The sequence below is a fragment of the Pongo pygmaeus genome, chromosome 7 (genome assembly GCF_028885625.2).
Source record: "Pongo pygmaeus isolate AG05252 chromosome 7, NHGRI_mPonPyg2-v2.0_pri, whole genome shotgun sequence".
Taxonomy (NCBI): Eukaryota; Metazoa; Chordata; class Mammalia; order Primates; family Hominidae; genus Pongo; species Pongo pygmaeus.
Window position 1 is genome coordinate 104,998,570 of NC_072380.2, and position 60,948 is coordinate 105,059,517.

The 60,948-nt window shown below is 36.1% G+C and overlaps 1 long non-coding RNA gene across 2 annotated transcripts; it reads left to right on the plus strand.

The window, feature by feature from the left end:
* The first annotated feature begins 19,955 nt into the window (after positions 1–19,955).
* On the plus strand, positions 19,956–36,195 carry LOC134740121 (uncharacterized). Of its 2 annotated transcripts, none has more exons than XR_010127360.1 (4): positions 19,956–20,075; positions 28,694–28,880; positions 29,909–30,211; positions 34,685–36,195. It is a non-coding gene; the product is annotated as an uncharacterized LOC134740121 (long non-coding RNA). The 2 variants fall into 2 exon arrangements; XR_010127361.1 differs by having other exon boundaries at positions 28,733–28,880.
* Positions 36,196–60,948: the final 24,753 nt, after the last annotated feature.

Here is a 60,948-nt window from a genome sequence, read left to right on the forward strand (position 1 = left end):
TATTTTCCTAAAAAAAAATCAGTCAACCCATGAGAATAAAGGGACCCACCATTCCTTCTCTATACCTGCAAACAAAGCACAAAACATTTTGTAAAATTCCTCAGAAAAAAACATGTAACTGCCTAGACAGTTATACCTTATTTAATGCATTAAATTGTGATTCTTAAAAGTCACATTCACTTTTTTTTTTTTTTTAAAGTGGGCTTGTCATTTATTTGCTTTCTATTTAAAGCCTTCTGGTGAATCCTTCTGTAAATAAAGTTTCTTGTTGATATATGGAGGCTAACATCAAGGAATATTGCTGAATTGAATTAAATTAAATTGACATAAATCAACTTCTGAAAGGCATTACTTTTAAAAGTTTAGATTTTTATGTGGATTTCATAATTAGTGACTCTACAAGCCGGAGTAACTCTCCCCAACATGCTTTATTTGTGAATCGAGGAATAAAGGACTCTATACGTTGATGTGTCTCTAATTCATGCAGAATATTACCAGGGACATTTTCTGCCTTGATGTCAAACAACATAACAAATCCAAATTCAGTGTCTTTTGGGGTTCAAAACAAGCTACTTTTCTCAATGTCCAAATATCTGTCAATTGCAACTTCATCCTCCAAACCTAAATCTCAAAATCCCTAAAGTTTGACATCTTAGATCCTCTTGAAAAATCTCAAACACCCATGCTACATTCAATCACTAGTCTTCCAACCACCAAGAGCTATCTGTCAGTCAGACTATGCAGTCAAGACTTCCCAAGAGTCCAATACAAAAGAACTGACCATCTGGGAAAACATGCCCAGGGGATGGAGCTGTTACTAAGTCATCAGACTTTTAAACAAAGAGGGAAAATCAGGCTAAAACCTTAAGAAATGGAGCAAAATACATGAATTTAACACAGCCAAAAGAGGACTCATTAATTTTCCCCCACTTCCCTCATAGTATTTGCCATCTTCCACTTTCATAATTCATGCTCAAACCAAAGAATCTGGGAATTGTTCTGTATTCTGCTCTTTCCTTACTCTCATGTAATCCACCAGTAAATGCTACCAACTCTGCCTTCAAAACACATCCCCACTCTCAAACACTTGTTTACTATCACTATTAAAATTTTAGTCAAGTCTCTCATAACAGCAGTCTCTTCCCTAGACTATCGTCGCAGATTCCTCCCCAATGTACCTGCCTCTCCTTTTGCTCCTATAATCAATTCTCAAGGCAGAGTGATCTTTTAAAAATGGAAATTAGGTCTTATCTTACACTCCTCTTGAAAACTTTCCAGTTGTTTTACTTCATAAATAGAGGAACATTCCACCTTATTTCAATGCCAATACCTCAACTCATTACAGTGGCCTGTACAAAGTTACCTCATCTAGCCTCTACCTACCTTTTGGATATTGCCTCCTTCTCCTTTTCCTGTGGCTTACCATATTCAAGCCCACTGACCCTCTCTCATTACTGAATTAAGCCAGGTTCATTTCTGTTTTAAGACCAATGCACTAGATGTTTTCCACACCTAAAATATTATTTTCCCAATATTTTGGGAAATATTGTAGCTGTCTACTTTTTGTCATTCAAACGTCTGTTTGAATGTCATCTACTCAGAAGGGCCACTCTAACACTCTGCCTAAATTTTCCCCCAGTCACTCTCTGTCACATTACCTTATTTTGATTCTCTATAATATATATTAATTTATTTGGTCACTGTCTATCAACAATAGGATGTAAGCTTCATCAGGGCAGGGTCCTTGTCTCTCTTGCTAACTGCCATAAATCTAGCATTAGATTGAGTGTGGCCTTTAACAGGAATAAAATAAGTTTGTTGAATAAATAAAGGAATGAAAATGGGAGAAAAAAGAGAAACTAAGTCAGAGCACATAAAAAGGGAAGTAGAAACAAAATGAGTAGAGACAGAGCTGGTGCTTCTTTCAGAGTCCAAGCCCATAAATGTGGGGTCTCTTCTGTGGCTTTTCCTCTGTATGGAAAGAGTTGGTTTTGAAAGGGACAAAGTCACTGAATACAATCAATTATCCATGAGAATGCCTTTTCAAACCCTTCCCCTCTTGACATTTCTGCCTCCATTCATGGGACCCTTTCTCTCGGTTCTCTATGCTTTCTGAGCTGGACCACCTTGTGCTAATCTTGACTATTCCCAGTCCATCCAGTGCACTGGTGCCAAATTAATCTTACTAAAAACAGTACACATGATGTCACCTTCCAGCTCAAAACACTCTTCAAGTGGTTCTCATTATCTAAGGGTAAAGGTCAAACGTTTTAGTTTAGCACACAAGACCATGGGAGTTCACCCAGACAACCCTCCCAGCCTTATCTCCCCTGGCTCCTCAACAGGAACCCGGTCCTAGTGAAGCTGGGGACTCCTTAGCCCCTTGAACGCATGTTGTCCACTCCCCATCTTGCCCATGGAACTTAGGATGATGAAAATCTTCTCCTCTTCTATTCAGCTTTTAACCAGCAATCATGGTCCAGACAGAATCCCAAAGAAACTTTTTAAAAAATCCTAAAATTCTTATTATTCTTTATTGTAGCTTTGGCCATTATCACACATTACTTCTGAATGATCATTATTTTCTCCTTTACTTAAGTCTTGTTTCCTTGAAGGCTGGAAATATATTTTTCTATTTTTTTTCTCACTCCTCTCAACCCATACCTAGAAAATATATTTTTCTCTACTTTCTCCCCTTACTCAGACTCAAACTTTGACATGTTACTGAAAATCTTACAGAGACTGTATTTACTAACCTGGAAGGAGGGATGATAATGGTAGGTTTGCAGATTTGCTACAAGAATTAAATGAGATAATGCATGTAATAAGTTTAGCACAGTGCCTGGCATCTATTGCAGTGAAGTAGGTTAACAAATTGACTGATAAATTAATCAAATAATCTATTTAGAAACTGTAAAACACAGCTGGTTATGATATGGATTTATTTATACTGTGAGTACAACTCCCCAAAACATACATATAGTAAACACAAGTCAATCTTTTTTAAAAGGATATGACTTCTGATTTCCAGTACCATCACTATAACCTGTAACCTGACCCAGTAATTCTTAACCTCTTGTAAAACTGAAACCCTATTAAAAATCTTATTAAAGACCTTGGATCTCTCCCTAGAAAAAACACACATACATAAAAAAATGTATATATAACTCTGGAGAGCTTCATTGTCCCTTCTAGCCTATGCATGAATTTCTGTCAATCTATTCAAACTTTATCAAGCAATAAAGCCCAATGTTCAGAAACGCAAGGTCAAGGCTGTTCACTCTGTCCATTCCTGGCTCTTTGACAACACTACATTGATTACCAAACACCAATCTGCAGCAGAAGGCATGAGCTCACTTTTTTAAAAAAAAAGCAAATTAAATGAAGTAAAAGAAAATCAAAAATCAAAATAATGAAGAAATATGTTTCTTTTAACACTTTTGCAACAAGTGCACTAGGCTGCTTTCACATTGGATTTCAAAAACATGGACCACTAATTTTTGGCTATTTCTTTTCTACAAATGAGATAGAAATTACAATATCAAAAGAAATCTCAAGTTCACCTTCAAATTTGGAGTTTTAGTTTTCAGAAAAAAAAGTAAGGGAAAGAAAGGTCTTTCTTTCTTTCTTTCTTTCTCTTTCTCTTTTTCTTTTCCTTCCTTCCTTCCTGCTTTAAAGTTATTGAATACATGCTTGGTGCCATACAGTTTGCTAGAAATTGGGCAGATAGTAATGAGCAACACAGTTTCTGCCCTAAAAAATCTTACAGTCTCTTGAAAAATACAACATTACTAATTACTTATATGAATGAATAAGTGGTAACAATATAATGTGTACCAACAATTGTATGTACGAACAATATAATATGTACCAACAAGGACAACTGTTAGATGTTATAAGAGTATGCAACTGGAGAAGAAAAGCTCCTCTAGGGATCAGAGGAAGTCTCCTGGAGAAAGACACATTTTAATTGAGATCTGAAGATTGGGTAGAAGTCAACCAGATGAAGTGTGTGGAATGAAGGGATTGGGATGGTGTGATAGGAGAGTCACCAAGGTAGGAAAGAACATCCTAGGAACTCAAAGAACACCAGTGCTGTTGGAAGGTGGAAGAATTATGGAAAGCCTTGTAAGTTATATGTTTGTTAGGAATACCTCTGATTTCAAGTCATAGATAAGTTACGTGGCTTTAAAATGTGGGCTGAATTTTTCTTATATAACAGAAATTTTAGAGTTAAGTAATTACCCACACTGCTTCAGCTATCCATTGATATCACCAGTGACCCAGATTTCTTCTGCCCTTCCTCCTTTAATGATGAGTGCATTTTCTTTCATTCTCATGTTTGCCATTTTGTGGCCATAAGATGGCTGCTGAAGCTCCAGGCATCACCACCATATTCAAGGCAGGGAAAAATGAAGGAAAAGTGGCAGCACCAGCTACATCTCTCAGGCTGTCATAGAGAAAATTGACTGAAGAGGCAAGAGATGATACGTGGTGATAGAAAGATATTAACCTTGTAAAAATGCCTGAGACACAAATAGAGATGATGGTAGTAGAGAGGGGGAGAAGAGGGATTCAGGAAACAGAAGGTTTAGGATAACTAACTATTCATAGGATTGTTACGTATAGCAAATGCAGTCATGTGTGTGAGTGCACTTTAAAACTATAAAGTTTTATATGAAATTCATGCATTTTAAGGTCAGAATTTGACTAGCTTGCTATTAAGATACATGTTGTCCTTGAATTTAAAACTCCTCTTTTACTGGAACTCTTGAAAGATATAAAATCCAGTTGATTCATTTGGTAAAATAAAACTACATTCTGATCTTTTTCCTTAAAAAAGTCAAAACTTCACTTCTATTTAGTGATGTAGAAAAGACAAAAAATATCCCCAGGTCAACTGTATTTGCTCCCTCCAGCTTAATAAAATAATTGTGCTTTTGTGCTCGTACCAAGGAAAACCCAACTGCAGCAGATAAAGGATAGCCTTAAAGACATGAGGAAAAGCTCCAGTCTCCCTTCAGTAAGGTGAATCCTTCTACAGAAAAAAAGGTGGAGATGGAGGGTGGGGGGCACTAAACCCACATCCTAACATAAATCTCATAAAAAAATTAGAATTTCTCATTTTTCTATAACCGCTACTATTAGGATTCATTCCTGGGCTGAGATTTTTTTTTTATTTCAACTCTCACATTAACAGTCCAATAATAAACCCTTGATTAAAGAAAAAGGACTACAGTGAAAGGGTTGAAATAAGCTTAATTGTAGAGGTGTGATTAATGCCACAGTGATAGACTCCCAGGTAATGATTTTTAAAATTTTACAGGAAATGTTTAACAAGATGATTGCCTGACTATAAAATTCTCTGTATAAGAAAATAGTTCTTGAAAGCAGCACTGGGCCCTGTTGCACTAATACATTTATTACATTTATGAATGGCAACATTTCTTTTATAGTTTTGATGAATGCTAAAGTAGAAACTTTATTATAATGATTTTGGACCCAGAACTGTGAAAATAGAGGGCAGAATATGAACATTTTACCAGATCAATCAATTTTCATTTAAAATTCTACTCATTGTGTATGGTATCAAACTATGAAAATGTAACATTTCAAACTAGTGATTTCTATCCTACCAAAATTGCAGTACTTATTTGGGTTTTGAAGTAGATAGGATCAGTGTTAAGAGACAGCATGGTGTAGCAAAAAAAAAAAAAAAAAGGAAAGAAAAGAAAAGAAAAAAAAACTGATTGAAATAACTGGGCTGTAGTTTCTTCTTTTATTTCATCATTCAATCTGCAAGCATTTACACAAGACCTAATAATTGTAAGACAATGAAATAGAAAGACCCCAGATGTTTCTAGATATTCTTCTTAAGAAATGCTCAGGCTCCACAGGGTAGGAACACAGAGGCAGACACATAATTGAAACATCATAAATGGTATGACCTTGTGTTCGTTTGTAATGAAAACATATAAGTTTATGGGAACACAGAGGAGAGAAATTCATCTCAGGAGGGTGTGGATTAAAAAGGAGCTTAAGGGCCAGGTGTGGTGGCTCATGCCTGTAATTCCAGTACTTTGGGAGACCGAGGTGGGTGGATCTTGAGGCCAGAAGTTCGAGACCAGCCTGACCAACATGGTGAAACCCTGTCTCTACTAAAAATACAAAAATTAGCTGGCATGGTGGCGCATGCCTGTAGTCTCAGCTACTCGGGAGGCTGAGGCAGGGGAATCGCTTGAACCTGGAAGACGGCAGTTGCAGTGAGACAAGATCGTGCCACTGCACTCCAGCCTGGCAACAGAGCGAGACTCCGTCTCAATGAAAAAAAAAGGGTGGGGAAGGACTAGGGAAAGCTTCCAATAAGCATCAGCACAAGAATTAAAACTTGAAGTCTTCTCTTACACCAGGGAATTGAGCCAGTTCAACGGGGAAAAAAACATTAGGGAATGGTGCCCCTTTTAAGGAGCTCAAGGAATTGATATTCTCAGAGTTCAAAAAGTGGCAAGACATGAGACAAGACAACGTTGATCAACTTTGGCTAACTTTAGGAGAAAAAAAAGAATGCTGGAAGGGTACAGGATGGCTCATAGAGAGTCTTACAGCCCTCAGTAAGGAGGTTGGACTTAATCCTGAAGACAACAATGAACCATCTGGAGGATGCTATGCTCATATTTATATTTGAAATCATTTATGTGGACTACTCTACAAAGGGCGGATTTAAAGGAGACCATTAGGAGTCTCCTGGCAATGGGCTGAGAGAAAGAGGTTGGAGAAGAGCTAGGGAGTATTGGGACATTAAATTTGCAAAAGTAGAACGGAATCAAGGATACAGGTTAGAGGACACACCAAGATGGCCCCCAAGAATAAGGAAAACAAAGCTGGTGTGATGGGGAAGGTGATGAGGGCTCAGACATGTGGAGTTTTAGGCACCTATGGATTTCCAGGTAGAAATGACAGACGAAAACTGCATACACGAGTCAGCAGCTCAGGGAGTATTCTGGCTGAAGAGAGTCACTAGAAGTTACCAGCATGCAGCATAACTGCATTAAAAGGGCATTCGGCTGCTGAAAGTTTGCTTGTTAATAACACCACTCAGGGAGAGCTGTGGCATGAAAGGAGCAGGAGGCCTTTACTGTACTGTGAGATTCCTTGAAGATCAAATGAGAGACTCTGTGAAACAAGCATATAGAAGTATGACATGGTTATTATTTGAACTTGACTCAAATGCTTAAATGATATACCTTAAAAAACAAACCATAAATTTGTAATCATAACAACAAAAACAAAATTCATCTGTTGATGTCGAATCACTGCAGTGCTATAAGGGGGTGAGGCATTTCAGAGGTGATTAGGTCATGAGGGTGGAACTGTCATGAATGGTATTAATGCCCTTATGGGAGAGGCCCCGGAGAGCTGCCTTACACCTTACAACATATGAGAGCACAGGGAGAAGTTCCCATCTATAAATAAGGAAACAGGCTCACACTTTACCTCAGACATCCTAGCCTCTGGAGCTGTGAGAAATGAATTTCTGTTGTTTATATGCCACCGAGTCTATGGTATTTTGTTATAGCAGCCTAGATGAACCAAGACGCTCACTCACCAAAATAGTTTTATAGGTGTGAGATAGAGAGATAATACGACGAGCAGAAAATGTTACTATGAAAATTTTATAACTCCACTGAAAATCTATCCAGATTAAATTATTGGGAAGAAATTGATGACGGAAACAATACCCTAATATTTGAAAAATGATTTCAACTTTTCTAAGGTTTTGGGTTTCATTTATTCCTTATATTTTCCTGTATGTACATTTAAGAACAAGTCAAATTAATTAGAACAACACTCTTTGAGGTTAAAATACCCAAGCCATTCCTCAGGAGAAATTAGTCCTTAGGAATTCTAGAACACTATAGGATTTAAAGAACTGGTAGGGGATTAAAAGCTCACAGTATTTTGGTAACCAAGTCCAGTGAATTTTGAAACTAATTATTGGGCTTTCATTACATCAAATGTAGATAGTGGATAAGGTCATTTTATTTGTTTATGTCCTCAGTGTTAAATTTTAACTCCATCTTCTCTTTTCCTCAGTAAGTAATCCAAAATTATCTTTGCTGCTTTCCCAGAAATAATCTTAAAGTCAGTGCTCAGTACTAAGATAATGATTTCAGTAGAACTGTGCTTCACTTAAAGAAAAAAACGAATTAGATGAATTGTATTCATTTAGTATGTAAAGACTTCAGGTCCTTTTTTTCCCAATAGAACAGAGTAAGATGCAACACTCCCTTGGGTCTTGCTGAAGCCCAGCAAGAAGAGTTTGTTAATTTGGTACAATATTGCATAAAAAAAGACATCATGCTGGTTTTAATATAGTTAGGGTTAGCGTTAAAAACCAGCAGAAGAGTATGGTGTTTGGAATCAATTGTAAGATCCTGTTGCAAGCTAGGTAACAACTTTGAACCTTCACTGTAAACTGAACATAACGACACCTCCCTAGTACTATTTAAGAGATGAGTTAGATAATGCATATAATGGGCTTAGTACAGGAGTTGGTAATTTTTTCTTAATAAATTAATAGACACTCTTATTGCTAATAATAACAAACATTATTTTCATAAATAAAATCACTTTTATAATTTTCTCTTATAAGATGACCTTTAAAAATAAAATTGCTTTTATAATTTTCTCATATAAGATGACCTTTACAATTCAGAGTTTATTTTGACTGTCCAGCGTGTAAACACTTGTAATGTGAAAGGGCTTTCAAGAGAGGTGAATAACTGGGTCATACCTCCTACTATAAAAACTTAAAAGCATGTTGATGTTTCTTTCTCTCTCTGACCAACTAGATGTTCCCATTTTGGAAAGCACAAATGTATACTCACATGGCATGGATTCAAAGAGTACTTTTGAAAAATTCTGTTTAGCTAAAAATTTATATCTAATTTATCTTTACCTTTTAGTCCTTTTCAAGTATTTTTTGAGAATCTAAACCAATTCGCTCATGCATTAAGTTATTCCTTTTATTTATTGCTTATATATTATATATAAATATATTAATATTAATATCTATAAATATATTTTTATTTATTATTTCTGTGAAAAAAAGATAAGTGACCAATGAGCAGGTCACAGTGCTAAAAAATATCTCGTGATAAATGAAGAATGAAGAAGATGAGAAAATGGAAAGAAAATTAAATGATATTAGTAAATGTGAGAAAGTCAAAGGTATACCTGTTATGGCCAGTGTCTGAAACTTAATTGAAAAATTGTGTAAGTCTAGTTATATTGAATACAGTGGCAAAATTATACGATATTTCATTTATCTTTAGTACTACTTGTTCCTCCAAAAAAGAATTAAGCACTGTTTTTTCCTACAAGTATTATATTTCTGAATTATAAGACTAGGGTTTATTATAATGCTGAGTTTTTATGACATTCTTATATGGGCCAGTGGCTTTTCCATCTTTTGTCTAACAGTTTATGTTATATTGTATTTCATTAACACCCATTGTCAAAAAAGCTTTTTAATTTATATTCAGAAAACTCTGAGGACCTCTATGAGATATTGACTCTGACTAAGTTATAATGTAGTTAGTTGCATCTTTGTGTACACTACTGGGGTTTGGTTTCCAAAAGCCCCAAACATAGCACAAATGAATGATCTCAGTCAGGACTCCACTTGTAGGTGCATAGTAGCCACTCACTAATTTAAAATTGATTGATTCTTGCACTCTCCATGCACTGGCCTAGCCAGGCCTAAAAGTAAATTAATGTTTAGACTCTGAGTGGAAGATAAAACACATTTCTAGTTTTGGAAATCATTAAGTAGAATTATTATTGTGTCATTCCACTCCCATAAAAATATGGAAGAAAGAAAAAGTTTTGCATAAAGGCAGTAGTCCAATCCCTCCCTCCTATGCAACTTTCCACTTCCATTTAAAAATGAGATTACAGCGTTTAGTGGGCAAAATAATGCCCACCAGCCCCCTCCCTTCAGAAGAATGTCCAAGTCCTAATCCCTAGAAGCTGTGAATACATTATGTTACACGGCAAAAAGGGATTAAGGTATTAAGGTTGCAGATGAACTTCAGGTTGCTAAGTGGCTGACCTTATAATAGATTATCCTGGATTATCTGAGTGGGCCGAATTAATCACAAGAATCCTTATAAGTGGAAGACAGAAGCACAAGAGAGTCAGAGAGAGATGTGATGGCAGAAGCCAGGTCAGAGTGGTGAGGCATTGCTGGCTCTGAATATTGAGGAAGGGGACACCAGCCAAGGAATGTGAGCAGCCTCTAGAAGCTGGAGAAGGCAAGGACACACAGCATCCCGGAGAGCCTCCTGAAGGAATGCAGATTTGCTGATACCTTGATTTTAGCACAGCCAGACCTGGGTTGGACTTACAGCTGCCTAACTGCAATATAATAAATATGTGTTGCTTTCAACTACTAAGATTGTGGTAATTTGGTATGGCAGCAATAGAAAGTAATATATAGTGCTTATTGTTATATAACTTTCTAAAGTTACTAAGTGGAATATCTGGAAATTCGAAAATGAGAAAACTACTGTAGCCTGGATAACTTTTAAAATGCCTTCCCATTATGAAATCCCAGTTTCCTCCCATTAAAGTGTACGCAATAGCAACTAAACTGGCCCCCAATCTATAGCTTTGACAGAAGGTACTTAAGAGTCCTCTCTCTCCTTTATTTCCCTCTCAGACATTTTTTCATTTGCTCTATTTATTTACTTCATCAAACTTCTATGCCAGGAGGAAGTATTTATTTTAGGAAAATCATGTTATTTGTATACAGTTCACATCAACCTTTCTGTTAACAATTTTAAATTTCCAGCAAACATACTTATTTCTTAGCTATTTAGTGTTGGACCCATCTGTTAGGAAGAGATAAATCCTTTGTCAAAATTAATGGAACCAGTACTTATAAGGCCAGATATTGCTGAAATTAAATAGGAATCCTTAATATCACTAATGGCCAAAATTACCCCAGGAAGAGATTTTTCTTCCAGTTAACAAGATCTTGACATGGTCATTCCCACCATTCCACAGTACTACTTGGCCATATTATTATCAAAATAAATAGTGAAGCTGACAGGCATAGGAAGACACAGGCTGTATAGAGGAGGGGTGACTCATAGGGTACCAAAACATCATTTGGAGTGAGACCTGGGTGGCCTGAAAAGTCAGGAATGGAGTCATCACATCTTCCTAGAAAGCCTTTCACAAAGGTAATTTGTTTCCAGTTTCACCTACTACATGTTAAAAAGAGTTTCTTCTACATTGCTAATATTTTTTTTTTCTTACCAAGTCTACTGACTAGAGCATTCAGCTGGTAGGAATTATTTTTGCCTGAATTAAATATGGATGGATAACTCAGACCCATTTCAGGTTCAACAAACATCTTGAACTATTTTTCAAACATTTGGGATTTGGCAAAAAAATATTTTACTCAGTAATTTTCTGCTTAATTTTTAAACCCTGGTGTGTTTTAAGGGGAATTTAATCCGTATGTTTCTGATTCATTTACCATTAACTGATCAGGTTGGTTTTCTGTTGCCATGTTTTTGGTGGGAGAGATGTTTTAGGGATGCTTTCAGGGACTTTGACAAATTTCTTGGGGAAAAAAATGAAAGTTTCATTCATTCTGCCAGAAGAAATCAAATGTCAAAGCAAGGAAGACAAGAGAGGTTCTAGATTCATATCAGCAATGCAGCCTGACTGAAAAAGAGAAAGACCATTCTGCTCCCAACTTTACTGCTAATGATGAAAGACGTTATGGATTTTGAATTGCAGACATGAATAAGTGCTGTCAAAATCCGGATTCATTCACCATTCTGAGTACTGGTGTCCAATGTGTCTGAGAAAAAATGGCAGCTCCTCATGTGAGAGGCAGAGAGAAGAGCCAAAAAGAAGATGTTTCCAGCAGCCCAGAATAAAATTGTTTATTATTATACACACAGTGAAAAGAGAAACGAAATTAGGGGTTATAAGAGAAAAACAGAGGAAGAAGAAAAAGACAAATAGCTAATTTATGAGAGTGACCTCTAACATTTCATAAATTTGGAATAAAAACTGTTAATCTAGGAAATCCTAGCCAGAGCAACCAGGCAAGAGAAAGAAATAAAAGGCATCCAAATAGGAAAAGAAGAAGTCAAGCTATATCTCATTACTGGTGATGTGATTCAACACCTAGAAAATCCTAGAAACTCTGCCAAAAGGCTACTAGAACAGATAAATGATTTTAGTAAGGTTTCAGCATACAAAATCAATGTACACAAATATACCAATAATGTCCAGGTTGACAGTCAAATCAAGAGCACATCCCATTTACCATAGCCACAGGAAAATGAAATACTTATGAATAAAGTTAACCAAGGAGGTGAAAGATCTCTACAAGGAAAACTACAAAATACTGCTGAAAGAAATCAGAGATGGCACAAATAAAGGGAAAAACATTCCATGCTCATGGATTGGAGGAATCAATATCTTTAAAATGGCCATATCGCTCAAAACAATGTACAGATCCAGTGCTATTCCTATCAAACTACCAACATCATTTTTCACAGAATTAGAAAAAAAGTATTCTAAAATTCATATAGAACCAAAAAGTAACCTGAATAGCCAAAACAGTTTTATAATAAGCTGCTGGAAAAATCCTTAGTAAAAAGAACAAAGCCAGCAACATTACTCTATCTGACTTCAAACTTTACTATAAGGCTGCAGTAACCAAAACAGCATGGTACTGGTACAGAAACAGGCACATAGACTATTGGAACATAATAGAAAACTCAGAAATAAAGCCGTACTCTTACAACCACCTGATCTTCAGAAGACTGAAACGGGACTCCTACCTTCACCATATACAAAAATGAACTCAAGATGGATTAAGGATTTAAATGTAAAACATAAAACTATCAAAATCCTAGAAGAAAACCTAGGAAATACCAATACCCTTCTTGACGTTAGCCTTGGCAAAGAATTTTTAGCTAAGTCCCCGAAAGCAATTGCAACAAAACAAAAATTGACAAGTGGGACCTAATTAAACTAAAGAGCTTATGCATAGCAAAAAGGAACTATCAATAGGGGAAACAGACAAACTACAGAATGGGAGAAAATATTCACAAGCTATGCCTCCTACAAAGGTCTAATATCCAGAATCTACAAGGAATATGCACAAATCAGCAAGCAAAAACAATAAAAAATAAACCCGTTAAAAATTGACCAAAAAAAATGAACAGACACTTCTCAAAAGAAGACATACAAGTGACCAAGAAACACATGAAAAATACTCACCACCACAAATTATCAGAAAAATGCAAATCAAAACCACAATGAGATACCATCTCACACCAGTCAGAATGGCTATATTAAAAAGTCAAAAAGGAACCAAAAAAGAGCCTGCATTGCCAAGACAATCCTAAGCCAAAGAACAAAGCTGGAGGCATCATGCTACTGGACTTCAAACTATACTACAAGGCTACAGTAACCAAAACAGCATGGTACTGGTACCAAAACAGAGATATAGACCAGTGGAACAGAACAGAGCCCTCAGAAATAATGCCACATATCTACAACTATCTGATCTTTGACAAACCTGACAAAAACAAGAAATGGGGAAAGGATTCCCTATTTAATAAATGGTGCTGGGAAAACTGGCTAGCCATATGTAGAAAGCTGAAACTGGATCCCTTCCTTACGCCTTATACAAAAATTAATTCAAGATGGACTAAAGACTTACATGTTAGACCTAAAACCATAAAAACCCTAGAAGAAAACCTAGGTAATACCATTCAGGACATAGGCATGGGCAAGGACTTCGTGTCTAAAACACCAATAGCAATGGCAACAAAAGCCAAAATTGACGAATGGGGTCTAATTAAACTAAAGAGCTTCTGCACAGCAAAAGAAACTACCATCAGAGTGAACAGGCAACCTACAGAATGGGAGAAAATTTTTGCAATCTACTCATCTGACAAAGGGCTGATATCCAGAATCTACAAAGAACTTAAACAAATTTACAAGAAAAGAACAAATAACCCCATCAACAAGTGAGCAAAGGATATGAACAGACACTTCTCAAAAGAAGACATTTATGCAGCCAACAGACACATGAAAAAATGCTCATCATCACTGGCCATCAGAGAAATGAAAATTAAAACCACAATGAGATACCATCTCACACCAGTTAGAATGGCGATCATTAAAAAGTCAGGAAACAACAGGTGCTGGAGAGGATGTGGAGAAATAGGAACACTTTTACACTGTTGGTGGGACTGTAAACTAGTTCAATCATTGTGGAAGACAGTGTAGTGATTCCTCAAGGATCTAGAACTAGAAATACCATTTGATCCAGCAATCCCATTACTGGGTATATACCCAAAGGGTTATAAATCATGCTGCTATAAAGACACATGCACACGTATGTTTATTGCAGCACTGTTCACAATAGCAAAGACTTGGAACTGACCCAAATGTCCATCGATGATAGACTGGATTAAGAAAATGTGGTACATATACACCATGGAATACTATGCAGCCATAAAAAATGATGAGTTCATGTCCTTTGTATGGACATGGATGAAGCTGGAAACCATTATTCTCAGCAAACTGACACAAAAACAAAAAACCAAACACCGCATATTCTCATTCATAGGTGGGAATTGAACAATGAGAACACTTGGACACAGGAAGGGGAAAATCACACACCAGGGCCTGTTGTGAGGTGGAGGGAGGGGGGAGGGAAAGCATTAGGAGATATATCTAATGTAAATGACAAGTTAATGGGTGCAGCACACCAACATGGCACATGTATACACATGTAACAAACCTGCACGCTTTGCACATGTACCCTAGAACTTAAAGTATAATTAAAAAAAAAAAAGAAAGAAAAGAAAAGTCAAAAACCAACAGATGTCAGCAAGGTTGTGGAGAAAAGGAAAGACTCATGCACTGTTGGTGGGAATGTAAATTAGTTCAGCCCCTGTGGAAAATGGTGTGGAGATGTCTCAAAGGACTCTAAACAGGGCTACTATTTGATCCAGCCATCCCATTACTGGGTATACACCCAAAGGAAAATACATCATTATACCAAAAACACACATGCACTTGTGTGTTCATCACCATGCTGTTCACAACAGCAAAGATATAGAATTAACCTTGGTGCCCATCAATAGTCGATTGGATAAACAAAATGTGATACATAAGCACCATAGAATACTACATAGCCATAAAAAAGGATAAAATTATGTCCCTTCCAGCAACACGGATGGAGCTAGAGGCTATAATTCTAAGTGAACTAATAAAGAAACAGAAGAATCTAATACTGCGTGTTCTCTTTTATAAGTGGGAAGTAAACATTGAGCACGCATAGACATAAACATGGGAACAGCAGACACTGTGAACCACTTCAGAGGGGGGTGAGGGGGGACATGGGTTGAAAAACCATCTTTCAGGTATTATCCATTATGCTTATCATAATAAGCATAACTGGGTGCAATATATGCATGTCACAAACCTGCATATGCACCACCTATATCTAAAATAGAAGTCAAAATTTTAAAAAATCTTTTACTATGACCACTTGCAATAAGCCAAATAATTTTTTAAATGAAGCAATCAATATTACTTATTCTATTTCAATCCTTTCCTCAATATATTGCTTTACAGAAAGTTTTAAAAAGCTGCATTATCATATTTCTTCAATTTGACTTTCGTTTCTCTCAAAATTTTTTCATTACTTGTCCTGTTTCAGAAGCTAAAAGTGCTAGTTAAAAATAAAAGGTATTGCATTATTTAATTTTTAACAGGTTTTTATTTATGTGCAAAGTTTTATGTGTGTGTGTGTGTATGTGTGTGTGTGTGTAAAACTTTTGGCATCAAAACGATTTAGTTTCAAGACTTTCTTATTTCTATCATTGATATTGCAGCTATTTTAATTGAGTTGAATATAAAAATACCATGTCTGAGTCATAAAAAGCTTCATAGACTTGTATAAGCAAATTCTGTTATTCACTCAACAAATATTTAGAACACCTTCTATGTGCAAAACATTGTGATGAAGAATTAATACACTGGGACAAAGGGCCTGTTCCTGAGCTTAAGTGTTTAGTATAATATACATTTAGAAAATGAGGAATAAATACTAAGCTTCCGGTTTCACAGTTTGCAATTGCAATAAACTACCTGTCTTTTGTTAAAGAAACCTGCCTTGAAACCATACCTCAATTTTATATTTAGAAAATTTTAAAATTAAGATTTTTAAAAAAATTATCAAGCTCTATAGCTCCAGATAACTTAATCTCTTAGTAACATTCTCTTAGTTTATATCACACTATTTTAAATCCTACCTTCCAATGAGATGCCAACCATGTCAGCCAATCTGAGTCGTCCTGGCATTTCATAAAAGTGACAAGTCCACTGTGAAAATGACAGAGAGGGAAATCATGAGGAATCGTTTTAATGCCCAAAAGCAGCTTATCGTTTTCAATGTCTCTAAGTGGTTTTTTTTTTTTTTTGGTCCCAATTAAGAATTTTAAAATGAAATACTTGTTACATGGAGAAGGCTTAGATTTCATAAGTCATAAATGAATAGGAGAATGACTCTATTTTTCTACATCTTAGGGTTAGCTTGATTGAGTTTAACAAATATCAAGCTACCAGTAGCATACAGGGCCATTCCTATAAAGCAGCTGTGTTCAGCCCTTGAAAAATGGTATTGCAGCTCCTTCGAGAAAGAACTTTTGATTTAAGTGTTAACAAAGGACAGTGGTCAGAAGGAAAGCAAACATGTGCTCTTTAACATGAGTCAACAATGCTAAGATTTTATAATATGGTAAGAGAGTAAAAGAGAAATCTTTGTAAATGGAACAAAGTAACACATCCCGGGTCCAAGAGATGGAAGAGCTTTGATGGGTCCATGATTATTTCTTTCCATAATATACATTTTATTTCATCGTAAGCCTTCTCATGTAATTCCTTGGTATGTTGCAAGTCTCCATGAGATTTTGTTTTGTTTTGTTTTGTTTTTTTAAATATAGACAGGGTTTTGCTCTGTCACCCAGGCTAGAGTGCAGTGGCACAATCTCAGCTCACTGTAACCTCCGCCTCCTGAGTTCAAGTGATTCTTGAGCCTCAGCCACCAGAATAGCTGAGATTACAGCACGCCTGGCTAATTTTTGTATTTTTTATAGAGACCAGATGTTGCCATGTTGGCCAAGCTGGTCTTGAACTCCTGGCCTCAAGTGATCCACCGGCCTCAACCTCCCAAAGTGCTGGCATTACAGGCGAGCCACCATGCCCGGCCCTGAGTGTTTTATTTATTTATTTATTTATTCATTTATTTACTTATTTATTTATTATACTTTAAGTTCTAGAATACATGTGCAGAACCTGCAGGTTTGTTACATAGGTATACAAGTGCCATGGTGGTTTGCCGCACCCATCAACCCGTCATCTACATTTGGTATTTCTCCTAATGCTATCCCTTCCCTAGACCCCAACCTCCAACAGGCCCTGGTGTGTGATGTTCCCCCTCCCTGTGTCTATATGTTCTCATTGTTCAACTTCCACCTATGAGTGAGAACATGTGGTGTTTGGTTTTCTGTTCCTGTGTTAGTTTGCTGAGAATTATGGTTTCCAGCTTCATCCATGTCCCTGCAAAGGACCTGAACTCATCCTTTTTTATGGCTGCATACTATTCCATGGTATATATGTGCCACATTTTCTTTATCCGGTCTATCATCGATGGGCATTTGGGTTGGTTCCAAGTCTTTGCTATTGTGAACAGTGCTGCAATAAACATACATGTGCATGTGTCTTTATAGTAGAATGATTTATAATCCTTCGAGCATATACCCTGTAATGAAATTGCTGAGTCAAATGGTATTTCTGGTTCTAGATCCTTGAGGAATCTCCACACTGTCCTCCATAATGGTGGAACTAATTTACACTCTCCAACAGTGTTAAAGCATTCCTATTTCTCCACATCCTCTCCAGCATCTGTTGTTTCCTGACTTTTTAATGATTGCCATTCTAACTGGCCTGAGATGCTACCCTGCTTCGGCTCGCCCTCCGTGGGCTGAACCCACTGTCTAACCAGTCCCAGTGAGATGAGCTGGGTACCTCAGTTGGAAATGCAGAAATCACCTGCCTTCTGCGTTGATCTTGATGGGAGCTGCAGACCACAGCTGTTCCTATTTAGCCATCTTGCCAGCCACCCCAAGTGTTTTATTTTTAAAATACAAATATAATTCATGCTTACCCATTTATGGATTATCACGTCAATACAGTTGTGTTAACCTCTCAACCAATAGTATAAATAGTGTGAACAACTTGGTACTTTTCTATATTTTATTCAGTGCATGTAAGATCATAGACACACTAATACAAACACATACACAGCTTTCTAGGCAAAAATAGGATCACGTTACAAGTATTAATAACATTCAGTTTCTTAAAATTGACATCACATATTGAATATCTCTCTAGACTTTGTAATACCTATGAAATATTCCATTCCATAATGTAGATATGTAATTTATTCAATCATTCTCTTTTAATGGTGCTAAGGTCATTTCCAGTGTCTTGAAATTCTACTGTAATAGACATGCTTATTTTATAATGTTGTATTTCAGTAGAATGGATTTCTAGAATTGGTCCAGGGGCAAGATTTTAGCTCACTGCAGGCTCAACTTCCCTGGCTCAGGGGATCCTCCAACCTCAGCCTCGTGAGTAGCTGGGACTACAGGCAAGCACCAACATGACCAACTAATTTTTTATATTTTTAGTAGAGATGGAGTTTTATCCTGCTGCCCAGGCTAGTCTCAAACTCCTGGAATCAAATGATCCACACAGCTTGGCCTCCCAAACTGTTGGGATTACAGGTATAATCCATCGTGCCCAGCCCTTCTTTTGTTTGGTTTGTTTGTTTGTTTGTTTTTAATAAGGTTGTCTATGAGGCATTTCTTCACCATCTTGTATTCTTCCTCTCATGAGCTTTCTTTACACATTAAATTAATTCTGTGACCTAAGTAAAGATAGAATTTTTTTTATAACTAGAATTTGTGTTATTTTTTACCTTCAGAAAATGTCTTTTCGTAAAAACTTGACTCATGCCTGTTTTCTGTCTGATAAAGCAAGTGCTAAATCATTGTTGGTTAAATAAATTTGCAAACATTTCCTTACTCTTGAGATGAAAGAGCCTACATTGATATATCTTTGACATTCCTGTCCTTTCTACTGAAACAGTATGTTCGAGTAATTATAGGCAAGGATGGAGAGGAGAGGTAGGAAGGACCAAGGAAGCTGATAGTGAGCTAGTATTCAGAGCATAAGGACCACTCCCAGCAGAGAAACAGAGGGCCAGTTGGTCATATAGGCAACAGCCCTGCCTGTGGAGCTGCCCACTGTAGAAAAGAACTTCACTGGGAAAGCCAGCATGGTTTAGTCGGCAGAGAAGTGTCTGAAGCTTTGTGGAATTCACTTCATGTAACTGCAAAGCTAGCCAATCTTATTCCAGCCTTAGAAAAAAGAAATCTTTTTCCAGCCTCAGTGAGCAGGACTGTCTCAGGAACAAGATGTGCCTGAGCATTTAAGATAATATTTGTCAGTTCCTTAAACAGGATGGCAAAGGAAAAAGAGGAGAAAGCAAAGACTGCTCTGGCCAAACAGTGCACATTTTCTGTCAAACTCCAGGGAGATCCCTGAAGATATGGGGTGGAGTTAGTAGGGGAAAATTTTGGTTGCAAAGGGATCACTATATTTGCTCTCACCATTGAAGTGAAACCAGGACAAGTGGTAATCCTGTTTTCCTGTTTATGAAATATCTCACTTCCTTAGATTCTTTTTGAGTTTTATGGCTATCTATAGACGTGGAAATTGAGCTGAAGCCAAACAGATCTGGCCTTATTTCCCATGGGCCTGGGCACCACCAATTTGGATCTGAGATCAGACATAACCTTGCCATAAGCAGCAAAGGGCTTGGTGAACCCTCAGAAAGGCTGCCAAACACCCAGAGGCCTTGGGGGTCAGGAACGAGCTATCATGTGGTCTTTCATGTGAGTACAGAATGTCCCAAGAGTGCTGCTTCAGTTCTTATTTTAATTATTTCTAATTCTCAGAGGTTCTTCACTGTGAGTGAGAGTGCTATGAAGGAGCTATGTTTCCACGTGTATCCTACGTGTAATTCTTTTATCCATGTTTATATCAAACTATTAATATACATTTATTGACCCCTCCAATGTGCCAAGCACCACGGTGGGTGTTGTGAAGTATTCAAAGGATAGCAAAATAATATTTGTCTTTCTAAGTTTGTGTTTCTTTTCTTTTTTTCTTCTCCCTTTTTCTCCTTTTTCCTCTCTTCCTTTTTTTGCTAATACAGAAAATTGCAAAGAATTAAAAGCCTCTAGAATCTCTTTCTCTTTCTGATGAGTTGGAAACAAGTAGTGATTCTTAATTTTTCTATTATTTATTTTTTGTTAATTTATTAATTATTTATTTATTGAGACAGGGTCTTGCTCTGTTGCCCAGGCTGGAAGGCTGGAGTGCAGTGGCATGATCTCGGCTCACTGCAATCTCCACCTCCCAGGTTCAAGTGATTCTCATGCCTCAGCCTCCTGAGCAGCTGGGATTATAGGCCTGTTACTTTAATTTTAACTTTTCCTTTAGTGTTTAAATTTTGTATATTGTCATGTGACATTCTGGAGTGCTTGAATTTATTCCTGAATCTACTTTTATTCTTTAGCCATAAAGCAAGCCCATTTCGTGTATAGGTGCTGACCAATATGCACCAATATTAACTATTCAAGGTCAATAATTTGGTTCAAGATTGTGTTTGTGCGTGTGTGTGTGTGTGTGTGTGTACACATGAGAGGCAGTCTAGAATATTTCTAAGGAATCATTAAAATAATACAAGTAAAATAGTGATAAAGAGAATTGTTTGGGGCTATTTTTAGGGAAAGCATTCTGCTTTGATCGGTGAAGAGAGAGGTGAGCTCCTTAGACGTGCTCTTCTTTAACTCTGCCCTCCTTATCTGCAAACTTATTTACATGCACAATTCATCTCTCTTTTTCCTTTTAGTCTTTGAGAATAATGTGCATTTGGTTCAATTTCCTTTTACTATCTTTATATTTTACTTCATCAGTTTTCTGTTCTCAACCTTCCATCTCACCTCCCTGTTAGAAAAACCTAATAGCTTAGAAATATAAATAAATATCCTGCATCCTAAATAAAAATCCTTCCCCACACCATTTTTATACCAGTCTATGTTCCATCTTTCCTGTATTTCTATTTTGTTTGAATGTAGTATTGCGCTATCTCTATGTTATTCTATTCACTTTTCCATAGACTGAAGTCTGGCTTTTACTGCCAACACCTCACTGAAATTGCTCTTGAAGAAAAATTGGGCAGATGTTTCTGTTGCATCTGGCAATGGCAATGACTTCCTTTATTTAACGCTTCAATCTCTGGGTTCCGTTACACCACTCTGCTGCTCTGTCTTTAACCAGCTTACAATCTCTGATCACTCTTTTTTGGCCCCTTTCACGACTTTTTCTGTCATTTTTTATTTCTTAAATGTTGATATTCCTGACATTCTGCCACTATGTCTTCCATTTTCTGTACTTCCTTGTGTTAATCCACTTTCAGGATTTTGACTGCCACCAGAAAAGATGTGTACTTTAGTAATCCTGGTGTTACTTTGCCAGTAATGCTCCATGCTATCTCTCCAGCTCTGAAATTTTCCCAGAACCAGTTCATCATCTCCACCTGATTGTCCCTATGGGAACCTGTAGCTCCATGCACCACCCTAAATCCTTTGGAGCACGTTAGGGTATTCCCCATCTGCTTCTTCTCCCTGTAATTGCCAACTTGGTCAGAGTACACCATTTACCTAGTCATCCAAAATAGAAACTGAGGCTTGAAGCTCATCCTTGAATTCCTCTTTTCCTTTGGCTTTTATATCCAGATAATCATGAAGTAATGTGTGCTTTCCTCAAGGAACCCAATTAAGTAATATTGAATCAGTTTCTTCATCCCCATAACTACTCACACTACTTTAATGCAGGCCCTAGACTATTCCAGTAGTCTCCCAGTCTCTACAACTCTGTGCCCAAACTCATCCTCTCACAGTGGACAGAAAAATGCATCCAAATTTGATTCTGATTTTGTTACTTCCCTAACAAAATTTGCCAGTGGTTCCACATTATTTGGTCTATTTCTTTGTCATTATTTTACATGACCATCTCATGCTTTGCTTTCCCACAATACTGAATGCCTTGTAATTCCCCTCATATGCTATATTGTTTATCCTGCCTCTGCCTTTGCTCAGGCTCTCCCCTTTGCTTGGAATGTCCCTATCCTCTTCACCTAGATAACTCCTCCTAATAAGATTCTTTTCGAGGGTAACTTCTTCCAAGAAGCTTTCCTTGCTCCTTACCCATACCTCTAATTGGACTGGGTAACCATCTCTCTATTTCCGTAGTAGACATACGTCTTCACCAGATTTGCCATTTTATAGTGTGATTATCTGCTGATGTCTGTTATTAAGAGGGCTGTATTTTTATATTTATTTTTATTCTCAATGCTTTAATTCAGTGTCTGCCATATAATAGATGCTAGATAACTAATTTTGTTAGGTGAGGGCTTCATTCCAGTCTTAGATTGTGAACAAAATTTAGATCATTGCAAACAAAGGAGGAATCTAATAGAGATAAGACTTTGAACTCAGAATCGGACACAAAAAGATCCAAAGCAGATTTCTGAAATTAGTGTGGAGCACGTACTAACTGGAGTGAGGCAGGGATGTGTGTGTATGTGTGTGTGTGTGTGTGTGTGCACGCGTGTGTGTGTGTGTCTATGGGGACATCTGTAAGCAGATTAGACAGATAGATTGGGGAAAATATGGTAGGCCATTAGTACTGGCATATATATACATTTTGAGCATTGCAGACAACACTCAGGCATTGTGATTGAATAAGGGATCAACATTAAAAGAATCATGTGTGGCTGGGTGTGGTGGCTCATGCCTGTAATCCCAGGACCTTGGGTGGCGAAGGCAGGCAGATCACTTGATGTCAGGAGTTCGAGACCAGCTTGAGCAACGTGGTGAAACGCCTGTCTCTACTAAAAATACAAAAATTAGCAGGGTGTGGTGGCAGGCACCTGTAATCCCAGCTACTCAGGAGGCTGAGGCAGGAGAATTACCTGAACCTTGGAGGCAGAGGTTGGAGTGGGCAGAGATGGTGCCACTGTACTCCAACCTAGGCAACAGAACAAGATTCTGTCTCAAAAAAGTATAGTTGTTTAGAAAAAACACTTTTAGCAATACTGGGTTAAAGTGGATTAATAGATTAGGGCTGGGAGCAGGGTAAACAATTATAAAAATACAACAGTTCAGGAATGAAATGGTAATGACCTGAGCTAGAATAATGGCAATGAAAATGCCGAGGAAGAAGTTTATATGAACACATTCCGCCCCTCCTGCCCCCTCCTCCCAGAAAAAAATTGCTGTGGTGGCTAAACGCCAAGTCTAGGGAGAGGACTGTGAGTTTAGGAATAATGTCTGTTTTGTTCAAAGCTCCTTCCTCACTGCTTAGCACTGAGCTTGGCACTCAGGTGTTGGTGAATAAATGGGTTTTAAGTGAAATAATTAATGGATGAGTATTGATATAACTCTTTCACATATGTACAGTGCATATCTTCTTTGACAGAATACAGTGAAATTTTTTGAGGCTTTGTTTTGTTTTTTTTGCCTCCATCAGCACCAATGCAACAGTCTGAGTAATGGATTTAGAATAATGATGTAAAGACATAACTTTGTTGTAGTTGAAGTCACTTTTATTCGCTTTGAATTGCTTCCCCAGAGTCCCAGGCCTTAGCGCAATTAATGCTACTGTTTTGAAATCAGCTTTGGAACTTTGATCTCAAGCTCTAAATATGTCCTTGTTGTAAACAAGCAATACATCTAATAATAACCATATCACCTGCTTATCTAAAGGATTTCATGTGTGTTTAATTAATAATTGAGAACAAATGTCACCATGGTTGCCTCAGTCTAGACAGGGGACAATTATATCATCTACTTATTTTTTCTGCTTGAGGGATATATAAAGCTTTCAGAGAAGTTTATTAAGGATTCAGATAATTAAACTTGTATTTTTTTGCCCAGTAACAACAATTTATATTTGAAAACAATTAGCATGAGTTACTTGTGTGTTCAAAGAATCAATTTCACAAAAAACTTTTATAATGCACAAAGATATATGTTCAGAGATATTAACTACAACCCTGTTAACAATAACAAAAGTCTGGAAATTACTTAAATATCCATCATAAATTATGGTAGACATTCTAGGCAGAATTCTAAACAATGATTTTTTTAAAGAAAATAAGTAAATCTATATGTACTGTTACAGAAAAATGTGCAAGATACATTGTTAAGTGGAAAAATTGCAAAATTACAGAGCAGAATATTTAGTAGAAAGCAATTCATGTGAACAACAATACACATAATGTATTTGTGTGCACACATGCACATGCTTATTACAACACTAGTTACACTAACATTACCTGGGGGGACACACATACACATACACACACACATACATACAGATACATTATAACACTAGTTACATTGAAATTACCTGGGAGGATTCCTAAAAAAAAGTTAACAGTTATTAATTTTGGGGTTATTTTAAGCATTTTAAAACATTTTTACAATAATTATGTATTAATTGACAGAAGATAGTAGACAAGTATCTTCTCCATTATCCAGGTTCTGTTATGGCATCTCCTTGCATTTTAATTTGTAGAAATTAACAATAAAGAGAATTTGAAAAAATACCTTTTTCTCTAGGTTAATAAGTAGTTATTCAAATGCAGGCATTATAGGGATAAAACTAGCTTCACATCACTTAATGTCAATTTAAATATCAATTAATTAGATGTAGAAAAGTAAACTCACATACTCCCACTATCTATACTCAGGGATGATATTAAAAATATTCAACAACCCATAGGATTCCAACCAATCAGAAGAGACACAGCTATTAGTCATGGAAGCGCAACCCTTTAGTTGGTGGATCAAGAAGGAATCTGAGGTGTTTGGAAGGTTCTAAGGTAGGCCAGGCTGCAGAGATTGAGTGACATATTGGAAGTGTGGAAGGGCAATTACTTACCAACTAGTGTACACTGTTTGTTGTATTTTAACTATTACCACAGCTCTTGTGAGCCTGCCTATTCTTGAACCTTATTGGCCACAGGGACTTTCCTTGAACAAACCAAATACTGTAATTATACACTTTCTTATCTTTACACACACCGTTTCTTTTCCTTCCTATTCTGTAACCATCTTCCATTCTCTACTTTCAAGTCTATGCCAGTGATCTCCTCTTCAAAGTCTATTCTTCAAACTCTAGTTCAAATGTCACTCCCTCTGTGAAGTCTTCCATGGTCTTGATCTTTATCTTAGTCCATTCAGAAGACTATAACAGAATACCACAGATGGGCATCCTATAAACAACAGAAATTTATTTCTCACAGTACTGTAAGGCTGGGAAGTCCAAGATCAAGGGGCCAACAGATTTGGTGTCTGGTGAGGGCCTGTTTCCTGGTTAACAGATGGATGGCTGATACTTTGCACTGTGTTCTCACAAGATGACAGGAGTGAGAGAGCTCTCTGAGACTTCCTTTATGAAGACAGTCATCCCACTAATCAGCTCTCGAAGACCTCACCTCCAAATACCATCACCTTACGGGAATAGGTTTCAGTGTATGGATACTAGGGGGAAGTAAACTTTCAGTCAATAGCACTCTTCCTCCTTCCCCAGCAATGATTACAAACGAAACCGCTCCCTCTGGTTGTGAGTTCCTAAAGAACTCTGTTTATTCCAGTGTTGTGTTTCTTCTACTCCATTGCACAATGCTAAAATTGGGCTCTGTGAAATCATGAGTGTGTCTCACTAATGCTATATTCTTAGCAACTACCCTAGTGCCAAGGACATAATGGGTGCATTTATTACATGAACAAATTAGTAGTAATAAAAGTAGCAGACATGGTAGTAATTGCAATCTTCTTTATGGTAGGTTCTAGTGCATTACATGTAGCAACTTGTTAATCTTCACAATAAACCAACTGTGCCACAATTTTCACCATTTATCAATCAACAAACTGAGACACCAAGGGAGTGAAAGACTTGTCCACAGTTTTCAGTCATAATGGCTGAGGCAAGATTGGATTCAGGCAGTGTGGCAGAGTTTGTGAGTGTTGGAGCCTGTAACTAAACAGACCTATCCAATTACTCAGATATCTTCATGGCACTGGACAGGCGAGTAGTCCTCAGGTCCTAGAAATCTTGTCACATGATGAAAATCTGTGGTCACAAAGTAATGTGTCAGTTCTTGATAAACATTCTATGATGGATAGTAAATGCTACTCAGAAGGGAGATAATGAGTGTGTTCATAGAGTACACAAACCAGGGTGAGATGAAATTCTAGACTCTGTTAATTTGCTAGCAAGAGGATTTCAGAATATGTATGTGTCATATTTATGTACACACACACACACATCCTGTATGAATATGTATGGACATATATGTGTATGTTAAAATAATGTTAAATGCAATTATCCCTCCAATAGCCCAATCATGAGGGTTTAACATATATGAATGCATCTAGTCATCATAACAGCTTTCAGAAGTAGATGTTATTACTATCTCTTTTTTACCCAGTTAGGAAATTTGAAGCCCAAAGAAATGACTTGCCCAAAGTCATAGAGACAGGGAGTGATAGACCCAAGATCTCCACCTAGCAATCTAATTTTATAGCCTATTAAACTACCATGCTATTCCTTATTTTAAAAATTATAAGCAATTATCAAGCAATTATTGTGTCAGGCACAGTTCTAATGTGTACTAATAGTTAAAATGCATTATGTGATACCAGGAATTTAGAAAAAGCACTCAGCAAATGTTGAAATCCTTTGGGATAGGTACTACTTTTACCCACATTTTCAGAGAGAAAGCTGCAGCCCAGTGAAGTTAAGTAAATTAATCACCCCTGCAATAAATTACATAAGTAGGAAATGATAGAACTATAACTTATATTCCAGAATCTGGCCACTCTTAAGCATTTAAGCATTACACTCCAACGTCCAATGTCTCAATAGTAGGGGAAATTTTCAGGGGTCAATATGGAATCCTAAAATTTTAAGTTTGAAAAATAAGTCAAGCACAAGGTAGGAGGCAGCTGATATCTGGTTGGCTGGCTGGACGCTGATGGGTGTCCCAGGGTAGCATTACCTTTTTAAACATCCTGAGATACAGGATCTGAACATCAGTAAAAAATTTTTTTCTTATATATTTATTGTGATATATTTTATGCATTCAGAGAATGTTTTAAAAATAATGTAATGATAATCAATGCATCCAACTGTGTTAAATTTTAACATGTTTACATCTGTATTATATATTGTTTAGAGAGACATAGATGTAGATATAGATGTAGAAAATGTAGATATTTACACCTCCTTTCAGTGAAGCCCCCAGGGAGCTCTTCCTTTCTCACTCTTAATGCTTCCTGTTGTATTAAGATAGTAATCCCTCTCCTCGTTTCATGTTTATAATTTCCAGGCATTTCCTTATATGTTCTTTTTTATGGCCACTACTTATGTGTACGCTTATAAATAAAATGTTGTATTGCTTTTCCGGTTTTCAAATATTATTTTGTAATGTGCCATATTCCATTACCTAAACCATGCCTGACATAGGATATGTACATGATAAATATTTTAGAGTGAAGAATGAATGGATATTTTTAAGGATTTAGGTAAAAGTAACCCTAATCTCTTCCTATTAACTGGTATAATGTTCTGTTTTTAACATATGCCACGAATAATTTATCTAATAAAAATTTATATTAAATATCGGTAATAAAAGTTGTACAAATTATTTCTAATTCTTACATTGTGTGTTTCTTCTGTGTTACTTAATGCATTGAAAGCTCATTTATTCACTGTTGAATAAAATTAAAAATGATAGGCACCTTTATCTTACTTCCCACTTTAGAAGAAAACCGTTCTAATATTTTATCTGTAAAATTGTCATTTGCTACTTAATTTTGGTACATAGCCCTTATCAGTTTAAAAACTTTCCCGTCAGTTCCAGTGTGATTACAGTTTTCACCACAAAGTAATGCCAAATACTACCAAATGCAAATATTTCTGTATCCATTGAGATTCCATATACTTTTTTCTTTTTATCTGTCTATGTAATAAATTACATTAATAAATTTTCTAGTATTATACCATCCTTGCATTCTTGAAGCAAACCTTACATAGTTGTTATGTACAAATTTTTTAATGTTAAAATATTAGATTATATTTTATTCAAATAAATTATATTTTATTCAAATAAATTACATTTTATTTATGACTTTTGAGTCTATACTAAGTCAGGAAAGTATAATTTTTCTTTCTTTTGCCCTTCTAATCGAATTTTAGAATCAAGTTTGTAACTGGCATGCACAAAGTCTAACAATGAAGTCCAAAAATATAGTGGCACAAACAACGTACAGGCAATGAGTAGGCATCTGGGCTTCATAAAAGTATCCAATAAAACAAGGTTCTTTCTTCTATTTTGTTGCTTAGCCATTTTCTAAATTTTGTCATTATCTAAAAGAAAAAACTGGTTCACCCACACCAAGCCTACACATTTCAGCCCATGACGGTGGAGAAAAAGAAATTGATGACAGATTCTATCATCACAAAAGCATGTGATCTGGAAGTTGCATGCATCCATTCAGAGCTTCCTGGCCAAAACCTAGTCATATTAACAAAACTAGCTGCCAACATTACTAAAAAATGAGGTCTGTAGTTGAGTTTCCATGATCAGCTAAAATTCAAGAGAGAGAACAGATATTGGGGATAATTAGCAGGCTCTTTTACAGAAACAGAATAAGGTTGAATCCAGCTGTTCTTCAAATACGTGTGAGAATACTTCTAAATTTTTTTAAAGGGTAAATATTTGTCTAATTACCTTAAAAAATAAATTTGTTAGATAATATTTTTATTAATTTTTGGATGTATTGTCTTAGCAAATTATCCATTTTCTCTAAATTTTCAAATTTATTGGCATAAAATTGTATATGAGTAAGATTTTTTAAGTGTTGACATAATTGTAGTTATTCTCTTTATAATATTGTTAATTGGTTTTATCTTCTTTTTTATGATTAGACTCGCCAGCGTTTTATGAATTTTATTAATTTTTAAAACAATTATATTATGATTGTCTTTTTCCCCTGTTTTATATTTTTATTTTATTGCTTTTCTTTTTAGGTTATTAATTTCTATTATTTATTATGTCATTACTTCTATCTTTTAATTTAGTCTATTGTTTTTCTAAGTTCTTGCACTGATATATAATTTGAATATTCAGTTAATTGTTTTTCAAGTTTGCTTCAAGTATTTGCACAAAAAGCTAACAATTTCCTTTTAAGTGCCAGTTTGATTTTATTTCACAAATGTGAATATAAAACATTTTATTTGTCATTAGTTCTACATGTTTTTTAAGTTCCACCATAATTTCTTATGTGACCTATGAGTTCCTTAGGAGAGTTTTCAACTCTCTGAATGTGTATCTCCTATTTATTTAAAATTTAATTTTATTGTGATCAGAGAACATGGTATTTTGATGATTTCTTTATGTGTCAACTTAACTGGGCCATGGTCAGATATTTGGTCAAGCTTTATTCTGGGTGTTTCTGTGAGGGTGTTTTGGATGAGATTAACAATTAAATTAATACTCTGGATAAAACAGATTACGTTTTATAATGTGAGTGCACCTCATCCAATTAGTAGAAGGCCTAAATAAAACAAATGTCTGACCTTTCCATAGCTAAGAGAGAACTGTCCTGCCTGATGAGCTTCAAACCACCAGAACATCAGTTCTTCCTGGTTCTACAGTAGTCTCCAACCTTCAGACTCAAACTTCAGCACCTGTTCTTCAGATTTTTGGACTTGCAGCCTCTATAATCACATGAGCCAATTCCTTATATAAATTTATTTATACATGCTGACAGTTGGTTCTGTTTCTCTGGATAACCCTGACTGTTAGAGCTATCACCTCAAATTTGTTTTCTTATATTTGGTGTCTGTTTTGGAGTACTTACAAGTGCTTAAAATGTTCTTTTTCAGTTAGGTGAGTCTCAGTCTCTAAGATAATTTTTTTATTGTTCTATTTTATAGATTACATGTTAACGTCAATTAAGCTATAAACATTTTATTGCTAATACATTATCAAAATGCTTTTCAAACAGCCATTTCCAACAGTCTATTCTTTGGCAAAAAACAATGCCATTCTCTTGCCATGGCCAAATGTGGGTGCTACTAACAGGTAAACTCTTAATTTGTAAGTGAGGCTAAAATCTTAAAATGCCTTCCTGAAACTTATACACGATTGATTTTGTTTATTTGTGTAATTTCTTTGTTCTACGGTTTCAGCTTCAATTGCTGAGAAAATGTCAAGATTATTTCTTGAGAATTTCCTTTGTGGCTAAGACACAGGAGAAGTTTTAATTTTACTAGAAACTGTAAAACGAGGCTTTTAAAAAGTTTCATTAAAAAAACAAATTAGGGAAGAATAGGCATATTCAGAAAACCTACTTTCATTTAGGCTGGATTGGTAAAAAAAAAAAAAAAAAAAAAAGAATCCTCCCTTATGGCAACTAAGGCATGAAATAATGCAATGTAATTTTGTGAATTAAATGCATGGGATCTGGAGTTCCCTTAGGTGGTTCAAATCTCGGCTCCACCTATTATTGGCTGTATGACCTTGAGCTTGCTACTTAACCTCTCAGGGTTTTACATATGAAAATTGAATGTAATAAAAGTGCCTCCCTCATAGTAAAACTGAAATAACGTATGGAAAGTCTTTACAAGTCCGTATCATAGGACTTGTCAAAATACTTTCATTAGGTATTATTATTATTATTTGCCTGATAATTAATGTATCCTATTTTAAAATGCATTGATAGGACTTCATTTGGTTCATTAGAATGGAACAGATTTTGATGCTGTTTGAATAAACTCTAAAAATAAAACAAAATCAGCAGGAGATATGTTCGACTATTCTGCGAATGAGTCTCCATATTCTATAAGAAGAGAAAAAATCATATCATGCAAATTGCAGTATATGTTATGGAGGAAAAAAATGCACTTGTTTTCCTACTTATTTTATAACATCCCTGTTAGTCTCATTTAGAAGGAAAAGCTGAAGTTTAGAATTGTGAAAAACTCATGGTTGCTTCACAACTTGAACTCAGTTGAAGAGAGTGGTATGTGAGACAGGCATAATCATCTCACAAACTTATATTCAACAAATATTTATTGAATAACTACTATGTGTCTGGTACAGTAAAATTTGATTCCATTATATGTCAGTCAGTCAAGTTCTCTTTTGTAGCTTCAAACTCTACGATGAACTAAAACCAGAAAATTCACAAATATAAGCTTTTCATAACAAAATCGACCAGGAAACAGAATGGCATCTCTTTTGAACAACTGACTGACCCATAACAGCCTATAAAATCCTTAAGTCAGCAGGGTGCAGCAGCATGTGCCTATCGTCCCAGCTACTTGGGAGACTGAGGCAGTAGGATAACTTGAGCCCAGAAGCTTGAGGCTGTAGTGTGCTATTATCACACCTGTGAATACTCACAGCACTCCAGCCTGGGAAACATAGTGAGATCTTGTCTCTTAAAACAAAACAAAACAAAACAAAAAAATCTGTAAGTCTTCTTACCCAGAAATAAAAGAAAACAAGTTCCATTTTTTTAAAACAGAAAATAAGTCTGTTTCGTGCTATTAAACAAGGAAACAGCCTCCCCTTTTTTCTGTGTTTGCGATGACATTTTCACCATTACCTTCTGTTTCATAATGCATGTGAAGGAACTTTGTGCTCTCCAGATATTGTTTGTCTATACGTGCGGTCCCACGCAGTGACTGCCAAATCTTACTGGGCATCACCACTTAGAAGTCCCTCTGTTACCTTAACTTCTAAAATCCCAAAACTAAACTTGTTTCCTCCGAAATCTGCTCTGTTCCTGTGTTCCTTATTTCAGTTAATGGTACCAGTACATTCAACTGCCTAAGCAACAGATTTCATCACTGATTAGGACCTCTGGAAACCCTAAATATGGAGAAAATAATGATGCAGCCCCTACTCCCACTAACCACACATACTTTACAAACTATTCACAGAGTCAGTATAAAGTCTAACAAAAGTTTGATTTTTCCCATAATGACAACTTTAACATCTTCGAACTCTAAAATATTGAATTATTCAAAAACTATTTTGGTAGCTCCATTTACAGGCAGCCTCAGTGTCTACGGAGAAACCCAACATTGCTGGACTTCATATCCAATGCAGCTGCCTCCTTGACAGCTGCGTGAGCCTGCTTATTGGTGTCTCTACCTTTACCTTTCTCACCTCAAGTCTGCCCTTCACAGTGTTGTCAGAATCATCTCCACAAAAGCAGACCTGATTATGTTATTTCTCTTCATAAAACTCTTAATTTCTTAGCAGGACACTCAAGGCCCTTCCAAAATTAGCAACAGCATACCATTCTTGGATCATTTCCAGATGCTTCCCTCTTGCCCTGTCTCTTCCCCCTAGATCGCTAACCACAACGCTCACCACAGATGCCACATAATTTCCTATCTCCTGAATTCTTGTTACTTTCTTTACCTGTTCCCCTTTCCCTTTCATTGATATTGTTTTCTTATTTCAATAATTTGCTAAAATTACTTTTAGTTATTCAATACCTTAACTGAATGACTGAATGTCTCTGTTTAAATCACTTCTTTTTTTTTTTCTTTTCTTTTATTATTATTATTATTATTATTATTATTATTATTATACTTTAGGTTTTATGGTACATGTGCCCAATGTGCAGGTAAGTTACATATGTATACATGTGCCATGCTGGTGCGCTGCACCCACCAACTCATCATCTAGCATTAGGTATATCTCCCAATGCTATCCCTCCCCCCTCCCCCCAACCCACATCAGTCCCCGAAGTGTGATGTTCCCCTTCCTGTGTCCATGTGTTCTCATTGTTCAATTCCCACCTATGAGTGAGAATATGCGGTGTTTGGTTTTTTGTTCTTGCGATAGTTTACTGAGAATGATGATTTCCAGTTTCATCCATGTCCCTACAAAGGACATGAACTCATCATTTTTTATGGCTGCATAGTATTCCATGGTGTATATGTGCCACATTTTCTTAATCCAGTCTATCATTGTTGGACATTTGGGTTGGTTCCAAGTCTTTGCTATTGTGAATAATGCGGCAATAAACATACGTGTGCATGTGTCTTTATAGCAGCATGATTTATAGTCCTTTGGGTATATACCCAGTAATGGGATGGCTGGGTCAAATGGAATTTCTAGTTCTAGATCCCTGAGGAATCGCCACACTGACTTCCACAAGGGTTGAACTAGTTTCCAGTCCCACCAACAGTGTAAAAGTGTTCCTATTTCTCCACATCCTCTCCAGCACCTGTTGTTTCCTGACTTTTTAATGATTGCCATTCTAACTGGTGTGAGATGGTATCTCATTGTGGTTTTGATTTGCATTTCTCTGATGGCCAGTGATGGTGAGCATTTTTTCATGTGTTTTTTGGCTGCATAAATGTCTTCTTTTGAGAAGTGTCTGTTCATGTCCTTCGCCCACTTTTTGATGGGGTTGTTTGTTTTTTTCTTGTAAATTTGTTGGAGTTCATTGTAGATTCTGGATATTAGCCCTTTGTCAGACGAGTAGGTTGCGAAAATTTTCTCCCATTTTGTAGGTTGCCTGTTCACTCTGATGGTAGTTTCCTTTGCTGTGCAGAAGCTCTTTAGTTTAATTAGATCCCATTTGTCAATTTTGGCTTTTGTTGCCATTGCTTTTGGTGTTTTAGACAAGAAGTCCTTGCCCATGCCTATGTCCTGAATGGTATTGCCTAGGTTTTCTTCTAGGGTTTTTATGGTTTTAGGTCTAACATTTAAGTCTTTAATCCATCTTGAATTGATTTTTGTATAAGGTGTAAGGAAGGGATCCAGTTTCAGCTTTCTACATATGGCTAGCCAGTTTTCCCAGCACCATTTATTAAATAGGGAATCCTTTCCCCATTTCTTGTTTTTCTCAGGTTTGTCAAAGATCAGATGGTTGTAGATATGTGGCATTATTTCTGACGGCTCTGTTCTGTTCCATTGATCTATATCTCTGTTTTGGTACCAGTACCATGCTGTTTTGGTTACTGTAGCCTTGTAGTATAGTTTGAAGTCAGGTAGTGTGATGCCTCCAGCTTTGTTCTTTTGGCTTAGGATTGACTTGGCGATGCGGGCTCTTTTTTGGTTCTATATGAACTTTAAAGTAGTTTTTTCCAATTCTGTGAAGAAAGTCATTGGTAGCTTGATGGGGATGGCATTGAATCTGTAAATTACCTTGGGAAGGATGGCCATTTTCATGATATTGATTCTTCCTACCCATGAGCATGGAATGTTCTTCCATTTTAAACACATAAAGCCCTGAATACCTTGTTTTGTGATTAGAGCCCATTTTTCTGCTACCTCTGAGTCCTTTTAAGGACAAGAACCATGTCTAACTGTCCACCCCTTCCTCCTTTCCAGGTCCTGTAGAACATAGCTGCACGTGGAATTGAATGATCGTGCTTTCCGTGCAGAGCTATCTGCCTTTGGACAGGAGGAGAGCTCTCAGCACCATTCCCTTTCCACGGGAGCTTCTTTTTTCTCACTCTTTTTCTTGCCTCCCTCAACTTCCATCCTCTGTTCTGGGGGAAGGTGAAGCTGGCCTGACAGGCCTGAGGGAAGCCTGATGGAGGCACACTTGCCAGCTTTTAGTTGAGGGAGACACTGCAGCAAGGCCCTCCAGTCCCTCCTTCCCTGGGAGCACCAGCTCTGATTCTGGTGGGCAGCTGCAGCTAAGACGAAGACAAATGAATCCAGAGACTTCTCTCGAGCTGTGAGCCTGAGCCAAAGGCACAGCCCAGCTGTCCAGAGAGCTTTGCAACAGAACATGGGGGGCCAGTTGACAGGAACTGAGGCACTTTTAAATTTAGCACTTGTCCTCGCCCTTTCGGTTCACGATTTCTTGGAATTTTCATTTGGAAAAAGAGGTGAGGGACAGAAGTAGAAGTTGGAAATTCTAGATCCCTTGATTCTAGAATATTCTAAGATCTTCCAAACTAACCCTGATTCTTAAAAACAGAATAGGACAATCTTGTTTTCGGTATTGAGAATAGCAAATATAGAAATCCCGTAATTCTTTGACTTAGCTTAGCAGGTGCAATTAGTTCTATCCCTAAGCCTTCATACCAGAAAATTTTCTAGTGTAAAATGATTGGATGGGATACCAATTGGGATGGGTGTGGTAATAGTAAAACCATATTCTTTAATAACTTTTTCTTATTTGTTTTCCTGGAATTTTGATTGGCATTTTTTAATGAATTACATGCTTATTTTTAAAAATTATTATTATGGAGAGTTTTTGTTAGGCAGAATTTCAAATCTATCATCTGCTGTTGACTCTTACTTTCACTACAAATTTATGAAGGTAGAGAGACCCAGTTCTTACTTAAGTTATATCTAACATAAAAATATAATTCTGTCCCAATCTGTTCATTTAAAGGGTAAATTTATAGCGTCTGTTCAACTTTATATGCTATCTCAAAATTGTCAACATTTTAAGCAAGGTGCTACCTAATTTTAATGGGTGCACAAGAGGGAAAAGTGGGTCATTGACCTCAAAGGTGAAACTATAAGCTATTAATGGGCTATGTTGTGCTGAATTACAATCTCTTTTCTTGTTTCAAGTTAAAATTTTTAAGTGGCCACATGTTTGGCATTGTAATTGCTACCACAATGCTGCTGTTTCTTGACTCTTTCATTATCAAATGTATATATATATATTCTTAGTTCACAAATTTCTATTTCTTTTACACAAGTTGCTATTTCTTGTAGTGTTCATGAACTGGGTATGCTGTCCTTTGTAATGAAAGACTACAGACTGCCATGAATAGTACCTTGGCTTCTTTTTTTACAGTGTGGAATGAGAGCATTTATTATTGTTGCATTATTGTATTTTTGAATAAAAGTCCCTATTCCCACTGTACCAAATCAAATGAGCTTGTGTTGGATTTTATTCACCAGAATTGTGGTTAATGCAGTCCTCAGCTATGGCACTAGTTAGGGCCTGCCCAGGACTGCTGAAGAGCTGGCTTTGTGATTTACCTGGCTCAGTATGTGATCAAGCATCTCCATTATTGGAATAAAATAAAAACTTTCAAGATCATGGTTGTGCAATAGAGAAAACAATTTTACCTCTGCACTAACACTCAAATGCTACACTAATCTACAGTAATTCTGTTATTGCATTTGGAAGCAATTCCTTCTATTCATTCGGAGATAACTGTTACAATACAATAGGCTGCCTCCTGCCTTTTCCCCTCAGTGAGCAAAATATGCTGTTCATTGCAAAGTAACCTAACAGTAGTAGGTTTACGTGTTTGTTTCCATGTGAATTAACGTGTGCATGAAGACCATCGGGAGGCTTGGTTTGTATTATGAGGCTATAGGAAAACATGTACATAGGTTACAGGACATTCCAACAAAATGTGCACGGGGAGGAGATTATGGCCTTCCTCAGATTTTAGTGAGAAATCTAATAAAAGATTCTTTGCCTCTAGTAGTCCCACCAGTGCAACTCTGGCTCAAGAATTGAGCAGCCTGGATGGTTTCAGTATCATTATGTAAAGGAAATTATTTGTTAAACAAATATTGCACTTTCGTTCTCTATGTACCACTATGGATTTGAATCACTGATTGTTCTCTTTGTGTCTTAAGTTTAAACCTTGCTTCCGGATTTAAATCAATCACTCTAGGAAGAAGAAAATTAATTTTGTATGAGAAAATGACCAAAAGTCCCTTGCTACTTCCCATTCTTAATTTGAATGTTTGATGTTAACATTTATACACCAGAAAACACTCCCTTCCATGCCTGCCTGTAAACCGATACTTAATCATTTCAAACTATATCCTTACTGCCCACCTAGAATGAGGAATGGATAGTAGTTTAATAGATGACAACAAATATGAGATACATATATGAATTTACCAGTGCTTCTATCTTTCTTTTATCATCATGTTTTTCTAATTTTCTGTTTTCTCCATCTTCTCTGCCAACTCCATTATGGGACAGTTTCTTTTAAAATATGATTGGCCACTCTGACCTTTACGCTAATTAAACAAAGCAAATCATCTAGAAGTGACAGATTATTTTACAGTTGGCATCATTGGGTCTCTTAGTTAAAAATCCCTGTTACATGTTAAACATTTAGGCTCGGAATGTGATTCCTGTCACTGAATGGTGTCAACTTTCACACAAACAAGCTAAAATAAACACGAACGATGTAAAGCTTATAGCTGGAGAAATCAACAGTATCTGGGGAATGTAAAAAAGGAGGAATTGAATATCCACGGCCAAAAGAATTCAAGGCATGAAAATCCCAGGCTAATCACCCTAGACATCTTTGCTTGATTTGATTAAAACATATGTTTTGAATGATGCTTCGATTTTAAAATAGTAGCAAGTCAAAGTACAACTCAATCCCTCTTGAAGTTGGGGAAATGAGGTCACAATAATTACTCAAAAAGAGCTAGTGGAAGATAAAAGGGCATTACAGTGCCTACTTTTCCGTCCCTACCTTTGACTTTCCTAAGAGTGTGATGGCATGTAATAGCAGTTTCTGAAGTGAGATGACATCACCATATTTAATGCAACAAAAAGGGAAGGGATTTTGCATACATTTACAATAATAAGGATAGTGTGTTTATTTTCTATGCAATGTGAAACCAAAGAACATTACTGACTTTTATAGGATAAAAACCATCAGATTTCTTTCCTGTATGTATGAGTATCTTAAATCCTTCAATTTTGCTGCAAAGCTTTAGATTAAGTGCTGAGTGACAACCATGTGCCAAAAGTTGTGCTATATTAATATTCAAAGAAAGAACAAAGTAATGAGACTTAATGTAAGTATTAAAAATATTCTGTGTGCGTATCCTTTTTTAATGTTATTCACACATAACTGAAATACATTTCCCTATCCTTTAGTAGTAGTGGCTGTTTCTTTGCATATATCTTTATATGTAATTTCCCTTTTTCTTTTAAGACTATGGTTCTAAAAGGAGAGGTAAAGGAGGTCCAAAGTCATGAGAACAGAAGTAAATACATGGAGATAGAATGTGGTGCGGTAAGCTAGCAAATTGTGTAATATGCCACACAAGCTTCTATCCTAAATGCCTGACATTCTTCCTTTTGAACATCTCTTGTACAAATGAAAGAGAGCAGGAGAGAAAGAATCTTCTCTTTAGGAATACCATTACAATGCTTCGCTCAATTCCCTGCCTCCCCTCTGTTCACCCCACCCCAACTTTTTAGTTAGGAAAGTTGTAGCTTTTAAGTAATGCTTGAATACTCAAGGAGACAAGTTCAGAGGATTCTCTTGTGACTTTGTAGCTTCTCAGCTTGAGCTGATATTAGGTATCCCTGACTGCTGTCAGCCTTAGAAGATCTGTCATCCAGTCCTCACCTCCTGGATGAAACACCATTGGGTGTAGCTTTGAAAATCACATTGCTTTATGTTCTCAACATTGGACTTGCTCCCCACACATGGCTGTCAGAATTATGCTCATTCTCTGAAAACCATGTATTCTAAAGGATTTCTCAGTAACATGAAGGCTCAAAGCAATGAACAATATTAAAAATGTTGCTTTTCCTACCTTTATAAGTGTCACTGCATATGTAAATATAACTTTCCTAACAAATTGTTTTGGGGGGAACCATCTGAAATAATATGGAAATGTTCATATGAGATCATATGTTGAGCACCTTTTCTTTTCCTCTGGTATCTTTGACATCAATATCCAAAGGAAATCTATACTTTTTTAATTCAGTTTATTAATTCAGGTTTTTGAATACACAACAAATTATTTTTATTAAATATCATTTTTTTTAATACAAAGCTCTTGACAACTATGAAGACACTGATGTATTGAAAAAATTATTTTGGCTAGTGCTAAAATTATTTGTAAGAACCAGATTATTTTAGACACCAAATCTTTTTAGGGGAGAGGTTTTAAATTCAAAATTCTGGTTGAAATGTACAAGGTAGATGAAAGGAAGAGTAACCCTAAGTGGATTTCTTCTCTCCATTTTTGAATGAAAGTGAGAGAGGAATCAGATCTTCAACTCTCAGAGAACAGGGATATTCTAATTTGCTGATTTTTCTGACATTATGATAAGCCAGATTTGAGGAGGTAAACGTGCTACCTGTGTATGCCAGCCATCACCGAGCACGAATGACCTGATTCATTCAATGTGAGTGTATCTGGTGACACTCACTCACTGTCCTGATAAACACTGTTCTCGCATGAAAGAACACTTAGAGGAAAAGCTAAAACATCTGCAGTAGTTTCCAAGAGGAGTATGTTTTTCTCTTTTTCTAGTATAATGCCTAACATGTACTGAGCATCACATGGGGACAGATCTCAGGTTTTGAGATGCCTAAAGTTATCCCATTGGGGTAATCTTTTTAAGAAAAAAGCATTAAGCTCATGCTCTAAAAGCCATATATTCTAAAGGATTTCTCACTAACATGAAGGCCCCAAGAAATGGACAATATAAAAAAGGTTGCTTTTCCTATCTTTGTATCACTTCATATGTAAATGTAACTTCTGTAGCAAAGTTTTCCTGGGGAACTCTCTGAAAATAATATAAAAATGTTCTCATGGGATCATATGTTTATCACTTTTTCCTTTTCTCTGATATATTTTACATTAATATCCAAAATAAACCTCTATCCTTTTAAGAAAAAAGATCACAAAATTAACAAATATTATTATTAATTTTTATTTTGCATGATAGAAATCACAATAAATTACACATTTTAAAGATCTCACAAATGTCACAAACACCACAAAATTTGGAAAAATAGCATAATATTTTTATCAATTAACTGCCTGTCATACCACTGTAATATTTCTTTGTATTTTGGTTGCCCTCCTTGAGTGTTCCTTTGATACGGTTTGGCTCTGTGTCCCCACCCAAATCTCATGTTGAATTGTGATCCCTAGTATTGGAGGTGGGGCCTGGGGGTGACCCCAAAAGTGGTGACTGGATCATGGGGGTGATGACTGGATCATGGGGGTGGTGGTTTCTGATGAGTTAGTGTCATCCCCTTGGTGTTGTCTCATGATGGAGTTCGCATGAGATCTTGTTGTTTAAAAGTGTGTGGCACATCCCCCTTCATACTCTCTTTGATGCTCTACCATGTGAACAAGGTGCTTGCTTCCCCTTCTCCTTCTTCTATGATTGTAAGTTTCCTGAGTCCTCCCCAGCCATGCTTCCTGTACAGACTGCAGAACCATGGGCAATTAAAACACTTTTGTTTTAAAATTACCCAGTCTCAGGTAGTTCTTTATAGCAGTGTGAGAACAGACTAATACACTCATCTTGAACAATGTGATGTCATTTTCTGCAGAGAATAGAAAGATGATTCTGCTTTTCATATAGTGTGGTTGATTGAAATATATTGTTACTGTTTTTCTATTACTGATAGTTGACAACATTTTTTTTAGGTTCAAAATCACTGCAGTAACATAATATACATTTTTATGGGGAACCTCTATCAATTTTATTTGACATGTGAGCTATAAGATCCATAAGGATTTTCCACAGATGAGATTCTGGCCCTGTGCCTTTGTTCTCCTCCATTACCCACTTCCATCTTGGTGACAAAAATTGTAGGACATATCTCTTTTGTAGTCAGTCTCTGTCCCTGCACCATTTCGTCATGACACAGCGTGAATTAGGCAGTTTGTAACACGAGCATTCCTAGAAGCCATTCAGATACCAGGACAACTAGAAGCATCTTACCAAGAAGTTAGTGTGACATTGAGATTCTTCTCTGGGTCTCAGGCCACTTGTGGCCCCTAGATAAAGCAGTTAAAATGTATCAGTTTAAATTTCTGCAGTTGCTCCAATGCCGCCCAACATAAGGAGAAGGAGCTGAAGGGGAAATTGGAGTGGAAAAAGATAACAGTCTTGGCCAATTAGAGTTAAAATACTTTACTTTTGCAAACTTTACAAAACACCACATGAACAGGGCTTCCTCCTAAGGCTTTGGGTGGGCCCATGCAAGTGAGGCATCCTGAAATTTAAGGCTTACCACTTTGATGTTAAATCCATATTTGGGGCCAAATGCTATTTTATAACTTTTATAAGCAATTTATTTATTTATTTAGATATAACTCACATACTATAAATTTCATCAGTTTAAAATCTATAATTCAGTGTACATTGGTATAAGATTGCGCCACCATCACCACTATAGAGTTCCAAACATTTCCATCACCTCTAAAAGAAACGCTGCACTAGTAGCAGTCACTCCTTACTCTCCGTTAGCCCCAGCCCCTGTCAATCATGAATCTACTACTATTTCTATGGATATGCTCATTCAGGACATTTCATATGGATCATGTAATTTTGGCCTTTTGTGTTGGTTGGCTTCTTTCACTTAGAATGCTTTCAAGGCTTATCCATGTTGTTGCATGCATTAATGTTTCAATCCTTTTTGAGCCCAAATAATATTCCATTGTGTTGATATACCAGGTTTTATTGTTCTGTTCTTCTGTTCATGAATATTTGTGTTGTTTTCCACTCTGGCTATTATGTACAGTACTGCCGTGAACATTTGTATCCAAGTTTTTGCATGGACATACATGTTCAGTTCTCCTGAGTATATACTTAGAAATGGAATTGCTGGGTCATATGGCTATGTCTAGTTTTTTAAGGAACTGCCAAACTGTTTTCCTAAGTATCTGTGCTATTTCATATTCCTACCTACAGTGAATGAGAGTTTGAGTTTCTCCATATTCTTACCAACACTTTTTATATTCTGTCATTTTTTATCATAGCCTTCCTAGTGAGTATGAAATTCCATTTCAGTGTGGTTTTTATTTGCATTTCCCTAATGATTAATGATATTGGAGCATCTTTTCATGTATTTATTTGCTATTTGTGTATTTTCTTTGGAAAATGTCTATTCAAATATTTGTGTTAATTTCTAATTGAGTTACTAATCTACTTATTGAGTTAGAAAAGCTCTTTATATATTCTAATACTATTCTCTTATCAGGTATATGATTGCAAATATTGTCTCCCACATGTGAGTCGTTTTTCACTTTCTTGAGATGCTACGAGTCTTGTACTTCTTTGTTATATTTATTCCTAAGTATTTTTTTGGATGCAATTGTAAATGGAATTTGTTTTTAAATTTTGTTTTTATATTATTCATTGCCTGTATATAGAAGTGAATTGATTTTTTATGTGGTTCTTGTATCTTTTAAGCTTGCTGAACTGACTTATTAGCTATAATAGTTTTGGAATTTTTTGCATAGAAATTCCTTAGGATTTTCTCTATACAAGATCATGTCATCTACAAACAGATAATTTCGTTTTTTCTTTCCAATCTGGTTGCTTTTCATTTCTTTCTCCTGTCTAATTTTCCCAACCTTGTGTTTCTGGGATAAATTTCACTTGGTCATGCTGTATATACTACTTTATATGTCACCAGATCAGTGTACCAGTATTTTCTTGAGAAGTTTTATGTCTATATGCATATAGCTTTCTTTCTGGTAATGTGTCTTTGTGTCTTTGGTTTTGAAAATAAGTTGAGAGGAGCTTCCTTGTTTTCTTTCTTTTTTTTTTTTTTTGTCAAGTTGTGAATAATTGGAGTTAATTCTTCTTTAACTGTTTGGTAGAACTCAACAGTGAAGCCATCTGGTCCTGGGTTCTTCTTCGTGGAAAGTTCTTGGTTACTAATTTAATCACTTTTTTTGTTTATGAGTCTATTGTGATTATTTCCTCTTGTGTCATTTTTGGTAATTTCTATCTTTCTAAGAATATTCTCCCCACAGTGCTACAATTTTCATCACAAAGTGTAACATCTTTCTCATAGCCCGGAGGTGAATCCCACACCTCTGGATACTTTCTCAGAGGTCCCCAGGGGCCTGAAACCAAGGGAAGACTCTCCTGTTACACTAAACTGAACTCTGCTTCCCGCTCTCTGCTGGAAGAATGTTATTTGAAAACTACAAAGTGAAGGATGGCGAAATCTGGAGAACTAGCATATTTATTCCATTTGTATTCTTTAAATTTGTACATTTATTAGAACATCATTTTCATATATTTTAAATTCAAACTTTAAATTTTATTTTGTTAATATATTTTCTTACGCTTACTTAATTTTTACTTCACTTAATTTCACTGTTATGACATTTTAGCTTTTTATTGTCTTTTACTTGTCATATTTTCTTTTCAAATCTTGGGGTATTTTATTAAGTAGAATTAATGGCAAATTTTACAATAGTTTATACTTTTATATTATCTTAAAGTTTACCTTAAATAACGTCTTCTCATATTTTAAGTGCCCCCCTTTTTTTAGAATGTTGCATATGCTCAGATAATTCCAAAACAAAAAGAACAAGTCACAGTTTCCGACTTTAAGAGGTTTGCTCTATTAGTAAGTGTTTCAATTGTTCTTTACATTTCTATTTTTAACTTTCATTCCTACAGTTTTTTTTATTATTCTCAATTTATCAGTGATGTTGTATATTAATAAATGATAACATTTTTGATACTTACTAACATGCTGGGTACCCTGCTTAGCCTGTTTCATAATTGAGCTCTATATATTATCATGACTTAGATAATATTATCATGACTTTTATTTTGCAGATGATGAAATTAAGTTCCCAGAAATACAAGTAAATTGGCAAAGGTTATAATAGCAACTAAGAATCAAATCTGAGATGCAAAGTTGCTCTTAACCACCACACTTTTCTAATTAACATTTAATCTTAAAGCCAAGTATGGTTAACTTCTTAAACCTAATTTCAAAGACATTCTGTACCAGACAGCAACAGGCAGATCAATGCTAGAATTCTTAAAAATAGACGTGTCTTGGCTTGTAGTAATGTTATGTCAAGTGAGATGGGGCATAAATATTTTTGATTCAGACAACCTAAATCACATTATAAGCAATTTTCTTTAAACAATGTGTTTCCAAATCTGTTACACATTTTTTGTTACATATTTAAATTCATGGTGTTCAGGCAAAATAACTAGTTCATATAGAGCTAGTCTTCCATAGTTCAACTTCCCATGAACATTCTCCTCTTAAAAACTAAGCTATGGCCAGGCACAGTGGCTCACGCCTGTAATCCCAGCACTTTGGGAGGCCGAGACAGGCGGATTACAAGGTCAAGAGATCGAGACCATCCTGGCCAACATGGTGAAATCCTGTCTCTACTAAAAATACAAAAATTAGCCAGGCATGGTGGCAGGTGCCCATAGTCCCAGCTACTCAGGAGGCTGAAGCAGGAGGATCACTTGAACCTGGGAGGTGGAGGTTGAAGTGACCTGAGATCACACCATTGCACTCCAGCCTGGGCAACAAGAACAAAACTCTGTCTCAAAAAACAAAACAAAACAAAACTAAGCTACTTAGCCAGGGATCCAAACATGATATAATTAACAGCACTGCTATTTAAGTAAAATATCTCTGTGCAAAACATAAGAGGACAGAAACAACAAGTCTATACTTTCAACTCCAACTTATACCCTGAGGTCTAAAGCAACACTTATAAACCCATCTGTATCTATATCTAACCAATCTCATCCCTAACCAATCCCATCCTCTGCATCCAAATATTTTCCTTTTTCTGTAATCATTGTTTCCATGACTAGCATGGCCATCCACCCAGCACCCAAGCCAGAAACCTGGAAACCATGGACAGTTCTTTTTTGTATTTTATCTCCACTAATGTCCCTCCTGCTAAACACATTCAATCAACCTGTGTCCCTTCAATTCATACTCTCAAACAGGTCTTATTTCATTCATACTTTTTATTGCCACAGTTATTGCCCTATTTTGAGGCTTGCTTTGCTTCAGGCTGTTCTTTCTATTCCTCTGTCTCTTCAGAGTCTAACCTTCAAATTAGCCTTTCTCTCAGTTCCATTCATTCTCTGCACTGCTGCCATGATGACCCTTTCTTTTTTTTTTTTTTTTTTTTTTTTTCTTCAGAATCTTTGTCACCCAGGCTGGAGTGCAGTGACACAATCTTGGCTCACTGCGACCTCTGCCTCCCAGGTTCAAGCAATTCTCCTGCCTCAGCCTCCCGAGAAGCTGGGATTATAGGCGTGAGCCACCGCGCCTGGCCAATAATCTTTCAAAAATTCAAATCTGCTCTAACAAAATTGTCAAATCTGATAGACGACAATAAGAATTCTTAGCATGGCTTATACAGCCAACTCTAGTTTGGTCTCCAGTTGACTATCTACCCTCACTATTTCTCGCTTTCATAAATGGGGGTTAATGTAAGAACTTTTACATTGTTAAAGTCTTCAAGCTGTAACCACTTGTAAGGATGAATGGGGTTATACTCTTAGTAATCAATTGTATTTTATAAATCTATGTTCACATATGCTAATTTCTATTCCTTCTAAAAACCTCACTCAATGTGAGTTTTTTTGTGTGTCCTTGGGACCATTTCATGTGAGCTCATGAACATTCTTCTTGGCCATGGCTGCTATCTAGAAACAGCTCTATTGTTCTTATCTTTCCTACTGGGAAAGTTCTTTTGTCCATGTCAAGAATTTCATGATGTTTCCCACTCTGCCACAGAGATTCAAGTCAGGTCTGGGACCTCTAATCTTATTCTGTAATACTAGATTGTATTTTTATCAGATTAATTCTCCAGTTTTCTTATTTCTTCTTTTAAAAAAAATCCCTCTAGGAAACTACTCTTCCCTCCTCATTCTTTTTGGGGAACCTCTTTGTGCACCCTATTAAGACCTGTAACTTAGTTTGCATATTCATTTACAGTCTTCATCATTTCACTCCCCATTTCTTGATTTCACCATAAAGTTTCCCGGGTGGACACCCTATTTGTATTTTCAGCATCTACCACAGTACCTGGAACACAGAATATACTCAAATGTTTGTTAAGTGTACACAGACTGTTCTTTCCAATGTACAAACAGAGAAGCATAATTTTGGAAGCAACAATTTACTACCTTGTTTTTCCTACTTTGTTTTCTGTCAGGAGAAGTTTTATTTTTGAATAAATTCAAATGCTTTGTTTTCAAATATTATTACTAAATTTTCAATTACAAACTATAGAAAAGTTAATATAGGTGACTATGATCATAAAGAAAGAGACTCTTTACACTCAGTGATGTGAGTCATTAATTAGACATCTCATTTATCACAAGACCTAACTAGAAAAAACAAAGAACAAGAACTAACACAGGATTCTGGTTTTGTTAGGGAAAAAAAAAAAGTTCAAGGAACCTGTATTTAATCAAAACACACAAAACAATCTCCAGATACTGTCTGGCAACAAATTTAGAATTTGCAGAGTTGAAATGTTGATTTGCTTAGCTATAAATATTACCTTGATGAAAGACAGCCCTAACTCTGTCTTCTACCACTTCATGTCTGATAAGAAGGTTACTATTACGTGTATTTTCTTAGGAACCCATTAAATCTAACTTTTCTGGAACCATCTACAGAGACATAATTATTCAACATGAAGGGAGATATCCAGATTTTTTTTTAAGGAAAATGCCTATAAAACAAAAGTGGGGAAGAAAAAAGAGAGAGCAAGAAGCGTGAAAATTTTATTCAAAACTAAGGACTAATCCAGCAGCTTTACAAAAAATGATAGAAAACTCCTTTTCATGTCAATGAGAATTCTGAATTCTCAAGTTTGGGCATGGGGCCCATCCTGTGATATGTTAACTAAAAGAAAAAATTTCTTTTTCAGGCATCTGCCTTCCTTTTTTTTCTATTTCCATGGCAAGCTGTTTCAAGGTGCTTCATGAAAAGCTTCTCAAAACCAATGTGCTCTAAAAGCCACAAGTTTGATGACTGATGAAAGAGTCGCAAGAGAGAGTTTTTGCATCTCCTCTTTAACAGAGATCTTGAAAAGCCAAATGACTGCGAAAGAACATGATTCATCTTGTGCAAATGCTGAAGAGTATGTTTAACTGTCACCTACTGCATTTTGCAGCAGCGCCTATTCAAAAGCTCCCCAAAAGATGCAAGTGCCATTCTGAGGAGGGAGAAAAAACTGAGTCATGATAAATATCATGCTGAACTTTCTTTCATTTGTGGAAATTGTGGGTGTTTAAATGTTACAAATAGTCACATTTCTATTCACATTATGTGAAAACACGTATAGTAAGTCCTCAACTATACAGAGCTCCCTGAAAATGAGTTATTCTGAACAGCTGAATGTTCCAGATGGCTTTGAGTTAACCCACTGAGTTCCAGCTAGAACATAGCAAATATCTTCAAAATAGACTGAGTTTTGTTCATCTGAAATTTTTCAGGGAATAGACCATGCTTAAAAATGAGTCAAATTTTTAAAAGTTTGTTCTGTAAGTGTACATACTGTGCAAAGTATTTAGCACAGTTCTCTGTATAGAGTAAATACCCGAAGAAATAGTACTAATTGCTGCTACTACTTGACTACAACCACAATTTCTACAGGTTCTTAATCTTTTTTGGTAAACTTTGTGTTAGAGTTAAGCCATCCTTGTATCATCTGACTGAGGAAAACAGAAAAGAATTAAGAAGACGAATTTCAGTGAATGGGCTGTATGGTGTTATACTACAACTTTATTGCAATTCAACACCTGCAAAAGAACTGAACAGAAATATTCAGTGACTCTAATAATAAATAAGGCAAATTAGTCATTCTTGCATTGACCCATTGACATGTTACAGAATTCTTCCTGTGCATGAATGTCTGTTTCTTCCTTTAAGATTATTACAATTTTTGGGGTTTCTTTCCTCTGATATTTGAGAGAATTATGTCTACAGCTTAGTGGAATGATTGACATACAGCTGGTAAAAAAAAGTTTGTTTAATAATGAATTCTGAAGCTCCCTCCAATGTGCTGCATTTGTACTTGACATTGCACAGGTTTTCATGCTGCCTCTTTTTAGTTTTTTTTTTCATAATTTTATTAGAAGGGCAAAGTAAATAATCTTCCAAATTGTTGGACTGTAGTGATTTGTATATCTTCAAGGACTAAACCATAAGTTTCTTGTGATTGGGAACCATGTTGTATTCAACTTTATCCAACTAGAGCCATTGTGGCTTCTAACACATAGTAGCCATGCAATATTTATGGACTGAATGAGCATAATACTGGTGATATTTTCTAATCGTATTCTTTTTTCCCCCTTTCTCCACCATGATGATTTCATTTTCTAATCATATTCTTTTTTTCCCCGTTTCTCCACCAAGGTGATTTCATTTTTCTATTCCTAAGGGACTACAACTGTGAGGTTCAAGTAGATTTTTCTTTTGACCCAGCAGAGGTATTCTTTCTATGACATAGCTTATAAATAAAACACTATTATAATTATTCCCTCAACAAATAATTACAAACTAATGGTTGAGAGCAAATCTTTGGAGTCAGAGAGACATGTGTTTGAAATCCAGCTCCGTCACCAACTGCTTTTGTGACCTTGGAAATGTAACATAACTTTTCTTATCCCTGGTGAATAAAGTTTACAAAGACCTAATGGCTGTCAAGAGGATCAAGTGAGTTAATTTCCATATAGCCTTTAGGAGCGTACCTAACCTTAGTAAGGTGCTAAGTATCCACAATGAGCCTTTTAATATCTTATGTGTGTATTATACTCTGTAGGAACCATGTTGTAAAAAGATCAGGAAAATACACTTTAGTCATTACAAGGTATTGCAGTATTTTCTTTTTACACCACCATTTGATCTGATAGCTTTTCCCCTTTTGACTAGGTTTGTTCATTGCCTTTGGTTATTTCTTTATCAATAGAGAGGTTTTGTTTGGCTTAGTTTTGGTGCCTTTAGGTAAGAAATTGTTCCAGGAGCCTGAGAATTCTGAAAAGCTAATTTCTGAACAATTGTAGTTTTAATTCACTAACATTGTTCAAACTTAATAACTTTTGAATCCTGTAATTTTGTCATATAGTATTTTAGAAATCAATGCTTCTGATTCCTTGATATTACTAACAAGTGCAGAGGAAAAAGATGAAAACAATTTTTTCTTAATAGTTATAAATTTTATCTTTGGTTAAACATTTTCTTTGGGTTACACTTATAGAAATACATATATCTTACTTTACATATTTAATAATAGGTATACAATTTTTGAGAAAGGAACTATTGTTTGTGAGGAGTGAGACAAGACAGCTATATATCACAAAAATTCATTATCAAACTCAGTTTTATTGAGCATCAAGGATCATAAGGAAAATACTACATGTATCTGAAGTCACTTTATTATTAAGATCATATAAAATTGATATAAAACAGTAAAGAAATAAACTAAAAATCTTTCACAGATTTTTCAGATTGTGAAAACATCAAAAATTCTAAATAACACATAGATTCACGTGGAATTAAATGAATTCCACGTGATTCTATGAGTTAAATAAATTCTAAACTCGTGTTGAATTAACATTTATTTAGAATGTTAAGAGTGAAACATAGTTGTTATGTTTCACTCTTAATATTAAAGGAATTCGTCTTGGGACATATTTTTTGTCCTCATGCACACATCACAAATCCATAGGTGATCTCATCAACTTTCACTGCTTTTAAAGACCTGAGAAGATACTTCACAAAATCCAATAAGCAAGGAAAAGCTGTTTAGTAACATTAATCATTAGGGAAATGCAAATTAAAATCACGATGTAATACCATTAGACTACCCAATTAGAATGGCTAAAATCAAAAAGACTGACAACACAAAGCACTGGTGAAAAATGTGGACCAACCAAACTTAATTCTCATATATTGCTAGAAAAGAGTCTGGCAGTTTCTTAAAATGTTAAATGTATAGATAATATCTCAGCAACTTCGCTACTAGGCATTTACCCAAGAGCAATGAAGGCATATACACACCAAAATGCTGGTATGTTCATATCAGCTTTATTCATGATAGACCAAACTGGAAACAACCAAATGTCCCTGAGCTGATGAAGACATAAAGAAATTGTCATATATTCACACAATGATATACTACTCAGAAATAAAATGCCTCAAATTACTGATACATAAAACAACATGAATAAATCTCACAGATACAATGTTAAGGGGAAAATGCCTGAGACAAAAGATGTATACTTGATAATTACATTTACATGAATTTCTGACAAGGGAAAACTGAGTAATGGTAAAACACATCAGCTCAGTGGTTGCAGGATGAGGAGCGTTACTTGAAGGAAGGCATGAAGGAACTTACTGGGGTGATAGAAATGTTCTACTCTGGCATAGGGTGGTGAGTACATGGGTGTATACACGTCTGTCAAAACGCTAACTGGGCAGGGTGCAGTGGCTCACGCCTGTAATCCCAGCACTTTCAGAGGCAGAGCCAGGTGGATCAACTGAGGTCAGGATTTCCAGACCAGCCTGGGCATCATGGTGAAAATCCATCTCTACTAAAAATACAAAAATTAGCTGAGTGTGGTGGTGCACACCTGTAATCCCAGCTATTGGGGAGGCTGAGGCAGGAGAATTGCTTGAACCCGGGAGGAGGCAGAGGTTACAGTGAGCCAAGATCATGCCATTGTGCTTCAGCCTGGGAAACAAGAGAGAAATTCCATCTCAAAACAAACAAACAAACAAACAAAACAAAAAACAAACAACAACAACAACAACAAAAAACTCTAACTGGACTTCAATATTGGGACATACTGCAAATACATAATTTGTATAAGAATTTGTCCCAAGATCATTTAAATTCATTTTAATCTATCCATTCATTCAAAAATCATGTTCACAGTAGAGGGATAAAACAATAACCAAAAAAAGACAATTTCTTCCTTCTGCCTTCAGAAGCTTACAGCTTAGTAGGAAAACCAGATGTTGTCAAAATATCAACAATAAACATATAATTACAAACTGTGATGCAAATACTGCGAAGGAGGCATACCGAGTCACAAGGCAGCCAATAAAGGGATTCCCAACCTAGTGGGTGCTGGGGGAAGGAAATGCCAAGAGGGAGGTTTTCCCTAAAGGCGGGTTTTAGTCCACTGTCATTGAGATCACAGAAACTGGAGTCAGACTGCCTGGGTTGGAAGACTGAATCTATCACTCATGCAGTGCGTAACCTCAGGCACACTTTAAGTGTCAGTTTCCTTATCTGCAGATATTAAAGCAGTATCTATGTTTACACATATCTACATATATTAAAAATATGTTAGAATTTATTTCAAGTACTTAACATGACCAAATCCAACAAAAATTGTGATTGACACAAACTAGTGCTTTTTCAGTGCAAAGATAAGAATAGAAGCTAACTTTGAGTGAGCTGAAGGGAGGACGGAGGTGAGAAAACAGAGACACTTAACAAAGACACCTCCTTTAAGGAGTTTTGCCATGCAGATGAACAGAGAACAAGAACCGTGGCTGGAGTTCAAGAAGCCAAGGGATAATTTCATTTGTTTATTTGTACTATGGGAGCTACTCTGGCATGCTAGTAGGAATGACCCATTTTAGTAGAAAAAACTGATGATGCAGGAGCTGGCAAAACTGCAAGAATAAAATCCTTATGTGGGTGAGGGATGGCTGGAATTAAACAGGAGCTGGGACGGTTATTCTATTATAACAACAGTTTTAAAATTTAGGTTAGCTCAATGTATTCATGAAAAATTGTGCCAGGTGTAAGAGACAAAGGAGTTAACAAAAAAATACATTTGGTGGGTGGGTTCCAGATGAAATAATTCTCATCTGACTGTATCTTTTACTAAGGAAGTGTGAAGTCATCAGCTGAGTTTTATCACAGATGTTTGAAGAGGAGAAAATATGAAATAATTGTCTGGAAGAGTAAGTGACAATAAATATTTACTGTGGAATATGGGAGGAGCTTTCATGCTGCTTGATGATTTTGCCATTTATTCTACGAAAGAGACCAGTCCTTGTGGATGTGAGAATTTCCTAGCAATTTTCAGCCACTTGGTTGCAGGCATATAGTGGGGGAGGGATGATTATGATCAAGATTGGGGTTTTGCCAGAAGAGTGCTAAGAAATAAGAGGAGAACAAGGTGAAGAGTGTTTGCAGAAGAGAGGCTGCAGCCCTTAGTCCTTGTGATCTACACTTGGCGGGGAGGGACAGTAGGACAGTGGTGGCTCAATGGATCGAAGTTCCCTGTCCATTTGGGGATGGCTGCAGTGGCACTACCAACCCAAGTCAGCTGTAAGGAACAGATGACTTTATTGCTGGGTGTGCTTTCCATTTAAGAAATATTCTAGGTCTATTCTCTAAATAACCATTTTGCTGTTATTAGATAAAAAGCCCCGCAAAAGTTGCTCCCAGGAGAAGCTGTGACACTAATTTTGAAATGTTTAATTTGATGTAAAAATGTAATACTTGTAATAGCTTTGTACTATTTATTTTCATAAATGAGGCAGCAAATACTTTATAAATAATTGGGGGCTCTTCACCCAGGCTGTGGGCCACTCTGGCCTCATCTGTTCCCATACTGTGTCTCCTGAACGTGTGTCCTGCTCAGCAGCACTTCACAATTCGGTAGTATCAGATTCTTTGGTTGAAGTCTGTACACAGAGGAGAAATTTGTTGACTCAGTAGAATGGTTGGTAAGTTGTTAGTGTCAGATCACCTGGATAGATAACATTTTAAAAGAAAATTTATAAGGAAAGAATTTTTAAATATTCAAAAACATCAAAAGCAAAGAGAAAAGACAATGAATTCCTGTATGCTGCTTTGCCCAGATTCAACAATTGTTAAGAATTTGAAAATGGCTGTGTTTTGAAATTCCTTCCTTTATAACAACATTTTTTTTTTTTTTTTTTTTTTTTTTGAGACAGAGTCTTGCTCTATTGCCCAAGCTGGAGTGAAGCAGCACAAACACCTCTCACTGCAGCCTTGACTTCCTAGGCTCAAGTGATCCTCCTGCTTTAGCTCCCTTTGTAGCTGGGACCACAGACACGCACCACCACGCACAGCTAATTTTTAAAAAAACTTCCGTAGAGACAGGGTCACTCTATGTTGCCCAGGCTGATCTCAAACTCTTGGGTTCGAATGATCCTCCCGCTTAGGCCTCCCAAAGTGCTGACAACATAATTCTTTAAGGAAAAAATACGACTCTAAAATGATATCTGAGTTAAACGTAACAAATTAAATACTAGTCATGTATTTTTCAGCACGTATTTTCTGGGTTCTTCACATGTACAAAGCAATGTACAAAGAGCTGGCACAGAATTGTAAAGAAGGCAGACACATCTCTGCCTGAGAGAGGTCTATTTGCATCATCAGAACCAAGTGTGTCTCAGAAAGCTCTAATTCTTTCATTTACACAATTCATTGATTGTTCCATAGTAGCCAAAAGTGAAAATGTGAATTCTTATCTTAATGCAGAGAACAGGGAGAGCACCTGACATCTAAATTTAAAATCTATAAAAGCTGTTATTGCTTAGGATACATTCTGCTAGTTAACTTTCACTTTTGTGTTTGCTTTTTAAAAAATCTCTAGTATTCATAACCTATTCTGCCTGTATATCAATATTATTTCTAATTAGGCAATTAAAGAAGGTTGACTGATTCCAAATTTCCAAAGATCTATTCAGATTAACAATCACATTGATATCTTACTAAAAGGACAAAATAAAATGTAAGCTTTATTAGAACGCAGACAAAATAGTTGTGGAGAATAATAATATAATTGGAGAACTATTAGTATCTTAGGTATTGTATAGTTCTTCAATTATAGTTGCTAAAATATTCTAGATAATTCCAAGCTAGAGATCCCTCCTACAATTTTTCTGTTATATTTGGAATTGCTATGTTGTCACTTATGGGAAAGTTCTCTGACTTAATATCTGTGCCAAATTGTGTGTTGGGAGCTCAGCACTTTTCCTCTTCCTCTTGGCTCTTCTCTGTGTTAAAGAAGCTGGAAGCCTGAGAACCAGATTTCTTGGAGTTTCTGTCAGTAGGCCTCCAGGTAAAACCCTGCCTGTAAGAGGCACAACACATGAAAGGCATTAGCCATATTAACACTCCTATGGCTACAATGGGCAGATAAGTGATTTTGGGCAGGTGAGATTTTCAGCAGTCCCTAGATAATTTCTCTTGAACCATTACTGGAGGCAACAGTTATCATTGTCTAAAGTTTCTGGAAGTTTCTGTCCCTTTCTGAGTCCTTGGAGTAGTGGTGAAATGTGGCTGTAGCTGCGCTTTATCTCTGCCTCATACCTTCCAGTACTTTCCTGTATCAAATATCTTTCTGCTTACTTCAAATACACAGAGAGGTTTCTGCTTTCCTGACAGGACTTGGACAGATAAATTATTTTTATAATAAATCAGAGGAGATGGAAATTGAGAAAATAGTAGACCCAAAAATTGGGTAGAAGTATTTCTGTAATCATGTTATATTGATCTTTCATTTAGACAAACAGTAGGTACTTAATAAGCACTCCTTCCTTCTTTTTAAATTCATTAAAGAAATAGTATTTGAATAGATTCATTTCGTGGGACAGAAGAGCCTCACTGATAATTTTAAAATGTACTGTTTACTTGAAACTTGATAAGAAAGTAGATTTCAAGTGTCTTTACCACACAGACACACAAATGCACACACACACACATAAATGGTAACTGTGTGTGGTGATGGATATGTTAACTTGTGGTAATAAGTCCACAAAGTATACTCTTATCAAATCATCATGTTGAACACTTCAATATTATATAAAATTTTTGTCAATTAAAAATTTTAGGCCTGGCGTGGTGGCTCACGCATGTAATCCTAGCACTTTGGGAGGCTGAGGAGGGAGGGTCACCTGAGGTCAGGAGTTCGAGACCAGCCTGGCCAACATGGTGAAAGCCGATCTCTACTAAAAATACAAAAATTAGCCGGGCATGGTGGCAGGCACTTGTAATACCAGCTACTCAGGAGCCTGAGGAAGGAGAATCACTTGAACCCGGGAGGCGGAGGTTGCAGTGAGCCGAGATCGTGCCACTGGACTCCAGCCTGGGGGACAAGAGAGAGACTTCGTCTCAAAAAAAAAAAAAAAAAAAAATTAAAATACAATTAAAAAAAAGAAAAGAAACCAGTTTCCAGGATATCAAAACAAGGACATACAATGTCCTTGGCTTGGTATTATAAGAATAAATAAAGCTGATTAAAAAAATAGGAATAACTTACAAATAAATGCCTATTTTGATAGGTTGATATTTTATATTAAAAACGGATCTCACAATATTAACAGGTCTTTGTTTTTAGAATTATTTTTTTCAGGTTACATAGCAAATAAATAACAAAATCTCTTAGTACTATTTCAAATTAAACTGCAATATTATAAACATAAAATGATTTATTCATCTAGGTATATGATTTTTTTAAATGAAAAGATTCCAATTGGGTGTGATCAAATCTGCATCATATTTTGTTGGCAGAAAGGTTTTATGATTGGAAATTATCTTTGCTCATCCTCCTGAATTAATAAAATGTGGCTGACAGTCATCATAGTCTTACAGGCCACAGTTGTTATGAAAATATGGTTGCTAGGATACCTTCATTATTTCATTGTCATGTTACACCGGTCTATCAATTAATAAAGAGACACTCAAGTTAATTCTCAGTCACATTTATACACATTCTTAGCATATGATTTCCCTTATCTCCAAGTGACATTTCTCCCTGTAGCATTCACCTTCTACTCCATAAAATATTAAACATGAGGTTATCACATCAGTTTACAAATTACAGCAATGATGCACGTCTTCTACTTAACCTTTCCATTCACTTTCCATCATGGTGAAAGTTCTTACAGCAAATATCCATGCCTAAACTAAATTTTTTTTTCTACCTTTAGATTTACTTCAGAGAAAATTGATGCCTAGGAAAAAAATACATGTATTGAATTGATGTCTTCAGTCCTTTTTAGTTCTTTCTATAGGAAATAGGAAGGTAAAGCAGGCAATCCTTTGAACATCCCTCCTGCATCTTTAGATATTCAAAACAATTCCCAGGTTATTGCTTTAAACTTTAGGGTTAGATTCAAAGAAGATGTCTTATAATGGGTCTTACAAATACATTTCATATGACTATTACATTTCAGTCAAAACTACCAAATGCTGTCTTGCATTGCCACTTGTCAGAACATCATAAAAATAAGAATAATAGATTAAAATTCATGTGATAAATTCATTTTATTTACACTTTGTCACTTCAAATTAGTGCCTACTCATTTCAGTTTATGGAACCAAAATAAAATGAATTACGTTAATTTTCCAAAGACGAGGATGCAACACATTCTGAGAATTGGCAAAAGCGGAAATGTTGACTCTAATTATAAAACATTATACAAATATAGAAACCTTTTCATGACTTCATATAATTTTGATACCTTCTCAAAAAATTCCAGCAAGTGAAAGTGTTGTTACCCCTACTATACAAGAAAACTGAGCAATATCTGGATTAACTCATTTGCAAAGTATCATTCAGTAATTTGTACAATCAAGGATAGACTTAATTGTACAGTCAAGTATACACTTAAAAGATTTCCTTTTTTTTTTGGAAAAAACTACTTTAAAGTTCATATGGAACCAAAAAAGAGCCCGCATCACCAAGTCAATCCTAAGCCAAAAGAACAAAGCTGGAGGCATCACACTACCTGACTTCAAACTATACTACAAGGCTACAGTAACCAAAACAGCACGGTACTGGTACCAAAACAGAGATATAGACCAATGGAACAGAACAGAGCCCTCAGAAATAATGCCACATATCTACAACTATCTGATCTTTGACAAACCTGATAAAAACAAGAAATGGGGAAAGGATTCCCTATTTAATAAATGGTGCTGGGAAAACTGGCTAGCCATATGTAGAAAACTGAAACTGGATCCCTTCCTTACACCTTAAAAAAAATTAATTCAAGATGGATTAAAGACTTACATGTTAGACCTAAAACCATAAAATCCCTAGAAGAAAACCTAGGCAATACCATTCAGGACATAGGCATGGGCAAGGACTTCGTGTCTAAAACACCAATAGCAATGGCAACAAAAGCCAAAATTGATGAATGGGGTCTAATTAAACGAAAGAGCTTCTGCAAAGCAAAAGAAACTACCATCAGAGTGAACAGGCAACCTACAGAATGAGAGAAAATTTTTGCAACCTACTCATCTGACACAGGGCTAATATCCACAGTCTACAATGAACTCAAACAAATTTACAAGAAAAAATCAAACAAACCCATCAAAAAGTGGGCAAAGGATATGAAGAGACACTTCTCAAAAGAAGACATTTATGCAGCCAACAGACACATGAAAAAATGCTCATCATCACTGGCCATCAGAGAAATGAAAATTAAAACCACAATGAGATACCATCTCACACCAGTTAGAATGACGATCATTAAAAAGTCAGGAAACAACAGGTGCTGGAGAGGATGTGGAGAAATATGAACACTTTTACACTGTTGGTGGGACTGGAAACTAGTTCAACCATTGTGGATGTCAGTGTGGCGATTCCTCAAGGATCTAGAACTAGAAATACCATTTGACCCAGCCATCCCATTACTGGGTCTACACCCAAAGGATTATAAATCATGCTGCTGTAAAGACACATGCACACGTATGTTTATTGCGGCACTAATCACAATAGCAAAGACTTGGAACCAACCCAAATGTCCATCAGTGATAGACTGGATTAAGAAAATGTGGCACATATACACCATGGAATACTATGCAGCCATAAAAAATGATGAGTTCATGTCCTTTGTAGGGACATGGATGAAACTGGAAACCATCATTCTCAGCAAACTATCACAAGGACAAAAAACCAAACACCACATGTTCTCACTCATAGGTGGGACTTGAACAATGAGAACACATGGATACAGGAAGGGGAACATCACACACCGGGGACTGTTATGGGGTGGGGGGAGGGGGAGGGATAGCATTAGGAGATATACCTAATGCTAAATGATGAGTTAATGGGTGCAGCACACCAACATGGCACATGTATACATATGTAACAAACCTGCACGTTGTGCACATGTACCCTAAAACTTAAAGTATAATAATAAAACAAATTTTAAAAAAAAGATTTCTTAATGTTTAGAATTAATTGTTTTACACTGGGCATGCTGGCTCATGCCTGTAATCCCAGCATTTTGGGAGGCCAAAATGGGTGGATCATGAAGACAAGAGATAGAGACCATCCTGGTCAACATGGTGAAACTCCCTTCTCTACTAAAAATACAAAAATTAGCCAGGCATGGTCGTGTGCGCCTGTAGTCCCAGCTACTTGGGAGGCTGAGGCAGGAGAATCACTTGAACCCAGGAGGTGGAGTTTCCAGTGAGCCAAGATCGTGCCACTGCACTCCAGCATGGTGACAGGGTGAGACTCCGTATCAAAAAAAAAAAAAAATTGTTTTAAAGGTACTATCATTCATTCCAATTTCATGATCAATATTTGTCAATATTTATATGTGAACAGTTTGTTCAAATTTTATAACTAGTAGAATGCAAGAAAAAGAAAAAAGAATACACAATTCAAGGAGTGAATGTCTCAACTCTTAAAAATATTTGTAAGCAGTTCAACATATCTTTATATTTGTATATAAGTACATTAAAAGCAATTGTATCAAAACCCAAACTGACCACACAGATGTAGTATTTTTTAAACTTCTCCTGTGCCAAAGACTGTACACAGCTGTTTTCAATTCGCTGAAATAGATGTGTGGTCTTCCTTTCATCAAAGAAAAATATCTCTCTTTTTAAATTTTTATGTGTGGCTTGGCAAATAATATAGTTAAAGTAAGAATATACTCATGTGAAAAAATCTTTATCAATCCTGATGTCCCATGAAATGGGTTAAAACTGTCTTGTAATGAAGTATACGAAATTTACTAATGTTTTTGATGCTTTACAAATGTCTCTCAAGTATTACTCAGATGTGTTTTGAGTATAATCCAACCACATTTTTTAAACTTTGAGAATCAGAAATTTAAACAATGTAATGATAAATTAAGTTCCAGGATTATAGTATTTTTGATGCAATGATGAGATTCAGAGACTTTTGAGTTTCATGCTGCTATCAGTTTCCTTTGTATCACAGATCAATCTTGATTTTTCCTTAGCAAAATATTATACTTCATTTCCCAGACCTTGTGCCCCCGATTCACCTTCACCTACACTTTTGTCAGGCTCAATACATTTTAAATAGTATTCGCTAGGGCAGTATAAAATCATTTTCCCATGCAACTGAAAAAAGCACTCGGTGGTTAAACTTCCTTATGACTTTGGCAGGCCTAACAAAATCTAAAGACATTTTTATTTTCTTGTAGGCCCCATTTTTGGTTTTAAATTCATCGTGTAACCCCTCAAAATATTAGAGCGAGGTATGAACTTTAACATGACAGATTTATGTTTTCATCTACAAATTCCTTTCCATTTTTAATGTTAAAAAATTGAAAGTAGGGTTCGACAAATGATTATTATGTAAGATTATATTATGAACATATCTTTTCTCAATATTTCAAATACCTTCAACCATTATTTCCTCGAGATGGCACTAGGGCAACTTTGTTCTTTGTATTGCACAGTGTACTCTCACTAATTGAAAATATTTATCACTTCCTTTCCCCATTTATTTTTATAAAATTCTTTTTTGTCATAATTTCTAGCCTCAGGGCAGAAGCGATTCTCTTTTTGTATATTTCTCCTAACCATAGACATAGTGCAATAATTCCAAGCTAGCATTTCACATTTCACAATGACAATTTTTCAAGTCAACTCAATCAAATATTTATTAATGACCTACTGTGGGTCATAGACAGTAATGGTAGGCTGCTCTGTCTCATTCTAATCTACATACCATTGTTAAAATGGCACAATTGACACTAAATCACCAATTCAGACTCAGTGGATGAGATCAACATTGCTTGCACTTTAAGCAGATGTGAAATAAGATGTGATCGCTTAATATCACTCCATCTTTCGATTATGAATACCTCCCTAATTTTACCTCCATCTAATTTCTCAGGTCTCAGAGAGAATGAACTAAAAGAAAAACAATAAAGGAAAATCAGTAGATGATGAAGAGCATCTTGATGACCTATTGGGAATGTACAGGGTGTGTGAAGAGAGGGGATTATTATAATGTGCAAGAATATGGAAAAATGTGGCTGGGAAATAAAAGAGAATAAAGACCAAAAGATGGGAAGAACAAAAATGTCACGAATAAAACGTCATGTTTTATTTAGGTGCATTGTTATTTGGTTTGGTTTTATTTTATTTATTTTATTTGGTTTAATATTTTGACTTCCATATTACTAGTAAAATATTTTAGAGCTATAATTCTAGAAATTATAAAATTCACATAGGGAGTCTATGTGACACTTAATATTTTGAAGCAAGGATAATATACTTTTTCCCTATAGATTCTCTACTGAATATATATATACACAGTAGAGAATATAAATATTTTATATATATAAATCCATATGTTTTTTATATATATATATATATATATATATATATATAAAACAATGAGTAACAGCCTTGCCATTGTTGAACTGTTTTTTAAAATACAGACTATAGGAATTCTATTAAATGTTCTGCTTGGAGATCCAGCATTAAAAATCATACTTTGTCTCTTAGGCACCACCCACACTCCATTGAATGCTAATACCTGAGCTGTAATGGGAAACTGTCTCCACGTGGTCTCAGGATTCCCCTCTCTATCTTCTCAGTCCATGTGTTCATCAAGAGGCAGCAAGTGAGCT